Source organism: Neomonachus schauinslandi, chromosome 9 (genome assembly GCF_002201575.2).
Source record: "Neomonachus schauinslandi chromosome 9, ASM220157v2, whole genome shotgun sequence".
NCBI classification, from domain to species: domain Eukaryota; kingdom Metazoa; phylum Chordata; class Mammalia; order Carnivora; family Phocidae; genus Neomonachus; species Neomonachus schauinslandi.
In genome coordinates, this window is record NC_058411.1 from 12,354,537 (window position 1) to 12,425,366 (window position 70,830).

The window sequence follows — 70,830 nt, forward strand, 5'->3', positions numbered from 1 at the left end:
GGCATTTGAACTGGGCCTTAAAGCTCTGGTGCTCAGACTTCGGTGTGTGTCAGAAAAACCAAAAGGAATTGCTCAAAGGCCAGACTCTTGGACCTCATCCCGAAGTGATTCTGATTCTGATTCAGTGAATCCAGGGCAGGGCCTGGGAACACTGGTGCGGGCCTCCTGAAGCTCATCTGGGAGATGCTGCCTTGAAGATGGGAGGGGGGATTTGACCTTGAATAGTAGGGAGAAGAAGCCAGGAAGTGGGTGGGCCACGAGAGCAAGGGCTGATGGGGCCTCCTCCCTGCCTTCACACTTCAGCCACCTTCTGCCCATCTTGCCCGCCCTCCACTCCGGGGGCACAGCTCCAAGCCCATCCCTGCCCAGAGGCTCTGTCATAACTCCCCACACCTCCCAGGTAACTCTACTGATTGGGCCCCATGGCTTTGGTTAGACTTTGTTCTGGAGTCAGGGTGGGCGTGGGGGACAATGCCCAGATATTTATTTCCTTCCTTACCTCCTCCACCTCCCAGCCCCTCACCCCAGCTGCCCCCCGTCTTTGGTTATCAAGCATTTATTAGTGCCAGACCCTCGGGCAGTGTGGTACCAGGCACTGTGAGTCTGCAAAAGAGAGAAAGGCAGGCCCGGCTCAGGGGCCTGGGAGCTTGTTAGAAGGACATGCTCAGGCCTCACCCCAGACCTACTGAACCAGATTCTACGCGTAAACACGATTCCTGGGAGATTCACGTCAACATTTGTGAAGCACTGCTCGGTAGGGTTTTTTTTGTTTGTTTGTTTTTTAAAGATTTTATTTATTTATTTGAGAGAGAGAGAATGAGAGACAGCACGAGAGGCAGAGGGAGAGGGAGAAACAGACTCCCCGCTGAGCAGGGAGCCCGATGCGGGACTTGATTCCGGGACTCCAGGATCATGACCTGAGCCAAAGGCAGTCGCTTAACTAACTGAGCCACCCAGGCGCCCTCGGTAGGGTTTTTAATAAGGGCAATATGGTGGCACAGTTGGCAGAATAAGGACCCCCAAATGATGTCCAGGCCATAGTCCCTGGAGCCCATGGATATGTTACTTTACGTGACATTAAGGGAGATTAAGGTAGCAGGTAGAATCAAGCTTGCTAATCAGCTGACCTTTAAAGGAGACTGTCCTGGTTTATCCAGGTGGACCCAGTATGATCACAAAGGTCTTTAAAAGTGGAGGAGGGGAGCAGCAGGGTCAGAGTCAGAGAAGGAGATGTGAGGCTGGGAGCAGAGACCAGAGTGACACAGCGTGACATGGGCTCAACCTACCACTGCTGTCTTGGAAGCTGAAAGGGGGCTGAAAGCCAAGGAATGCTGGAAGCTTCTAGAAGCTCGAAAAGGCAAGGAAAGGGATTTTTCCCTAGAACTTCCAGAAGGAAGGCAGGCCTGCCAATACTTTGCTTTCAGCCCAGTGAAACTAATGTCAGACTTCTGACCACTAGACTCTAAGACAATAAATTTATGTTGTCTTATGCCGCTAAGCTGGTGGCAATTTGTTCCAGCAGCAACAAGAAACTCATACAGTGGTCAAGAGTCTTTGGAGTCAAACAGTTCTGCTCTTTCCTAGTGATGGGACCCTGGGCAAGTTGCTGGCACTCTTGAGTCTCCGTTGCCCTACCTAGAAGACAGGGATAACCCTGCCTCACAGGACTGGTGCAGAAGTTAAAACAGGAAGCATCTGAAAGGTGCTCAGACCAGGTACTAAGCACATGCTCCCCAAATGGCAATGACTGCCCTCCTTGATCCTAAGTTGCTCCCACCTCTTCCCTGACTCCACCAGGGCTGTGGTGCCAGGCACTCAGGGAGGTTCTCTGCTGGTTCTTTTCTTGGTCCTTGAAGCCATCTTAACTTCACACCTGGCCACCTTTGAACCTGCAACAATATTGCACCTTGCATCAGCTCCTGTGGTGTAAGCCTGTGCGAAAGTAGAAGGCCTGGGGAAGGTCAAGGCCGGCCTTCGGGATTCAAGTCAGCGAAGGTCCCTGCAGTCAAATAGCAGATGGCTCATGATAAGACACTTGTACTTGTCAGAGCCCTCAGGGAGCCTCCGAGGTCTTTACCCCAACTAGCCCCAAATCGGTAGAGTAGCCAGGGGAAACCAGGTAGTGCACCATAACAAACACCTCACCGAGCTGGCCTGCTCACCCTCCACTCTTCCTAGGGTAAATCAGACCATGGGGCAGGACCTTCTACCCTCTTTCTACCATCATCATCATCCCCATCATCACTGTATCCTGACTGACATCAAGGACCTACTAGGCGCCAGGCACTTGCTGGATCTCATCCCCTTTGGTTCTCATAGAAGTCCATTGGTCAGCAAGGTCTGCGGTTTCTCAAGGTCACACAGCCAGACAGTGGCAGCACGGGGATTGAGACCTGCACGGTCTGGCCCGGCGCCTCTGCTCTTAACCTTCATCCTGTGCCCTTGGGCTTGCTGCCACGTGCTGGAGGTCTTGCATGGTCTTGCATGGTGCCACCGGCTCAGGGCCGACTCCACGGTCCTCCCTAGGGTGCTTCTCAGATTGCCTGGACTTCTAGGGGCCAGTGGGTGCCCAATAGCCTTGTGGCCTATGGTGCTGTTGCCCTCAAAATAATAGGCTCAGAGGGGCTCAGAAAAGCCCACCAGCCCTTCAGAGTCAAGGTTCTTGGAGGAGATGTTTATGCTGGGGGCAGACAGGGAGGCCCAGGGCTCAGTCTGACCTTCTGGGGCTGCTGTTCTCATGGGGGTCTACCTTCCTGACTGCTGTCCGCAAGGGCTGAGAGTGGGAAACTATGATTTCAGGTGGCAGGCCTGGCGCAGTTTAGGCCCGAGGTCTTTCCAGGATGGAAGGAGCCGCAGAGGTAGACCCTGGCAGCCCCTGGGAGGTCACTGTGCCCCCCAGAGCTCAGGCATTCTTGCCCTTCACTGAACTCCCCCCTCTGCCCAGTGGCAGCTCCAAGATACTATCACTTTGGGCTGAAGGACAGAGTATGAATGGGGGGAGGCAGGCCAGGGGCTTCTCTTGAGACTATGTTTTTATTACAGACTCATTACTTTGCACTTAGTTGTAGGTTTATTTATTTATTTATATATTTTTAAAATTTTTTAAAGATCTTATTTATTTATTTGACAGAGACACAGCGAGAGAGGGAACACAAGCAGGGGGAGTGGGAGAGGGAGAAGCAGGCTTCCCGTGGAGCAGGGAGCCCGATGCGGGGCTCGATCCCAGGACCCTGGGATCATGACCTGAGCCGAAGGCAGATACTCAACGACTGAGCCACCCAGGCGCCCCTAGTTGTAGGTTTATTGAGTGAGGTTTGGGGGAGTCAAAGTGATGGGGTCCCCAGGACCCCTCAGGCCACTGCCCGATGCTTGGTGTCATCACAGTTTCTAGTCCTTCTTCCCCGTTTTAGGTTAAGGACAAAATCCTGGCACCTTTTTCTCTTCCTGAGTGGGTGTCTCAGAAGATGTGGGCTCAGCTGATTTGAGTTCAACTAAAGTAAGAATCACCCCTCCACCTGCAGTCCCAAAGGCCCACTGGGGAGGAAGAGGGGATCTCTGGCCCTGGAGAAAGGAAGATTCCCCACTGCAGGTGAGATATGGTGTCTATTTGCTGCAGAGGGGGCTGGGCAGCCTGGGGGCAGCTCCTGGGAGGGGAGGGTTCTGGGGCGGGGGAGGGGATGCGCTACCATCCGTGGTTTCCGCAGGTATAGACAGTCTGCGGGTCTATGTCCTGTTAGGCTGGGCCAGCCTGTAGAGAGAGCCTTTCCTCTGGCCTGTGTGTCCCCCAGGTAGCCAGGCATTCACTACTAAGTTGACTGTGCACTCCTCACCCACCCGCTCCTTCCTGTGACATGAGGGAAGACCAGCCACACTTCTGCGGCTCGGGAGAAACATCTGGGTCTAAACCTGCACTACCGCTCCATCATGAGATGCAGACTTTTGCAGCAGCTGACATAGAAGCTTTTGCTTGAAGGGCCCAGACCCCACAGGAGGGGATTTTCTTCTGACACCCCTACCAATATAGTTCCCCCAAAAGACTATAATAGTGATTCATCCTCAGGAGAGGATGAGTCCCACAGATCACCCAATGGGGCAGAGAGACTGCACTTTCTCAGTGACCCCCAAGCACAGTGGACGATGGCTTTCTGGCTCCAGCAACGCATCCTATGAGCCCCTTCCAAGGTGATCACGTCAAAGGGAGGAGGCTCTGCCAACAGAGCATGGCACCTGCAGTCAGCAGCACGTTCTGAGAATCTCCGCTCTCTCACTTAGCTGTGGGGCCCCGGTCTAGACCCTTGGCCTCTGTGTGCCTGAGTTTCCCCATTTGTAAACTGAGGGGGCTGAGCTGGGTAACCTCCAGGGCTTCTTTCAGTCCTGTGGCACTGAGGAAGTTTAGTAAATGCCCCTGAGAGACAGAAGACCCCATGAAGCCAGAGCCCAGTGCTGGCTGCCCGCTCGGGGCCAGGCTACTTTAAAACACTGCTGTTTGCCTTATTCATAGCCCAGAACCTTCCTCTGTTGCCCTGGCTTTGTTGGTCCGCAAAACAGGACCCAACATGCTTCCACCCCATCAGCACTGCTGCACCTGGCTGCCCGCTGGAGTTGTCCAGAGACCTTTAAAACCCTGGTGCTCGCACCTCCCCTCCAGAAAGGATGATTTCATCCATCTGAGGTAGGGCATGGCCATTGGCATTCTTTTTTATAAGCTCCCCAAGTGTTTTCTTAGGTGAGGTGTGACCCACTGACCCAGATGTCACTTGTGAGCCGCCGAAGGGTGACAGCCCGGGGATGGGCATGGAAATAGCCGTCCTCCCCACTCCTTGCCTGTTATCCCGTTGTCCTTGCCCGTCGGTGTACGCAGTATATTCTAGTTGCTGGAGCACTGGCCTGTCTGAATGGCTCAAGCAAGGACCCCTGGGGCAGGGGTTCAACCTCCTGCACCCCCTCTCCTGGTCTTCTGTAGGTGCTCAGGGTGGTTTGATGGGTAGAATTAGTGCACTCGGCTCCCCCCGCAGCCCCCCCTGACTCCCCAGGCCCCCTGCCCCTAACTCAGGCTTGAATAGTCCTGGTGAGGTTTCTCCCTGCCCCCCTGGGGTGTGGGGCAAGCATTCGGAGGATGTGTGGAGGGAGCCGTCCCCCCACCCCACTCTCATCCTTGGCTGGGGAGTGTTCCTCGGCAACCGCCCAGCCTGATACCAGATCGGAGTTCACATGATTCTGCCTCAGCTCAGGAATGGGCAGCCTCCTGCTGGGATTTTCTAGACCGAGCTGGGAGGTGTGGTCTGTGGAAAATCTCCGGAGGGGAAGCGCGGGTCCTGGCTGCAGGGTGGCCTGCCTGGGGCGTCCCCCAGGCCCGGCAAGGTGGGTCCAGTCTCCTCCCCCAGGCCTCTGCAGAGCGTCTGGAGGAAGCCCGGGCTGTTTGAGGTTTGAGGGCACAGCTCAGCCAGGTGGACAGTCAGAGAAGACCCAGATTCCCCCTTTGCTGCCACTCACTCCCTGCCTGCTCCTCACCTGGCGGCAGAGACCGTCATCACCTTCCTGGGGTCTGGAGGCTGAGCAAGGCGGGGGATCAGTCCTGCTGCTTCCAAACGGAGGATGGTGACTCATTAGTGGGTCAAGAAATCAATTTAGTAGCTAACAAGCTGCATTTTGAAAACCAAGTAGAAATGATCAGAGTGCAAGTCCTAGGGTAAGTATTGCTTTGGGGAAGTTTGTTTCTCACTGTGCATGCATGCATGTGTATAATGTCTGTGCGTGCTTGGTTACAGTGTCGTGTGTTCTTGCTGTGGCTTGTGGTCGAAAGAGCTTAAAAGGCAGCAAATTCGTGCCATGATGCCGGGTTCTGGTTTCAGATCCACCTGACTTACTGTATGAACTTGAGCCACTGGCTTAGGCTCTCTGGGCTTCAGGTTCTGTGAAAGGGGATAGCCGTGCCAGCCCAGCTGCCTCAGAGGGACAGCCTGAGCCCTGAGGCCCCCCCAGCTCCCCCATGGGACTGAACTTCGAAACAGTTGCAAGGGCTTTAGAAATGATATTGTCTCCTTGTTGTTGGTGCTGGAGTGAGGATAGTTGGGAGCCAGATGGGACCAAGGCAGACTGCAGCCTGATTTCTACTTGTGTCCCAGAGGGAAATGTCAGCCTCTGAGAGCATGCAGAGGTTTGACCGCTGAAGGGAAGGGAAGCGGGCCTGCAGGAAACTCCCCGCTCCGTGGGCTCGGGGCTCCATGAGTAACTGTCTGTGTGCGTGCCTGAGTGCAGCACACGGAAGAGACGCGAAGATTAGATCACTGTTTATGCACCAGCTCAATGCCAGCATCAGGCACCTCCGCCTTCTGGCTGGGAATGTGCAGGAGACTCTCAGCTTGCGTCAAAGAGGCGCTTCCTTCCTCCCAAAGAGGGCTAGTTTCTCATGGTCGTTAAAGTCCTCGGAGACCTCCGTGCTGTTGGACATTTGTGTAAAGATTTGCTTTTAGGTGTTGGGTTGTTTTGTGTAGTCTCTGGGTTTCTTAGCTGGATGATGAAGTGTTTGAGGTAGGTGCAGGGGCTCCCCATGTTTGTTCTTTGTCCCGATCCCCACCCCTTGGGCAACCACGGACTGGGCGCACCTTGGGTTTTCCTCAGTGGGGTTGAGGAAACAGTTGACCTGGTAGAGCACCTGCCAGGTGCAGGGGACCAGCCCAGGACTCAGCCTGGGGGCCCTCGTGGTGGCATCCGAGGACTGGGGCTCAGTGAAGCCTGGAGGTAGAGGGTGGTTGCTCAGTGATAATCATGACGGACAGAAAGAGAAGGTGATGCAGAAGAAAGTGTGGGCCGATCTGACTTCAAAACCTGGCCTGCCACATCGTGACTGTGGAATCTTGAGCAGGTTGGTTCATCTCTCCAAGCCTCAGTTTTTTCGTCTGTAAAGTGAGCCCAGATAAGAGTGGTGTTGAAAGAGAGTGAATGTACGGAAACATTCCTGGCAGGTGGAGGGCTCTCCGCTGATTTGGCTTGGTTCTGCCACTCTGTCTACGTTTTTCCATTTACAGATCACTTTTGCATCCACTGTGTCCCTTGATTTTTGAGGAGCAAGTTTCCTATGGAGACCAGGTACAGAAAGGACACTCCTGGGCAGGGTGTAGTTTCCATCTGGGGGTACGTGTCCTCAGGAACCAGTAGGGGAGGCTGGCTGGGATTAGACCTAGGAGAAAAAGCTGGAGCCTCTGACCAGCTCTGGAGGCTTGAGCAGATGCTCGGCTGCTGGAGTGGAGGCTAGAGTAAATCTTCCTTCTTACTTTTCTGTTTCTATTAATGACATCCCCACTGTCCCAGCACCCAGCCTCAAACCCATCTACCTATCCAGTCACCCATTCATCCATTTCTCTACCCATTCACTTACTCATCTATCCATCTACCTTCATGCATTCATTTATTCATCCACCCACCCACCCACCTGCCTCACCACCTCTCCACCCATCTACCAAGTAATTTTTGAGAGCTTACAAGGACCAAGCACTGAGGAACATCTCAGATTTGCCCCTGACTCAGATTTGTCCATCTCCCTTCTCATTAGTTGTCAGTTGCTACAGCTTCTTGTCTCCGCTCTGGCCATGCTTCCTCATACCTAGACCCTGTCATGCCAGGCTACTCTCAGTTCCCCAAAAGTGCCCATTATCTCTCATAGTTGGCCTGTTGCACACATTGTTTCCACAGACAGAAACTCCCCTCTGCTTGGGCAGCCCTTCCCCCTTCTTCTGTCTTAGCCTAACTTGCTGCTCAGGAAGGCTTTTTGGGCTGGGTCAGGTTACCTCCTATGAACTGCCTTAAAATCCTGTGCTCTCTTTAGGAGCTGGTTTCACCTGTCTTCTTCACTGTCCCATGAGAGTAAATGCACCTTGAGTTACACTAAGTGACAGTGTCTAGCGCAGTGGCTTCCATACAATAGATACTCAATAAGTATCTGTTGTGTGAATGGATAAATGAATGGATGGATGGATGGATGAAAGATTGGAGGGCCATTGAAGGATTTGAAGTAGGAATGATTATGTTAGATTTGCATTTTAGAGGATGGCCTTAAGGGTGGTAAGATGGAGCCAAGAAATCCAATAGGAAGCCATTGCACTGATTCTGGGGATGAAGCCTTGACCAAGCCAGTCTAGAGCACTGATGAGGAAACTGAAGAGGAACAGACTGATGTGCGAAATATTTAGGAGCTGGAAATGGTAGAACTGGGTAATTAACTGGATGCTTTGGATGAAGATGAGGAAAGAAGCTGAAGGCCCTTTAACTGGGCAGGTAGAGATGACCCTTCCAAGAGCAGATTCATGCAGAAATGAGGGAAGTGGGGTGGGCCTGACTGACCATGTCCGGTGAGGCAGCGGGACGCTGGTTTTGTCCACCGTCCACCTGGTGGGAGGTCTAGGAGTCATACAGTGCAGATGGGGTTGAAACCAGAGAGGGATGCTGTCCCCCAGAGGATGTGTGTGGTGTGAAAAGAACAAACCAACATTAAATGTGAGTGTGAGGGATGCTCACAGCACCACCATACACTGCCCCCCGTAAAAGTAATTTATGCCTATGAGATTGGAGGTTCCCTGAGGGTGGGAGAAATGCAGAGGAACTGGACTCTTGGGCAAGCCACTCCATCTCTCTGGGCCTCAGTTGCCTCATCCCTCAAATGGGGGAAATGGGCCTTTGTAAAGATGGGGGAGAGCAGATATGAAATGCTCTGCAAACTGTAAAAGATTTTGCAAATACGAGGTGTAAGTACCCCGACAGATCCAGTCACTGTTTGTCGAGAGATTGAATCAGGCTATTGACCTTGCATGGGCTGTATCCTGGTTCTGCCCACGAGGTCCTGCTGGGTCCTAAATTTCCCTTCCAGCCACCTCTGCTCCCCAGGTTGGGAACTCGTGTTATCTGGGTGCTTATCCTGCCACTTATCAGGAGCCAAATCCCAGACGTTCCAGACGTTTGAGCGCCTGGCTACACAGGAGTGTGCTTCGTGGGTCAGCTGCACCAACATCACCTTAGGAACACGCTGGACATTCCCAAGCCCCACCTCAGACCCACTGACTTAGAAACACTGAAGGTGAGGCTCAATAATCTGTTTTAAACAAATCTTCCAGAGCACTCTAATGCACCTAAATTGAAAACCACGGCTCTTAAAACACCCTTTTTCTACAAGGGAACGTAGGAAGTGCTTTAATCTAAACATAGTAAATGTCTCTTCTTTGCCCTGCAGGCTTGAGTATTTTTGACTCTGGTTGCCAAATTTCGATTATTGTTGGCCTAGGAAAGAGGAAGGGACACGCTGTTGCCCCAGCACTGCCCCGTCCCCCACACCCCTGCCCCCCACACAGATACACACTCACGGCCAGTAAACAATAGGCTTCAGCCTGGTGACTCTCAGTGAATTCCTAAGACCTGACAGCACGTGTTTTTCGCTATGGCTTCATTCGCCCTGGGTGAGTGCTCCTGGGGACGGCTCGGGGCCCTGGACTGCTGTCCGCTTCTCATATGGAAGCCAGCCGAACCGTCTGGCCCCGCTGGTGTGGGCTTGGGATTCGGGGATAGGGGGGCTGGCAAGAGGAAGGTGAACGGAGCCACAGTTTGACACACTGGGCAGAGTTTCAGGGTCACAGGCCTCAGCTGCCCCTTTCCCCTTCTTCTCACCATCAAAACATATAAGCAGAACCAAAACACACAAAAAGCAAAAAAACCCAAAAACCAAAAAACAAGAAAATGCCCTTGTGCACCACTGGTGGGCATGTAAAATGGTGCAGCTGCTGTGGAAAACAGAGTGGCAGTTCCTCAAAAAATTAAAAATAGAACTACCATCTGATCCAGTAATTCCACTTCTGGGTATCTACCCAGAAGAGCTGAAAGCAGGGACGCGAATAGATAACCGTACATCCGTGTTCATAGCAGCATTATTCCCAAAAGCCAACGGGTAGGGCAGAAACAAGTGTTCACTGACAAATGAATGGAAAAACCAAATATAGTAAATACATACAATAGAATATTATTCAGCCTTAAAAAGGAAGGCAATTCTGCAATATGCTACAGCATGAATGAATCTCGGGGACATTTTGCTAAGTGAAATAAGCCAGTCACCAAAAGACAAACCCTGAACGATTTCTCTTAGACGAGGGCCCTAGAATAGTCACATTCACAGGAACAGAGAGTAGAATGGTGGGTGCCAGGGCCTGGGGTGGGGGACAGAGGGGGATGGGGGGCTCAGTTAGTGTTTCATGGGGACAGAGTTTCAGTTTGGGACGATGAAAAAGTTCTGGAGACAGATGGTGGTGCTGGTTGCATGACAGTGTGACTAACCAACTGTACATTTTAAAATGCTTTCTATGGTAAATTGTATGTTATATATATATGTAACCACCATTAAAAACACCAAGAAGCACTCCCCTCCACCACCATCACTGAGATTCCAGGCTTGTGTAGGATGGAGAGCTGAGCCCGACCGGGCATCCTCATCTTCTGGAGACTGAGAGTTTGGGAGCGAGCCTCAGCTGGGGATGGCTGTCAGGAGGCAGGGAGGTGGGACATGCAGCAGGGAGACCCAGGCTTCCTTCCTCAGTCCGGCTTCGGGGGACCTTGGTTTCCCCCCCTGTGAAATGGGGCGGTGGCATTCACTTATTCCTTCCAGAAGTGTTTATGAGAGCCTCTGAAGTGCCAGGCACAGTTCAAGGTGCACCTGGCCTCTGGCCTCTTGGAATTCACATCCCCGTGGAGGAGACAGATCAGCAGCCACAGTCAAGTTAACCGACAAGAGCAATCTCGGATGCTGCTGGGGGCTCTGAGGAGTAGTCAAGCAGGAGGTGTGAGGGTGGCTGGGGAGGGGGCTACTTATGTGGGGTGGTCAGCTGAGATCTTGCAGAAAAGGAGCCAGCCCTGCTGTGGAGGTGGAGGTTGCGGGGGGTGTGTGTGTGTGTGTGCGCGTGTGTGTGTGCAGGGGACAGCTCTCCCGAGAGACAACGGCTTATGCAGCCGAGGCCTGAGCCGCAGACAGCTGGGTTTTATGGCTAACGCATGGTGGTGGTGGGCGAGGCCGAGGGAGCTGGGCGGGGCCAGATCACGCTGGGCCTTGTAGGTCCTATCAGGAGTTTGGGTTTTACTGTAGGTGTGATAAGAAGCCATCTCAGTGGCTTTTAAGCAAGGAAGAAGAGGACCTGGTTATACTCTAGAAAGAGGGCTGTGGCTTCCATGTGGGTCATTGGCGGGGGACGAATGGGGGAGCTGGGGTGGGGGAGGGAACCATGTGAGGAGGGTAGCTTTGGTAGAACCATCTCTTGCCCGTCTAGAGACCCTTATGAAAGCTACAGGGTACTTTCCCAGGAAGAATGCCCATACTTACTTTTTTACAAGATTGAGCAGGGGGTTGCAGGGGCATCTCTCAAGTTTACCCTCCCTGCACCCCAGGACTGGAACTGCTGGGCTGGGTGTCTCTGAGCCCCTTCCCTGCACGCTGCACCCGCTTCCAGGCTGAGCCCTGGCTCCAGGGGCCACGGGGCCAGGCAAGAGCCACAACAGAGCTGCAGGGGTGAGGCGGCGGAGGGAGGGGCCGTGGTCAGCAGGTGGTGAGGTGGCTGCCCGGCATACTCTGAGGGGTCTCCCTTCTGGGTCCCTGAGTCACAGCATGACTATGGTGGAGAGACAATGCAAGGGGCAGGGTGGATCTGCTGATACTTCAAAACAGCTTAATTCAAACCTCCTCACTCATTCAGAATTTGCAACCCTATGGACTGTACCTGCTCGAGGCGGGGGGTGAAATTGGTTCTTGGGTGGGGTGAAAAAAAAACCTTAGCTATTACAATGATTTGTCACCCTTCCAAGGGCCACAGTACACAAACAGATGTGCAATATATTTGGGGTATTAAAATTTCACAGAAAGGGGGTGGTCAGGGGAAAAAAGTGGCTAACGAGGCTCTCTGGGAGGATGATTCTTACACAAACAAAAAATTACAAGTCCTGATTTAGAAACAGTGAGATTTTTCAGTGGGGCCAGAAGCGTTCAATCAGTAGAGTAGCTCAGGCTTTTCATTTTGATATATTAATTTATAAAGTGGGCTCACAAGAGAAATCTTTGTTCTCTCTTGTTCAAATGTATTTGTACACATAGAAGTAGCATTTTGTTGTTGTTGTTAAATTCTCAACAATATGAGCTTTCCACCAATGTTAAGACTTGCCATATTTTGCTCTGCCTCTTTGCCTCTGGTGAAACAATGCCGTGGATTTTGGCATCCGTCATTTTACGTGGCCCTGATGCTGACCCGAGGACAGGTGTTTCTGTGCCCACATTACGGATGAGGACACTGACACTCAGAGACGGGAAATCACTCGCACAGCCTGTAAGCGGCTGACCCTGGCCTGGCACTCATTTCTGTTGGTTCCTTGTGTTGTTCCCTGCGCTGGGTCCTCGATTCCACGGAGAGGGGGTGAGGTAGCACCTCCTGATGAGCACCCAGGAATCCAGGCAGTGCCCCGTGGGAAGCATGCTCTTTGTTCCTCACCAGAGCACAATAGGACGAGGCAAGGTTGGGCCCCTTCCGGGCTGTCTGGAAAGGCCCCCAGAAGGGGCTGTGGCCTCAGGGCTAACTGACCTGGTACATTCTTGGGAGCAAGTAGGAAAACTGTGAATGATGCACAGTGCTGTCGTAGGGAGAGGGGCCGGAGCCCTTGCTGTTGTGTGCGGGTTGGAATTGGTCTTTACCTTGAGCGGCCCTTGGAGAGTGGGGCTTGGGATGAGTCTGTGCTCACGAGAGCTCCTAGCCTTCCTTGCTGCCCTGAGAGACCAGGAAAATAAATAAGGCATAGGAAGCCAGGGAGCGGGGATAGGGAGGCACAAACCACCATTGAGTGTCTTGGTGCGTGACCAAGGTAGCCAACTAGATAGTCGAGTTGAGTTGAAGTTGGTCCAGTCTTCTCCATTGAGTGAGGCGCTTAGAACGGTACCTGACACCCAGCAGGGCTACATAAACGTTAGCTGCTATCATCCTAAGCCCTTCCTGCCTTTACCTTTCAGGGGCTTACCCACCACCGAGGAGGCCCAGCTTTTGATACAGCTTGAGCCACAGCCGGCGAACAAGATGGCTGTAGAGAGACCGGCCCGGTCCCTGAGCCGGTGAGGGGCGAGGCGCCCAGCGCCCTGAGGCCCAAAGATGGGGAACGTCACTGCGGAGAACAGCTCGCTGTGCGCCATTGACCACACCATCCACCAGACTCTGGCCCCGGTGGTCTACGTCGTGGTGCTGGTGGTGGGCTTCCCGGCCAACTGCCTGTCCCTCTACTTCGGCTACCTGCAGATCAAGGCCCGGAACGAGCTGGGCGTGTACCTGTGCAACCTGACCTTGGCCGACCTCTTCTACATCTGCTCGCTGCCCTTCTGGCTGCAGTACGTGCTGCAGCACGACCACTGGTCGCACGGGGACCTGTCCTGCCAGGTGTGCGGCATCCTCCTCTACGAGAACATCTACATCAGCGTGGGCTTCCTCTGCTGCATCTCCATCGACCGCTACCTGGCCGTGGCCCACCCCTTCCGCTTCCACCAGTTCCGCACGCTCAAGGCGGCCGTGGGCGTCAGCGCGCTCATCTGGGCCAAGGAGCTGCTGAGCAGCGTCTACTTCCTCATGCACAAGGAGGTGGTGGAGGACGAGGACCGGCACCGCGTCTGCTTCGAGCACTACCCCCTGGAGCCATGGCAGCGGGGCATCAACTACTACCGCTTCCTCGTGGGCTTCCTCTTCCCCCTCTGCCTGCTGCTGGCCTCCTACCGGGGCATCCTGCGGGCTGTGTGCCGCAGCCACGGCACCCAAAAGAGCCGCAAGGACCAGATCCAGCGGCTGGTGCTCAGCACCGTGGTCATCTTCCTGGCCTGCTTCCTGCCCTACCACGCTCTGCTGCTCGTGCGCAGCCTCTGGGAGGCCAGCTGCCAGTTCGCCAAGGCCGTCTTCAACGCCTACCACTTCTCCCTGCTCCTCACCAGCTTCAACTGCGTGGCCGACCCCGTGCTGTACTGCTTCGTCAGCGAGTCCACGCACCGGGACCTGGGCCGCCTCCGGGGGGCCTGCCTGGCCTTCCTCAGCTGCGCGGGCCCCGGCCGCGCCCGGGAGGCCTACCCGCTGGGCGCCGCCCAGGCCTCGGGGAAGGGCGATGAGCCCGAGCTGTTGACCAGGCTCCACTCGACCTTCCAGACCCCGAACTCGCCCGGAGCCGGGGGGTCGCCCGCGGGCGGCGTGGCCTAGCCGGGGGTCTCGCCGTGGGGGGCCGGGGGAGGCCCGAGCTCGCCGCTCCGCCACGGGCAGGTGCCTCCTTCTGCCCCAGGGAACCATGGGCTGCGGCCCGCGCGGCAGGACCTCTCTGGTCCCGGGGAGCCCGCGCCAGCTTGCCGGGCCGGCGGGGATGAGCCCCGTCGGTTCCTGGGTGTTGTCTGGTGCGGGCGGGGCTTCTGGCAAGGGGAAGACGGCCAGTTGTCACCTCCACGGGGTTCTCGAAGAGAAGCTGCCGGGGCGGGGCGGGGGGGTGTGGTGCAGAGTGTGAGGACATGGAGGATAGGGACTGGGGGGAGGCGAGGGTGGGGCACCTGGGGGCACACGTGCCAGGACCTTCCAGTGCCATTGTCACGGAGGACACCTCTCCTTATGGGGAAGTGCCTCCTGGGGACACGACACATGAAGCTGTATGGTCATCATTAACGCTCGGGACCCACCCGTTCGTGGGAAGAGGACCTGCCAGGAGGAGGTCGGACGGGGAGAAGAGGTGCATGGTCGGGGACAGTGAAGGGAGTGACAGGGGAGGAGAGACCCCAGCTCCAGGCATGTCTCACATTCAGAGGGAGAGTTGAGCGGATTCCCCAAGCCCCGGGACTGATAGAGGACAAATCCCAGGGCTCCCCGGGGCTCCCTGGGGCCATGTCTGTGTCCTTTCGAACAGGCAGTACTGAAAGCTCTGTGTCAGGATGGAGTTCCCAACACACAGAGTCCCCCTAATTAGTTTTCTGTTTCCATCTGCCCAGAAGCACTGGGCACGGAAGCCAGGGCTTGTGTGCGTGCGTGTGTGTGTGCGTTAAAATGCCAGGGTCTCCATGAGAGCTCTGTGCCAAGACACTGAGGCTGGGGTTATGTGAGTGCTGGCGGTGTTGCCCCACCCCCACCCCAGTTCCCGCCTTTGTCCCCTGCCACACACCCTGTGGAGCGTCTAGCAGTCTCAGGAGCATGACATGCTCTCCGTGTTCTCAGATACAACAAAGCAAAACAGAGACACGTTCTCTAGCATCTCTCAGCCCAAAGGCCTGGGGTTAAGCTCCACAACGGTTTAGATAGCCCCTAGGACAAGGAGAGGAGGGGGCCCCCGGGCTCGTCCTGCCCCCTTTCTTCTCCGGCACTGCTCCTTTGCCAGATGTCCCACGTCTCCACGTGGAGAGTGATAGTGGGCCCCAGGGGCCACAGGTAGCCCAGCGTACTGACGGCCACCTCTCTGCCATCATCTTCTGTCCCAGAAGCCTCGGTATGGGTCTCATCTCTCCTACAACTTTGTGCCCAACCATGTTGAGCCTCCACCCTGGTGAACACAACCAAGGACCAGAAGAACTTCTTGCTGCTCCAAGGATCTGGCCACCTTTGCAGAAATGCTAGCCCTTCAGATTTCCTGGTCGGCGGGCTGGGGCCAGCTCTGACTTCCCTCAGAGTTCTGGATTCAAGCTCCCCACACCCAAGGGGCTAGGTGGACTCAAGCCTTGAGAGGGACCAGGGATGGGGAGATACAAGCTGGCATCCACAGAACATTTCTGGAACCTACTAAAAGGAGGGCCAAGGAAAATATTTCAATCTCTCTTCCCCTCTCCTCCCGTCCTTCTCTAAGAGGCAGATTTATCCTGAGTCTCTGATACCTCAGGTTGGAAGTGGCTTTGGCTTTGACTGGGTAGCCCTAGGCTAGCTCCTTATGGAGGGCCTCCCATAACCTGGGGTGCCTCTCTTCCCCTTCCTGAAGGAGGAAGTGACCGGATCTGAAGGTGGCAGAAATGGCCACACTGCCAAGAAAAGTCTGCCCAGTCCCAGCCCAGAATCTTACTGGGGCGATGGCACTGGTTGAGGCCTCCATGCCTCCTCATCCCAAATTTCCCCCTATTTTGACCTTAAACATGGGCATTCCCACTGGGATGGACTGGGATGAGCGGAGGGCGGTTCCTTTTACTATCAAGAGTTGTATTTTTGTATTGTCTTCTCTTTTATGCCAAGTATGTGTGTGTTGGACTGTGCAATGGATTTATGTAGCAAACTTGAGTCTGCAAATAAAGCAAAGTAGCCAGCCACAGCTGGAGTGTGCTGCAGTCCTTATGGGGAAGGAGGATCTTTCAACACCACGGGGATCTAGAGGGCTCTTGAAATACCCAGCAGAGTCAGGAAGTTCCAGGATTAGCTTTCTTAGAGAAAACTCAGAGAAATTAGGGTATTTGCCCTTGGTCACCTAGCAGTGACCAAAAAGGATGGAGCCTTCAAGTGAAGTTGGGTCTTCTCTCCCTCCTCTTGAGGTTCACAAAGTATCTTCAACTCTTTAGCACATTGTTGCAAATCCACTCTGGGACTTAATTTGGCCCCCTCCCTTTTGAGGACAGAGTTCAGCCCTGTGATTTGGAGAATATCACTGTCCTTGGACAACATGATCCCTTCTACCCTCCAGGGTTTCTTCCCCACAGTGAGGAAAGGCTTGATCAGGCCGACCACCCTCCTCATTAGCGAAGATTGCCAAAGTAGAAAGACCTGTTGGAGTCATCTCTTGGGGCTCTCCTCACTGCTTGGGCTTTGTTTGGGGAGGCTCACATTTGTTGGCCAGCCCTTTTAGGTTTTAGCATCTTCTCAGCAGTGACAGGCTACATATTTATTGCTCAAGATCAACTGCATCATATTAAAATGTAAATTTGGTTTTGGTTACTTAATCCTTCTCTGGGTCAGATTCCTGGAGTCCTGAAGGATTCTGCAAGAATTGATCCTTCTTCCAAACAGACTAAGTGAGGACATCATTGGGGATTAAGACTCCTTTCTCTCCTGAGAGAATGGATGGAGGAAAAGGCCCATCTGGTTTGGACAGAAGGTGACAGAGTCATTAGATTCCTTTCTTATTCACCAGTGTTGCTTAGCAAGATGAGGGCTCATCTTCCTGTTTATATACACTGGCCTGTGGGTTGGCCAGACAAGAGTGGGAGAAATTTTCAGCACAGAATACATCCCCATCTGCTGCTTTCCTCTGAATGGTATAACCAAAAGAGCCAGAAGGTGGTCTGCTTGGTTCAGTGCTTTTCTGAAAAACCTGCTTCTTGAAGCTGGTGATCCCATAGCCTCCATGCCTGGAACTCATCTAGCAAGACAATGGCCTTTGACGGCAATCACCCTGAAGTCACAATGGTACCCAATGACCAGGAGAAATGGTAGGATTTCAGTTCCATCTGCTTTAATTCAACAACTATCAGGACACTGCTAGATTAGACATTAGATAGCAGTGCTGGAATGTACCATAGAGGTCATGATATCCAATTTTCTCTCCATTGAATTATCCCAGCTATATCCTCTCCCCCCCCCCCCCCCAAACGATGGTCCAGTTTCTGAACAAATACTGCTAATGACACCAATTTGCTACTAACCAGCATGAGTCATTCCAGGGTTGGGGCTGGCCGTCAACAGGGCCTGCTCAAAGAGGGGCAGGAAATGAATTCAGAGGAATGTCTTGCCCAGATGAGCAATGGGACGGCCTTTGACCAGAGGACAGCAGGGGGCTAAGGAACCCTATTAGCTGGCTGGCTTGCCTTTGAGTCCCACTTCCTGCAGGGTCTACAGGGCTTGTGCTCCTTGGTGTGCCCAACGTCTCCAGCCTGCCCTTGAACACCCAAAGAGCACCTCAGACCCAGCTTGCCAGGAGCCCTCCTAACATTCCTGGAAATGCCCAGAGATGTTCACCTGCCCCACAAATCCATCCTGCTGGTGGCCCAGCCCATCTCTTCCCTGGGCCGCCCCGCCATTCCCTATAGGACACTCTTGTCCCACTGTAACTGGCTTCTCCAGGCCAGAGCCATGCTCACCGTGCTACCCCAGACGTGGACACAGGCTTTTTATCAAAACACAGATAAGACGAGGACGAACTTGAGCAAAACTTTACTAAAGGCTTGACCAGGAATCTTACTGCAGAATAGAAACACAAGAAAACCGGATCCTGGAGCTCAGAGCTCCAGTGGTCCCTGGGCTGGACCCTGCTGAGGGATCTACTCCTGGCTCTCTCTTGCACCTTCGACCATTTCTCCCTGCAGAGGGGCCTTTGGGTGCCTCACTCCAGAGTGAGGACCCTCACTCTCAGCCTTCTCTGGGCTCCACCCGGGTCTCGGCCTCTTTCCCAAACAACTTCATCATCTCCCCATAAACTTCTGGCCACAGTGCAGATAACCTATTACACAGTCCTGCCTTAAACTGCTCCATGCCGGAACAGAACTCTGTTATTACTATTGCAAAACCCAAAGCCCATTAGTGTCTTCCCCCAAAATATGAATCAGAAGAGTGATGGCAGCTTTACCGACATGATGTTTTCTCTTCCCTAGGCATCGAGACTTCAAAAATGCCAGGGGATGCTCTCGAGACCCTGCAGGACATGGAGCTCTGCAGTCGCATGTCAGGGACCAAAACTGTCACTGGAGGATCCCGGGCCCTCCGTGGGGCGGGGGGGGGGGGGTGTGAAGCTTGGGGCCTGGAGGGACTCGGTGAGCTGTGAGAAGCTGCAGATGGAGGGAGCGTGAGCTCATCACAATGAGCACATCAGCCCTGAGCCCACGCCAGCCGAAGCACAGACCTGTAGGTGGGGACTCCCGGACACAATGACAAGGGGAGGTCAGGACGGTCCCCACCCCGGCTGCTTCCGGCCAGGGGCTTGGCCATGCTGCGGCGTGGGGAGCACTGGAAGTGAATCCCTGATTGCTTACTCTATATACTTCGGCTCTAACTTCTACTGTTGAGCAATTTAGAGTAGCAGGTGTTCCACGCTTTACAACTAACGTCCCTTAAAGAACTGAAGTAGACATGTTTAAGGAAATAAAATGAAGCAGGCCCAATAAGCATCTGGGGCTGCAGCTGGGAAGCCGGACTCTTCCATCTGGATGAGTCAGGCATCAGCCGTGAACTAGCACAAGATACCATCCTCGTTCGATACAGGAGTGTAATGGGATGTGGTCAATGACTCTGCTTCTAATTTTGTTGGGAAATGTGCAGTGGAAGATTGTGAAGGAGATGTGGGCGAGCTGACTACTGTTGTCCAGAAGGATCCTGTGAGCCACCTGAGCCCAACACCATCCCGACCCCTTCCCCCAAGCTCCAGGAGCGTGCCTGCCCTCCTGCGTGGGGAAGCCAAAGCCTCCGGCTCTGGGCTGGGGCTGAGCATAGGGGGAGCGAGTGGGCGAAGTGTCAGGCTCCTAGGGGTGGGGGGTGTCAGGACCTGTGGGAGTGAAGAGAGGTGGGGGCCTCACAGAAGGTGATGGTGATAAACGTAAGGTTTGAAGGCCCACGCAAACAAAACGTTGTTTGAAAAAGAAAGCATTTCAGAGGTATAAATATTTTGGTGCTGGTGGTAAAGTCCCAGAGCTTCGTAAATAGACACTACGGATTTGTACATTTTACTAGTTCTTAGTTAGCCTGGGGGATTATTCACGGCCCTGGTCGTGCGTGCTCTTCTGTCTGCCTGGCAAGGAATATTTTTGCGGGTGTCCCCACGCACAGTTGGTCAGACGACTCTCACCACGTGGGTGCCCTGAAGGAACCAGGAGGAGGAGGGTTGAAATCAAAGCCTCTAAGCACTTAGGAAGAAAAGAAAAAACCCCAAAGAACCATTCTCCTCGGTCCGTATCATCCGCACGGTGCCGTCCCAGGCAGTGGTCCTGCAGGGTCCCAGGCGGGGCTCACCCAGGGCCAGTGTTTATGTGCATAGCCTTCATGGAAAGAAGCCGGGGGCCCTCGGGGAGCTCCTCCCGAGGTCCAGGCACGGCCATCTGGTATGCGGTCCACAGGCACAGTCACACGCACACTATGGCAACATCCACCAGCTTCTGGACCATCTGGGCGTGGGTGCCACGGAAGGGCAGCCCGTCCACCTCCATGCCCACGACGCCCGAGACTCCACTCCGAACTTTGTGCCGCACCAGGATGCCCAACATCTTTTCTTCCTGGAAAAAAAAAATGAGAACAGAAACAGAAGGGGTGGAGGGGGAGGAAAAAGAAAGAGATGCATACATTTATAAGCGGAGGAAGAGTGTTTGACTCGGCATGGTCTCTTTCTTAAAAATAAAATTTCGCGTATCCATACAAATGCCATGGGAGACTCATCATGAAGAATAGGTGGCCTAGGGGCGCCTGGGTGGCTCAGTTGGGTGAGCAACTGCCTTCGGCTTAGGTCATGATCGTGGAGTCCCGGGATCGAGTCCCGCGTCGGGCTCCCTGCTCGGCGGGGAGTCTGCTTCTTCCTCTGCCTGCCGCTGTCCCCTGCTTGTGCTCTCTGACAAATAAATAAAATCTTTAATTAAAAAAAGAAAAAAAAAGGGCGCCTGGGTGGCTCAGTTGGTTAAGCGACTGCCTTCGGCTCAGGTCATGATCCTGGAGCCCTGGGATCGAGTCCCGCATCGGGCTCCCTGCTCGGCGGGGAGTCTGCTTCTCCCTCTGACCCTCCTCCCTCTCATGCTCTCTGTCTCTCATTCTCTCTCTCTCAAATAAATAAATAAAATCTTTAAAAAAAAAAAGAATAGGTGGCCTACATCACGCCCCATCTGCCCCAGACCCACTCCTCAGAAGCAGCAACTTCAAGCAGTTTGGGGTGTTTCTTCTGGGAATTATGGTCATGTAACTAAATGTGGTTTTGATGGAAAACTGAATTTAATGCTTGTTCAAAAAACCCGGAAGATTCACTTCTGCGGGTACAGTGTGGGCTACTTCCTGCAACCTAGCCCCTGCTCAGCTCCGGTCATCTGCCAGTGTGGGCCATGTCCCATCTCCTGCTGCAGGTGTCCTCTCCTCCAGTGTGGGTGTGGGAGGCTCGGAGGGAGCAGAGCCCTGCACAAAATGCTGCCTGATCCTGGGCCCAGCAGGCAGGTTTTGGGATCAGACAGATCTGATGTAGGTCTTTCCTGGCAGGTGTTTTAACCTCTCTGTGCCTCAGTGTCCTCATCTGCATAATGGGGATGTTGATGATACTAATAGTAATAATGTCTCCTGAGTGGGTTGTTGTAAGGATTAAATGAGATAATGCAAATAAAGCACCTAGTGTGGCCCTTGACACACAGTAGGCGCTCATGAAATCAGGTAAGTTATTATTGGCAGCATTGGGTCCCCTGGCCTCTCGCCCAGGGCTTTTTTCCTTTGACATACTTGCTGATTTTTTTTTTTTAAGTGATTTGATTCGCTCCCTCTCTTCCCTTCAAAAGTAAGGTCCCAAAGAACTACTTGTCTACTTGCCCATCATGCGCCTCTCTCTGGTTGAAAAGTTCTGATTCCCCCTGAGGAAGGTGAAAACACAAGGAGAGAGGATGGTGCCCGAGGGGCAGAAGTCCTGCACATCCTCTCCCTCCTACTCCACCAGCAGAGGAGGGGGAATGGGTGGAGGAGGCCAAGGGCTCTACAACAGGAAGGTTAGGATGGGTCTGAGAAGGGCTCTCACCTTCCTCCCCAGGCACCTGCTCATTCATCCCATCCCCCATCAAAGTTTTCTTGAGCACCTGCTACGTGCCAGGCCCTGAACCAGGGATACAGTGGTGAATGGGACGCGGTCCCTGCCCTGGGGGCTTCACGGTCTAGATGAGTGATCAGGCAGGCATGTGGGGATCACAGCACAGAGCAGGGGCATCCCACCCCATTTATTAGAGTGGCTCAGGAAAGACTTTCTGGAGGAGGGGCAGCTAGGACCACAGGTGACCAAAGAGCTGGAATGAGCCAAGCCAGGGGCTAGGAGGAGCCCTCACTGAAAACTTGTCCAAACAATGGAGAACGTGCTGGCAAAGGTCACATGGGAACTGCCTCTACTCAAGGCTGGCCTGAGAGTCTGCACCCAAAGTGCATTTCCTGGCATCTCTTTGTCCACCAGCCCCTTCCCAGAGGCTGCCCAGCCCAGAATGACATTTCCTGCCCTTTGTTTGGGTTTTATTCTTCCATTTCTCTCTCCATTGGGTCATATCCTCTCTTTATGGGGGGGTGCTGCTTCTGGGACCCGGGAGTGGAGGGAGGGAGCGTTTCCTCCCAGCACACTGCCTGCTGGCACCATTCCCATCCTTCTGGGCCCTAGGGAGGACCTTGGGGAGCCAGGGTGCATGTGATCCATCAGCAGCTTAGGGACGGGCTGGCACTCAGCCTCTAGAAGAGCCATGAGGAACAGCTGCGCCAACAGGGACTGCCTGCAAATTTCCAGGAATCACTGAACCACCACAGCATCTTCCAAGAGACCCCACCAAGTAGAGGAGGTGACAGAAGGAGAGGAGAACTGAGCTGGAGGCAGAGCACCTGGAGGCCGTGACCCCAGGCCAGGCGGAGACAGTGTGGCATGACAGGAGGGACAGAAGCCTGAAGTGAGACAGAGAGGACAGGGCTTGGGGCCCAGTGCATTGTGAGCAGGGAAAGAGGCCCAGATGACTTCTGGGCTTGGAGGCTGAGCGTGAGGGTAGTCGCTGGGGCTCACACGGGGAGCCTGGCAGGCTGATGTTCATGGGTGGGTGATGGTGCTCTTCGAAGTGGGGCGGGAGAAAGCGGCCTTCTGGGAAGTCAGAACTGTTCTGTGTCATGACCTCGGCACTGGCTGCATGGATGTGTACATGTGTAAAGATTCATCTACTGTTTGTGCGTGTCTTTATTCTATGTAACTCAGTGTTTAAAAGCTAGAAAGAGAAGTGGAGTGGGATGGGAGTGCTGGAAGAGAACAGGAGCCCAGGATGAAGCCATGTTCCTGCCTCTCTGCGTTATCCATCTGTCCGTCCGTCCATCCGTCCATCCGTCCATCCACCCATCCTTAGTCCCTCCCATAAGGTGTCATCAATCAGCTCGTAGCCCCTGACAAGGTCTGAGGAATGCCCTCAGATAGACCTCCCGGGCACGGCAAAAGCCCAGAGCGGGCAGGGTGTGCCCTAGATGGTGGCGGCCGCCTCCCCTGGGATCCTCCGCATGGTGCTCACACACTGCTACAGCCACGATCAGATCAGACCCCTGAATACGGGAGGCCCCATTACAAGCAACTCACAGAGCAGAGATGAGGAGCATTCCTTACCCCCCAGCCAATCAAGCTGCACCGTCCGCTCAGGCCACAGCTCTGCTCAGCACTTCTCGATGACTTGGGGATGCCTAGGGAGTGACCTACAGAGCCCTAGTATGATGATTCCAGTTCTTTCTCCTGCACACTGCATTTCTTCACATGCCTGCACCTTTGCTTTGTGGGTCTTGCTGCATGGAGGCCCTTCCCACCCTTTCTTACCTGGTTACTTATAGCCTACTCACCTTCCAAGGCCCAGCACAGTACCCTCTCCTCTAGGCAGCCTTTCTTGAGCCCTCGGAGTGAGCTAAGGGCCTGTTCTCTGTCCCCACAGCAGCTTGCCCTGCACACTTCCATCCTTCCATCTTCCATGCACCCTCAGGGGATCCCGAGTTCCCTACCCAGGGGCTGGGTCTGACCCCTCATTGTCTCCCAGAGCAGGGCCGGTCTGGCCCGGAGGAGTGGCTCAACACAAATGGGCTTATACTTTTGCTTTGATAAAGTTCCCTTTTATTTTCCTTACAAGGGTGATACATCATTAATGTATTTATGAAGGACTGTGTGGAAACCCGAAAGGAGAATTTTCCATCCCTGGAGGGTAAGTGTTTGGGTTCTATGAATTTCTCTGGCTGGGTTCATTCTTTGGTGTCTGCGTGAATCAGGAATCACGTGTGAGGCAGCCCCCTGAGGCTTTTTTTCCAGTTCAGATCCAGGAAATGCAAAGAAAGCACCCAAGGCCCTCTGGGCCCCACTGGGGCAGACCATTTCCCCTGAAAATGTCACTTCAGCTGCTCTAGTCCTCCGCTCCCCCCCAAACGTGGCACCCTGGCATTACCAGGAACCGGGAAACTTCTGAGTCATGGGAAGAGCCCAGAGAATGGAGTCAGAGACCCAGGCTCAGGTCCCAATGCCACCCCTTAGCTAAGGGTGTGTTGGGCAAGCCACCTCCCCTGTTGGACTCCCAGCTCCCTCATCTGTAAAGTGGGCACAACATCAATCCAGAGAGGTGTTGGAGAGAAACAGGGTGGCAGGAGGCAGAAAGAGACAGAGAAACAGAGGGAGAGACAGGGCTCTGGATGCACCCGCTTCTCAGAAGATGCACCTGCTTCTCAGAAGTGAGGGGCTCTGGGCCTCAGCCACTGGCTGCCTGGGGACTCATCAAACCACTCCCCCCATCCAAGCTGCTATGTCCACGCTCAACGCTCAGGAACCTTCCTGCCCTCAGACTGCATTCCTATCTCCCCAGACCAACCCTCTAATCCAGGGTCTCCGAGTGTGGTCGGCCAGAACGTGTCAGAGATGCTGCTTGTCCAGCCCACCTCAGGCCAAGTGAGTCAGGAAGCCTGGGGTCGGCTTTGCAACTCTGTGGTTTAAGATGCCCCTGAGGTGATTCTGAAGTTGGAGAACTGCTGCCCTAACAAGGCACTGCATCCATCCATCTATCCGTGTGTTCATTTATTCATTCATTCGACAAGAACTTACCAAGCACCCTGTTTCCCTCTGCTGGTTGCTGGAAAAGCAGACACAAAAGAGCCGGTTCCTGGCCTTGCGTTGAGCAGTCTAGACCTCTGGGGGACCAGACTGGGAAAATGAGGCTGGAAGTTGCAGGAGACTGTTCTGGACTGGTTAGGAGTGGCCGTGGGGTCGGTGGCCCAGCCTGACCTAGCACGGGAACCCCTCCCCCAACCCTGACTGCGCCCCTGTCAGAGGCTTCCTCCTCGCAGGGTTGGGCAGCTCTGCAGAAGGCAAGCTCTTCCTTTCGGTGAATCGGTGAACCGTAGTCTGCTCTTGTGACCTCTGCCCTTCGGCCAGCTTTTGTCTCTCAGGCGGCCAAGGCCGTGGTCTGTCTCCTCCCCCAGGACGCCATTCAGGTGTGAGGCCTCAGGCCCCCCAGTTTCCCCCACTCCAGGCTGCACACCCCAGCTCCCTCCACTGATTCTCAGGCTTTGCAGCCCTGTCAGCCTCCCGCCTGCTCTAAGGTGAAGGGGAAGCTCAGGTGAAGCTGCAGCTCACCGGGGAAGTCACTTCAGGCCTGGGATTTCAACATAAAATCAGGGCTTTGGCGCCAATTTCCCACCATCCAAATTACTCTGGACAATTCCGCCAGAAGGTGCTCCAGGCTCTGGGAGGAGCAGGGGATGAGGAGGTGGGTTTGAGTCTGGAATCAGTGTCAGTGGGTGGGGCCATGGGAACTGAGGCCCAAAGAGGCGATGGCAGAGTCATTGAGTCCTTCTGTTTTTTAAAAATAATCAGCCTAAAATAATCCACATGCCAAAGAGCCACATTGTGTGGTGGCAAAGTCTGCTCCCCTACAGAGGCAGGCTCTGCTTCTGGCTGCTGACAGGCAGCGTGTGGTGCTGGCCCTTGGTTTACAGCCTGGAACCCTCAGCTTATAGCCTGGAACCCTCGGCTTATAGCCAGGAACCCTCGGCTTATAGCCAGGAACCCTCAGCTTATAGCCTAGAACCCTCAGCTTATAGCCTGGAACCCTCGGTTTATAGCCTGGAACCCTTGGTTTATAGCCAGGAACCCTCAGTTTATAGCCTGGAACCCTCGGCTTATAGCCAGGAACCCTCAGTTTATAGCCTGGAACCCTCAGCTTATAGCCTGGAACCCTCGGTTTATAGCCAGGAACCCTCAGCTTATAGCCTGGAACCCTCAGCTTATAGCCTGGAACCCTCGGTTTATAGCCAGGAACCCTCGGTTTATAACCTGGAACCCTCGGTTTATAGCCAGGAACCCTCGGTTTATAACCTGGAACCCTCGGTTTATAGCCAGGAACCCTCAGCTTATAGCCTGGAACAGGCCTCACGTAGGGTATGGCCGGCTAGGTGTGTTACCTTGGCAACAGATGGAAGGGCCTGAGTCCAGTTCTGTTCCCCAGGTGCTCTGGAGGGCCCAACTGCCTTCCTTAGGTAACGTCGGTGGACCTCACATGAGTTTAGGATGTACAGTGCACAGGCCAAGGCATAGCCTCCCCAGTTAGAAACACCTAGAACAAAAAAAGATTCTATCATAGAAGTGGAAAGGTGATGGGGTCCATCACCCTGCCTCTAAGCAGCAGAACTCATCTCAAAGAATGGCCCCAAGGTCAGTGGCACCCATGGCACCAGAGAACTTGTGAGAAACAGATTCTTGGGCCCCAGCGCAGACCTACTTCATCAGAAACTCAGCAGGGAAGACAGGGAGCACATAAGCTCTCCAGGTGATGCTGATTCAAGTTAAAGGTTGAGTCACTGCTCTAAACCAACTGGGTTACGTACTGTTACTAACCGTCAGAGATTTAGGGGCGCCTGGATTGCTCAGTCGTTGAGTGTCTGCTTTCGTCTCAGGTCATGATCCCAAGGTCCCTGCTCAGCAGGAAGCCTGCTTCTCCCTCTCCCACTCCCCCTGCTTGTGTTCCCTCTCTCGCTGTGTCTCTCTCTGTCAAATAAATAAATAAAATCTAAAAAAAAAAGAGAGAGAGAGAGAAGAAGATTAGGCTCTACCCCTAGGAAGCCTTTGCAGAGCTTCCGAATTAAGAAACTCTCGGCGTGGCGGACCTGGATCCATCTTGCTGCGTGGAAGCCGGTCCTCCGAGGAGCTAGCTGACTGTGCGGCATCGCCTCTTCCTTGCTTGCAGAACGCTCCTAAGTCAGCCAGCCCCAAGGTGCCTATTCCCCAGTCTGGGGATGACCTCACTGGCTTTTCTCTGAAACCTGCCTGAGTTCTCCATTCAACTGAAGAAGGATTGATTAAGGACCTGCTAGACTCTAAGTGTCAGAGCTAAAAAAGGAAGAGGAACTCCGACGCAGGGGAGAGAGGGCCTGTGTGCACAGCCAACGCTCAGGGCGGGAGGGAGGTGCTCACAGAGGATGATGGGAGCACTCAGGAGGGGCCACTCATTCTGCCTGTTTTGGGAAAAATTCACAGAAAAGATATCATTTCATACGGGCCTTGTAGGCTGGGCAGGATTTGCCAGAGGAAGGGTGGAGAGGGGGGCATTTCAGGCAGGAAAAAAATGCAAACATACATTGAGTACAAAGGTGTGTGGCACATAAATACAAGGCGTATATCAGAATGAGGCAGGTGAGGACCAGGCGAGCCAGGGGAGGGGGTTGTGGGGGACAGGCAGAGGGAGAGGGAGAGAGAATCTTAAGCAGACTTCACACCCAGCATGGAGCCCGACACGGGGCTCGATCTCATGACCCTGACATCATCACCTGAGCCGAAATCAAGAGTCAGATGCTTAACCCACTGAGCCACCCAGGTGCCCCTCAATTATTTCCAGTTAGTTGGTGGTGTTGCTGATTTCAACTAAGTCCTTACTAATTTTCTGCCTACTGGATCTGTCCCTTTCCGATAGAGCGCTATTAAAGTCTCCATAGATATTAGAGTGGATATACCCATCTCTCCTGTACTTCTACCAGTTTTTGCCTCACATATTTGACACTCCTTTTTAGGAGCATACACATGAAGAATTTTATGTCTTGGGGAGCCTGGGTGGCTCAGTTGGTTGGGTGTCCAACTCTTGGTTTTCACTCGGGTGGTGGTCTTGGGGTCATGGGATTGAGCCCCGCAGAGTCTGCTTGGGATTCTCTCCTTCCCCTTCTGCCCCTCCCCTTGCTCATGCTCACACACTCTCTCCCTCTAAAAATAAATGAATAAATAAAAACTTTAAAAAAATTGTTATGTCTTTGGGGCACCTGGCTGGCTCAGTCAGAAAAGCATGTGACTCTTGACCTTGCGGTTGTGAGTTCAAGTCCCACACTGGGTGTAGAGATTACTTAAATAAAACTTGAAAAAAAGAATTGTTATGTCTTCAAAAACAAACAAACAAAAAGAATTGTTATATCTTCTTGGAGTATTGACCTCTTTACGTTATGGAATGCCCCCTTTGACCCTGATAACTTTCCCTTCTCTGAAGTCTGCTCTGTCTGAGATTAATATAGCAATGTATGCTTTCTTTTGGTTACTGTTAGCCTGGTATATTTTTCTCCATCCATCCACTTTTAATCTATGTGTTTCTTTATATTTAAAGTGGGTTTCTTACGGACAACTATAGCTGGGCCTTGTTTTTTTTATCCATTCTGAACCATCTCTGCCTCTTAATTGGGGTATTTAGACAACTGACATTTAAGGTGATTAGTGATATGGCTGTATTAATATCTGCCACATTTTTACTGTTTTCTGTTTGTTGCCCTAGCTCTTTCCGCCCCCCCCCATTTTTGTCTTCCACCATTTTTCTGCCTGTTGTGGTTTTAATTGAGCCCTTTATAGGATTTTATTTTCTCTCATTTCTTAGCATATCAATAATACCTCTTTAAAAAAAAATTCTTTTTAGTGGTTGCCCTAGAGTTTGCAACATACATTTACAACAAATCCAAGTTCACGTTCAAACAACCATTTCACAGTTAGGGCAAACACCTTAGACAAAATATTCCTCATTCTTCCCTCCTATCCCTTGTATGATTGCTGTCATCCACTTCACTTATATACATGAGCATAACTGAAGAGTCATTGCTATTATTATTTTGAACAAAGTGTTATCTGTTAGATCAACTCAGAACAAGAAAAATAAAAATTATTTTACCTTCATTTATTTATTCTCCAATGCCCTTCTTGGTGTAGATCTGAGTTTCTAACTTACGCAATTTTCCTTCTCCCTAAATAATTTCTTTTAATGTTTCCTGCAAGGCAGGTCTATTAGCAACAAATACCCTGTTTGAGAAATTCTTTCTTTCTCTTTCACTTTTGAAGGATAATTTCACAGTGCACGGAATTCTAGGTTGGTGGTTTTTTTCTGTCAACACTTTAAATATTGCGGGGCGCCTGGGTGGCTCAGATGGTTGAGCGTCTGCCTTCGGCTCAGGTCATGATCTCAGGGTCCTGGGATTGAGTCCCCCATCGGGCTCCCTGCTCCTTGGGAGCCTGCTTCTCCCTCTGCCTTTCTCTCTTGCTCTGTCTCTCATGAATAAAAAAAAAAGAAGAAGAAAAGAAAGAAAAAAAAATATTGCATGCCACTCTACTGGCTTGTGTGATTTCTGAGGAGAAGTTGGATGTAATTCCTACCTTTGCTCTTCATTTATCCTGCTTGGTGCTCTTTGAGCTTCCTGGATCTATGGTGTGGTTTCTGACATTAATCTAGGGGGAGAATCTCAGTCATTATTGCTTTAAATATTGCTTCTCTTCCTTTCTGTCTTTCTTCTCCTTCTGATATTCCCATTACACGTAACAATTCTTGGATATTCTATTCTGTTTCATCCAGCCTTTTTCTCTTAGCTTTCTAGTTTTGGAAGTTCCTATTGTCATACCTTCAAGGTCAGAGGTGATTTTTCTCAGCTGTGTCCAGGCTGCTAATGGGCCCATTAAAGGCATTCTTCATTTCTGTTGCAGTGTTTTTGCTTTCTGACATCTCTTCATTTTTTCCTTAGATTTTCCATGTCTCTGCTTATATTATCATCTGTTGGTGCATGTTGACTATTTTTGGGTATTTCCCTTCCCCAGGTAGGTTAGGCTCTGGTAAAACGGTTTCTCCTGAGGGCAGGCCTTGTTAAGAATGGAGTGCTCTTCTGGGTGTTATGCACAAACAATGAATCATGGAACACTACATCAAAAACTAATGATGTAATGTATGGTGATTAACATAACAATAAAAATTAAAAAAAAAAAGAATGGAGTGCTCTTGGGGGCACCTGAGTGGTTCAGTGGGTTGAGCTGCTGCTTTCGGCTCAGGTCATGATCTCAGGGTCCTGGGATCAAGCCCTGCACGGGGTGGGGGGGGGGGTCCCTGCTCAGTGGGGAGTCTGCTTCTCCCTCTGCCCCTCCCCCCACTTGTGCTCTCTCTCTCTCTCTCTCTCTCTCTCTCAAATAAATAAATTAAATCTTAAAAAAAAAAAGGATGGGTGCTCTGATATATTTCAAAATAGTTTCTTCCCTCTACCCCCTAAAGCACAAGGGGACTTTTCTCTGATATCTGTAGTGTGGACTGAGTAGAGCTAATGGGGTAGAAGTCATAAAAGTGTGGGGTCCCCCTGTGACTGGGGCCCCCTGGAGTTTTGAACTCTCAAACTTGTCCACACTGAGCCTCCAGCCATTCATCAGGTGCAGGTTTTCCTACCCTAGCCCTAATCCCCTCAGGGATTTCTGCTCATCTACAGGCTCTGTTTTGAGGAGGAAATGGGAGAGCCTTCCTTGGTTATCTGTCAAAATCCCTGAAACTTGTGGTGCAGTCAAGGATGGAGAGCTGGGGCCTCAAAGGACCTGGGAAAGGTTGGTCCTGACGGGGAAAAGAGGGACAGGGCAGCCTGCGGCAGAGGTAAGTTTGAAGGGAGGTGGGAAGCCTTCTGCCCCCTCCAAACGTTTACCAGATGGTTCTCTTCCTTTCCACCCTGCAGGAGGCACAGAGGAAAGCACGGATGACCCCGCTTCAGAGAGGCCTTCCCTGACCACTGATCTAAAGGGGCCTGCCTGTCCCTGTCTTCCATCTTCCTCTTGGCACTGTGTAGCATGAGCTGGTGTGTTTCTTTCGTAGGGCTCCTTGTCTGTCTGCTACCCCTAGAGCAGGAGCCCTGGGGAGCCCGACCCTTGCTACGTAACTCCAGGACCGATGTTTGTTGGATGACTGAATGAGAGGCCAAAGGCTGAGAACCAGGTCCCCTTCTTGCCCTGGTGCCCTGGAGACTCCCCTCACAGAGGAGGGGAGCTTCTGGCCGGATAGGCTCCAGGCCTCCGGGTCCCTCCCCCTGGGTAGCCGGGCCTGACTGGCCCGCCATCTGAGCACTCACCAGTGATGACAGCAAAGTCAGCCTCCGCGTCATAGGCGATCACATCCCCATTTCGAATGTGTCTCTTCACAGCCTCCTCGACTTTGCCCATCCCAAGCTCATTGCCCCCGTCACCGACTCCTGAAGGGAGGGGGAGCTGAGTCAGTCAGTGTACAGGATCGGGCAGAATGGGGGTGGTGGTTTGGGGGCAGGGCAGCCCCTCCACATGTGTTGTGTTGCCTCAGGGAGGGGAAAAGTGTTGGCTCGGGGTCTATTTTCAGACAACCAGGAGATGTACTTCTCCTTCAGGTCTTCTAGAAACTTCTCTAGTTAAAAGTGAGTTGAACGGGGCGCCTGGGTGGCTCAGTCGTTAAGCGTCTGCCTTCGGCTCAGGTCATGATCCCAGGGTCCTGGGATCGAGCCCCGCATCGGGCTCCCTGCTCGGCCAGGAGCCTGCTTCTCCCTCTCCCACTCCCCCTGCTTGTGTTCCCTCTCTAGCTGTCTCTCTCTCTCTCTGTCAAATAAATAAAAAAATAAAATCTTTAAAAAAAAAAAGTGGGGCGCCTGGGTGGCTCAGTCGTTAAGCGGCTGCCTTCGGCTCAGGTCATGATCCCAGAGTCCTGGGATCGAGTCCCACATCGGGCTCCCTGCTCAGCGGGAAGCCTGCTTCTCCCTCTCCCACTCCCCCTGCTTGTGTTCCTGCTCTCGCTGTCTCTGTCAAATAAATAAATAAAATCTTTAAAAAAAAAAAAAAAAGTGAGTGGAAGTTTGGAACTCACCGGTGTGTGGCCATGTCCCTTACTGAGTCACGCTCTCTAGTCACAGACGGGGCACCCCCTATGCTGGTGCTATCAGGCCCGTGGGAGAAGGGGTGTGGCTCCTGCTCAGGATGGGCTGCAAGGCCGTGAGCCCCATCTGTGTGACGGGGAACTGGTAGAGATGGTCAAGGCCAAATCTGTACTTCACTTTAAAGGCTTCTGGTGAAAGAGTACGAAATATATGTGTGTCAGTTCATCTTCGTCTACACCAGAAGGGTGCCCAGCGCCCTGTGAGGTAGCCGAATCAGGAATACAAACCACAGGGGTAGTTGGTTAGCATGTGAAAGAGACCAGGTCTAAAGGCCAGTCTGAGCGTCAGCACCTGAGGGTTTGTTGATCCACATAATAAATGCTAGAACAAACATGTTAGAATAAATCGGTGTTACAAATTATTTAACTCACCGGTGAAATGAATGATGTTGAAGATAGGTGAGTTGGCTAAAAATAATTCCCAGGCAGCTCCAGCCTCACAGGCGCAAGATGAAAAAAGTCGAACCAACCCTACAGCCTGTCGCCCTCATGGGTGGTGCTGGAGGAGCACCATTTGGTCCTGTGTCCCGATGTTTCTGGAGGATTCTGTAGGTCAGAGGTCAGCTGCCTCAAGATAACGGCTCACCCAAGGCCCTGGTCCAAGGCACGGTTGCACGGCTGTTTCTGTGTGGGTTTCTACGGGTGGAAGAGATCCACCTGAGGCCAGCATTCACTGTGAGGTGGTGGACGGGACTAGAGCTACCCCACCTCGAGCACCGGAGACCTGGGCGCAGCCGAAAGAAGCAGACGGTTGCTATGGCCTGGTGCCTCAGGTCCACCCCCTGAGGATTTCTCAGGGGAGCCTCCTGTTCATCAGATTCAGATGAACGGACACACATCATTTTCTAGGCCCACGACAGCCGGCTGAATGAAGGGGAATAATAACAAAGCTAACATTGGTGTTTGTCTACTTCTGTCTCTGCTTTTTTTTTTTTTTTTTTAAGATTTTATTTTACTTATTTGACAGAGAGAGAGAACGCGAGAGAGGGAACACAGCAGGGGGACTGAGGGAGAGGGAGAAGCAGGCTACCCGCGGAGCAGGGAGCCCGATGCGGGGCTCGATCCCAGGACCCTGGGATCATGACCTGAGCTGAAGGCAGACGCTTAATGACTGAGCCACCCAGGTGCCCGTCTCTGCTCTTTTGTACTTTATGAATTTAATCTTGTTTGCCTCTCAGGTCAGTCCTGCCTGTGGCCTTATTTTCCTCACTCAAGGGCACTTCCAGGGTCTCCGAGAGGGTTGGGACCTGGGTGCTAAGTGGAAGGTCAGTGCCATGTCCATGACAAGCCAGCTGCCTGTGGAAACTGAGGAACGGGGTATCGATGGAGCAGAGGAGAGAAAAGACAGGGGTGGCCCTGCTGGGCAGGGGGTCGTAGGGACCACAAGAGAAGCCTGTGCTCCTGAGGGTAAGAGAAAGCTCTAGAGGTCCACAGAGGGAGCAGTTTGAAGGCACAAACAGAGAGCTCTACCTGCTTCCTCTGGGGTCTTGGGGGCATCCTTGGGGGGATCAGCAAAGATTGGGGTCCATGTGGCGGGGGAAGAACAGCTCCTTTGGATCCTGATCGCCCCTTTGACTTGGAGACCCCTTCCTTCTACACTCTGGGCATTCCTTCCTCCAGCCCTCAAGTCCTCGGCCTGTCCAGCCCAGAGAGACAGGAAGCTGAAGCCAAGTGTGCTGTGGGTACCACACCCAAGGCCTCTTCTGGGAAAGACCAGGAGCTTTGCAGAAACTTTCTACTCAGCCAGGAAGACTTTCATTTTCTCATCAAAACCTCAAAAGCCAAAGGTGACTAATGAGTCTGGGAAACACTCTGAAGTGTTTGAACGAAGAGAACAATTAAACACAGAACGAGAAACTTGCCTTCATTACCCGAGGATCTATACCTACCCCCAGGGGAGGGGAATGCTGTTCTGGGAGTTGTGTCAAGCCTTTCAGAAATTCATTAAGGCAACATGATTCCATGAAAAGCATGTCGGAAGTGGTCCTGGGAGTCTGGACTCCTAATTCTACCAGCAACACTAATGGGCTAGGTGACCTCAAGGAACTTCCTGGGCCTCATTTTTGGACACTCTGCCTGCCTTATCTACTTGCCAGGGTTTTAAAGAGGCTTCAAAAATATGTTGGTGTGAAACCTCTTTGAAAAAGATAAAGTTCTGTACAAACACAAAGGGTCACATTATTATATTATTAGCAATCAAAATATCGCATTAATCACGTATTGAAGTTATACTTAAAAATTAATGCATTTGTAAGATGAAACACAGTATACATGGTACATTTGTCCTGTATGACCAATAGAATATACCATGCCTCAATTTTATTATTGTTATTATTTTATTATTAGTTTTAGTATTTTAGAGCTGGGCGAGTAGAACACGCTCGATTAAGCGGCATTTCCCTTTCTTGCTTGTGGGAATGCTGGATTTCTAAGTGACAGTGTCTTTATCGTCTATACCAACCATAATAAACAAACAACATCTCTGGACCAGAAAACTATGGTCCCCATAGAACTCTTTCTTATCGTGTGTTGCATAGTCAATAAAAAGGCAGTTCGTGCTGACACATTCTTGTTGAATTCTCAGTGCCCCCTGCTTACCAGTTGATGAGATTCCAGGAATCTTCTGTGTTGCAAGGAAAAGGTCGTCAGTGGGGTCAACCAAGTGCTTGATGTTCATCTTCCTGGCGTTACAGTAACTGCCATCGGAAGCCCTTCCTGCCCATTCTATTGCCACCAGATGGTCGAATCTGCCAGGGAGCAAGGGCATGGGGCCTTATGGAGAGGGTGACTGCCTTGTTGCGTCATGTGTTTGTGTGAAGGACCCTTGTATTCTTTCTTGGATTCCTTCATTCCTACAGAATTTGGCTAAGCATTTAAGTGTAAGTGCCAGGGCCTGTGCTGGGGGCTAGTCTATCAAATCATTAAAAAAAATATCATCAGAATCTTGGGGCACCTCGATGGCTCAGTGGGTTGAGCATCTGACTCTTGATTTTGGCTCAGGTCTGATCTCAGGGTCGTGAGATTGAACCCCGTGACGGGCTCCACGCTCAGCAGAGTCTGCTTGAGATTCTCTCTCTCCCTCTGCCCCTCCCCGCTGTGCGAATGCACTCTCTCTCTTAAATAAATAAAATCTATTAAAAGATAAAAATGTCACCAGACTCTTCAGCAGTTCATTAGAGTCAGAGGCTGTGAGATTAGGAAGGTTGACGGTCAGGGTCACGTGCTAGATGCTGCCGGTGTCCTAGCCCGGTCTCCACTAGCCAGGGGGACCAGCACCCAGAGGTTTGAGTGAGGGCTGCTGTTCGCACATCGCTGGTTTCTTCCAGGGTGTTGTTCCATTTACGTACACAAGCAGACTTAAAAAGAGTTGAAATGGAAGATGAATCTAATGCAAGACAGAGATTAGGTAAGAGGCACAGATGGTGGCAGTAAGCCTGTGGGCTGTGGGATCAGATAGCGTAGACTCCAGTCCAGACCCTCGCACTCCTGGCCGTGGCCAAGTGCTTAGCCTCTCTGACTCACATTTGCTACATCTGATGACCTGACAGAGACCCTCCCTGGGCCTCATTTTTGGACGCTGCATTATCTACTTCAGAGAGTTTTTTTTTTTTTTTAAGATTTTATCTATTTATTTGACAGAGAGAGACACAGCGAGAGAGGGAACACAAGCAGGGGGAGTGGCAGAGGGAGAAGCAGGCTTCCGCTGAGCAGGGGGCCCGATGCGGGGCTCGATTCCAGGAACCTGAGATCATGACCTGAGCCAAAGGCAGACGCTTAACCGACTGAGCCACCCAGACGCCCCTACTTCAGAGAGTTTTAAAGAGGCTTCAACAATATAGTGGAGAAAATGCACAAGAGGTACTTCACAGACAGCCCTGTACCTACTCAGGGCACAGGAAGTGGTGGTATTTGTGGTTGCTTTTGTTATTAGGAGGAATCTTGTCTTGATAATCCAACTTAAAAATATGAAAATTGCACTTTTATATCTCTCTAAATCCCCCCATGATGGAGTTCTTTATTTTTTTGTAAGATTTAGTTATTTATTCTAGAGAGAGAGAGAGAAAGAGAGAACTGGCGGGGGTGGGGGAGGGGCAGAGGGAGAGGGAGAATCTCAAGCAGGGATCCCCGCTGAGCGGGGAGTCCGAAGCTGGGCTCAATCTTACGACCCTGAGATCATGACCCGAGCCGAAATTAAGAGTCAAGTGCCTTCAACAGATGAATGGATAAAGAAGATGTGGTCCATATATACAATGGAATATTACTCAGCCATCAGAAAGGATGAATAACCAACTTTTACATCAACATGGATGGGACTGGAGGAGATTATGCTAAGTGAAATAAGTCAAGCAGAGAAAGTCAATTATCATATGGTTTCACGTATTTGTGGAACATAAGGAAAAGCATGGAGGACATTAGGAGAAGGAAGGGGAAAATGAAGGGGGGGAAATCGGAGGGAGAGACGAACCATGAGAGACTATGGACTCTGAGAAACAAACAGGGTTTTAGAGGTGAGGGAGTAGGTTGGGTTGGTTAGCCCGGTGATGGATATCAAGGAGGGCACGTACTGCATGGAGCATTGGGTGTTATACGAAAACAATGGATCGTGGATCACCACATCAAAAACTAATGATGTATTGTATGGTGACTAACATAACATAATAAAATAAAAAAAATAAGAGTCAAGTGCTTAACTGACTGAGCCATCCAGGCGCCCCATGATAGAGTACATTAAAATCTTTGCTATGGAAAACTGTGTGGCGGTTCCTCAAAAAGTGTGAAATAGAATTACCACACGATCCAGCAATTCCACCCCTGGGTCCGCAGCCCAAAGAATTGAAAGCAGGGTCTCGAGGAGATACTTAGACACCCTTGTTCACTGCAGCATTATTCACACTAGGCAAAAGGGATGAACACCAACAGACGAACAAAGAGGCAGAGTGTGGTATGTACATACAAGGGAGTATTATCTAGCCTTAAAAAGGAAGGAAATTCTGACATACGCTACAACGTGGAGGAATCTTGAGGATAATTTGCTAACTGGAATAAGCCAGTCCCGGAAGGACAAATACTATATGGTCCCTATGGTTATTTGAGGTACTATAGCAGTGGATTCGTAGAGGCAGAAAGTAGAGGCTGGGGTCGAGGGGGAATGGAAAGTCATTGTTTATGGGTAGAGTATTCCTGTTTGGGAAGATGAAAACGTTCTGGAGATGGATGGTGGGGATGATTGCCCAGCAATGCAGATAGACCTTAATACCACTGAACCGCATGCTTAAAATGGTTAAAATGGGGGCGCCTGGGTGGCTCAGTTGGTTAAGCGACTGCCTTCGGCTCAGGTCATGATCCTGGAGTCCCGGGATCGAGTCCCGCATCGGGCTCCCTGCTCGGCAGGGAGTCTGCTTCGTCCTCTGACCCTATTCCCTCTCATGTGTTCTCTCTCTCTCAAATAAATAAACAAAATCTTTAAAAAATAAAAATAAAAATAAATAAAAAAATAAAAAAAATAAAATGGTTAAAATGGTGAAATTTATGTTATGTATATTTTACCATAATAATAAAAAAATCTGAACTCTGAATGCCTGGCTATGCCCCTTGGTTGTGTAGAATGTGGTGGCATCATAGATGCTTGGAATCAGGACACTTAGTAGGTTTTGGAAAGCAATCCTGAGGCTCCATGCCCAGGGCAGAAAAAAAGCAGCCACTGAGAAGCAGAGTCAACAGGAGGAAGGAACTTTGACCTTGAATTTCCCCTAGACCTATATCCATGTTGATGAAAAGCCTCTTTAGAACAGGACCTCCGACTGGGATCAATATGTTCTCTGTTCTGCAGGGAGAACACCACTTCTGGACCTTCCCCCTAGGAGAATTTCAGTTATATACCTAATGAAGGTATATAACCAATTTATCCATTTGGTCCATTTATGCTCAAGACAGGGACGAAATGACTAAGCCTTTTTTTTAGGCCAGCAGGATCCATTTAGTTACAGTGGGAAGTAATCCACTCCTGGGAAGCCGGCTCCCTGGAAAGAGTTAACGCATCTTCTCCAAAGAGAGCACAAGCCTCTCTCCCCACAATCAGATCTGCCCGGCCTCCCTCCACTCAGCAAACAGAGCAGCACCTGCGTTAACTGGCATCAGGGATCCCACACAAGAGAATTTTCTAGCTTCTCCCTGAAGATCCAGAGCTTTGTTTATATGTCAACCATTTGGAGAATATAAACATCTCTAATATGAACCACACATGTTTCTGCTGCCTTAAATAGCATATGGGATCCACGACTGAACTTTTTCTTGGTGACTCAGGGTCCTCATTATGATCATCAAGTTCTGCTGTGAGCAGCTATGCCCGCCAGGCCTATTAAAGCAGTGTTTTTAAGTTCTAACTGGCCACTCATTAGTGGGTTGTGAAATAAATTTATTAGGCCAGGTCAGCATTTCCAGAAAAGTAAAACAGAACACTGTAGAATAGAATAGAATAGACTGGAATAGAAAACGTCAGAATATATTGCACATAGCAAGAGTAAATACTGTTTTCTGAATCTTCGTTTTAGTTGTGGGTGTGGGTATGCGCACGTGTGTGCGTACTGTTTGCAATGCAGAAGGTATTACTGCTGTCAAAAAAGTTTTAGAAACGCTGTATTAAAAATGGTAAGATCTGAAATGCATCCCTACATACAATAAAGATGTATTTTTCAAAATGTCTGATCACAACACACAGTAAAAAAACACGCATTTGCACAAAATTTCACGAGAGAGTACTTAGCATTACGACACAGGACGTACGATGGTATTTCTGTTTCTCATTTCCCTTGCAAACGTGCCGGTTACCCCACTGAAATGACTCACTTCTCTCTAGTGGGTCATGACCCAGTTTGAGAAACTGCTAGTTTTTGGTTTTTATAATTTTCCTATCTTGTTTCTCTATCAGGAGGGCATGCCATGCCCAGAAATGCTCTGTGAAGCCCCCAGGACTCCTTGAAACCCAGCAGCCTGGCCCGTCAGAACCCCTGGGCACATGGCTCTGTTCTCCCTGGAGTCAGCAAAGTGAATAGAGCATGGGCTTTTCCACCATCACCCGCTTACGCTGGGATGGGATGCACATACCTCGGTGACTTGGGGTCGCCATCTTTGTAGAGAAATGCCTGAGTGGCTCCCGCTGATTCACCTTGGAAAGTTAATAAGGGGATCGGTGTCTTCAGAACACCTTGAAAATAAAGGCAAAGGGTTGACACATCAGCCCTCGTGTTGCATTTTGGAAATTCATGTTGGCTTTTCAGAAGCTTCTTTGGAAAGTATCACTATCACTACCTACCTGTCGAATACTTTGTTAGGAAAGCTGAGACCTCAACATGAGAATGAGAATACTTGTTTATTTATAGTCCTTAGTAAACCCTCGGTTGGCGGAGTGTGTGACCCTGAGTGGCGTGGAATTGGGCTACTGTCACCACTATTGGGGGCTAGCAAATACGCTGCCTGTAGATGTCCATGAGACCCCATGAATGGAGGCCTATTCTGGCTCACTGCCATCGTGAGTTCTGGGGACACGTGGCGCCCATGGTGACGGGGAGCTAGCCCTCCACTAAGCACCTGACATGCATGCTCTCACTTAATTGTCACAACAATTCTATGTGATAAGAACCATTATTAACCCCATTTTACAGAAGAGGAAAACTGAGGCTCAGAGGTGCTATGTAAGTCAGGTGAAGCCAAGGATGGAGGTCAGTGTCACGATCCCAGTTTCCACCCCAAGTTCTCATCTGCTCCCCCCCTCCTCCCCTCCCTGCATACCTTCAGGGAAGTTCTAGAACAACAGTGGAGAGGTCCCAGAGTCTGGGCGTGGAATTAGCTACTGGTATTGGAGTGATTGCCAAAGTGATTTTGACTCTCAAAAATAGCACCTTCTCTAATTACAATAATAATACACATTAATGTAGAATATGTGGGAAGCACACACAAATCCCAAATTAAAATAAAAGTGACTTGGTTGTCATTAACGAATCCACCTCCTAGCAGGTGGAGGTAGAATGCTTGTGCATTCACTGGCCCAGGATGAGATCTCCACGCAGAGCTTGAGATGGCGAACAGGGGGCCTGCGACAGGGATGGACCCAGCACTTACGGTCCCACTGGTTCTGCGGAACCCCCTGGCCCACTCTGGGGACCAGAGGGGCTGCCATAATCTCCATCATCAGCCCCTCACACACCTCACATAAACCCAGCCCAAGCAAGAACCCTGTCCATGTTAAAACCACATGGTATTATAAATGTGGCTGCTTCCCACCTCAGCTTCACCATATGGCTGTCCCAAGCCCTTTGGGAGCTGCCACCGCCCCCCTCCCTCAGTGGGTAGAGAAGCCAGAATCATTGGCAGAGACCCTAAGGGGCCCCCAGCGTGGCTCCCTCCAACATCCCTCCCCAGTCCCACCCCATGTCTAAGGGGGAAAGACAAGGAGAGGACAGTCAGTCCATCAAGGGATACTTGCCGAGCACATTCTACATGGGACAAGCCAGGAAATGGGGGTGGGGTGGGGTGGGGGGTGTGGTCACAACAAGCTGAAAGACCCAGACCCTTTCTGTGCTGTGAGGATCAGCCTGGTGACCCAGCAAGGGGACTGACTACAACCAAACAACAGTCCTAGCTGTGTAACCTTGGACAAACCACAGAAACTCCCTTAGCTGTGGTTTCCTCCTCTGCAAAATGGGGTTAGTCATGTCTCCCTTGACCCAGGATTGCTGTGGATGCAATGATGTGATATGGGCCAAACACTGAGCTGGGGGTCTTGCATGTAGTAGGTGCTAAGTTAAGGCTGGTGATTTCTTACTTCCTGACATTGGATCAAGGATACAGGATACTAGTAAGAAGGGGCACCGGGGAGCCAAACAGGGCAGGGAACCTAACATACCCCCCCAGAGGGGCACACAGAGAGAAAGAGTCTCTGCAAAGGAACATCAGCGCAAGATATGAACCCGCACCTGAGCTGCAAAGAACAAATTTATCCATTTGGTCCATTTACGCTCAAGACAAGGAAGAAATGACTAAGCTTTTTCTTCTTTAAACATGTGCAGCCTTTGGTTATAAAAAGAACTGAACTAATTTTCATTAAAAGGCCAAATCTTTTTCCCTTTCTTCGTCCACATGTCACAAAAGTCCTGCAAAATTGAATAGAGCAGACACTACCTTCTAAACCGCCCCATGGGCGAGCCCCAGTTCTGAGCTCCCGAGCAGCTGGAGCCTCTGAGCCAGGCCAGCAGGTGAGCTGCGAGGGCAGAGCTGCCTCTGGGAAAGTGGGCAGCTAAAAATATCCAAGCCGCTTGTCAGATAGGGGAGGCTGCCAGCCTGTTGGCAGCGGCTGGGACTGTGGCCCACCCGTCCTCCTTGTTCACAACATGGTACTTCCGTGTCCCTCGGTCCTCTGTGCAGTTCCTTCCCAGCCTCCCTGGTGGCTCCCCCTCTCCTCCTTGACCTTTCAATGTGGAGCATCCCAGGGTGTAATCCTGGGACCTTCTCTCTGTCTCTTATTCCCTGGGTGATCTCACCCCGTGTCTGGACTTAAAAGGCCATCAATATGCCAACCAGTCTCCGATTTCTCTTTCCAGCCCAGACGGCTCTCCTGAACTCGACTCATAGATCTGTCTACTTGACGTCTCCACTTGTGTGTCTACAGATTGCTCACACTGAGGCTCAGACCTGCACTCTTTTAAGATTTTTTTTAAAAACTGTAATTGTGGTAACCTACATAATGTGACTTTTACTTCCTTAGCCATTTCTAAGCATACAGGTCTCTGGCGTTGAGTATGTTCACGCTGTAGTTGTCTCCAGCACCACCACGTCTCCAGAACTTTCTCATCTTCCCCAACTGGAATTCTGTCCCTAATAAACACTCCCCAGCAGCCCCCCCAGCCCCTCGAACCACCATTCTTCTTTCTGTCCCTAAGATAGCAGTTGCTCTCAGTCCCTCGTGTAAGTGGAGTCCTACAGGATTTTGTCCTTTGTGACCGGCTTATTTCACTCAGCATGATTCCTTCCAGGTTCACCCATCGGTCAGAATTTCCTTCCTTTTTAAGGCTGAAGGACATATTCCATTGTCTGTCTAGACTGCATTCTGTTTATCGGTTCATCCGCGGACAGACCCTTGGCTTGTCTCTGGTGAATAACGCTGCTGCGAACGCAGATGGGCAAGTATCTGTTTGCGTCCCTGCTTTCGGTTCTTTTGGGGTGATACCCAGAAGTGGGATTGCTGGATCATGGGCGATTTTCTACATTTTTTGAGGAACCGCCATACTGGTTTCCACAGCGGCCACACTGTCGGATGTTCCCAGGAGCAGCGTCTCCGCGGTGTGGGTCCCCAGCAGCTGCGCCCTCCCCGTCACCCTGCCCAAACTGTGCAGCCATCCTCATCCCCTGTCTCACACCTGCGTCCAATCCACCCGGAATCATGACTCTCCCTTCAAAATACAGACAGAGCTGTCTACTTCTTGAAACCTCCACCTGCACCGTTCATCGGTTTGGGGTTCTCTGAAACCAGAGTCTGACACAAAGACTCCAGTGCAGGCGGTTTATTTGGGAGACGACCCCAGGGGGCAGGTGGGAAGGGCAGAAAGTGAGGGCAGGGAGGAGGAAAAACCAACAGGGGGGAATGGGCACTTTCGAGGTCACTGCTCCAGGCAGTGGGGTCCCAGTTCCACGGGGACCTGCCTGTCTCTGAAAGACAAGAGGCAAGGCTCCTGTGCCCTGTGCCCCCCTGGCTGAGGGGCTCCCGGAGACACCAGTCCCCTTACTTGTGGACTGAGTGGTTTTGCACAGCTTTGAAGAAACCCCGAAACGCATTTTCAGGGACACAGAGACACAGGCAGCGGGAAGTAGGTCAGAGCACCAGGCTCCGCGCCGATGCCCGCACAACCCTAGTGGGAAGAGGAGAGGCGAAGAGCTGCTGCTCACAGTGCACCCCAGCCGATCCTGACGCGGACAGCGGCACGGCCTCACGCCAGCGTCGCCTGCAGCTCTCAGGCACCTGTGTGCTCCAGGAGCCTGTGCGGCGCGGGGCATTCGCCCCGCTGGCCCGGGAGGGACCCTGCCACCTCTGGTTTCGACTATCGCACCTCCACCCCCCTCCGGGGGGTCGGGGGCTGGGGTCCAGGCTGGCCTGGGTTGCTGAGTCCCCTGCAGGTCACACAGGGAGGGGAGCAGGTGCCCAGCAGGACCCTGGGCTCTGGAGCCTGGAGGACCCGGGTTCAAACTCGAGCTCACCATTCCCACCCAGGCAACTCACCCGGACCCCTCAGAGACTCAGCCTCTTCATCCATAAAATGGTGCTAATGCTGCTGATACCAGAGAGGTTTCGAACAGGAAGGAAAACGCCCCCTGTCCTGTGCATAGCCCTGAGCTGGGTGCTTGGCAGGAGCTCCACACACCCGGGCCCCCCCCGACCCCCACAGCCTCTGCCCGCAAAGGCCCGTTTGGGGGAAACGGACTATCCTCATCTCACTCCTCACCTTGCTCAACAGCTTCTTCCACAAGCCTCTGGAACAAACTCAAGGCTCTCTGGTCAACGATCATGGAGACGCCCTTCCCCAAGGCCTGCAGGAAGGCGGCCAGGGCCATGGCTCCCGGAGGGCGTCCGTCTCTTCTGGGGGCTGGTGGTTGAAGTGTGTGGGGAAGCCGGTGGTGACGAGCACCGAGCGGACGTGCGACAGCAACAGGGAGGCTCGCAGCAGCTCATCTCTGCAGAGCAGGTGTCCGATCCCCTGCTGGCCTAAAATTATTTTCAAATTTATTTATTCGCTTGAGAGAAAGAGAGAAGGTGGGGGCGGGGGTGGCAGAGGGAGAGAGAGAGAGAGAGAGAAACAGACTCCGCACTGAGCAGGGAGCCTGACGCAGGGCTCGATCTCATGACCCTGAGATCACGACCTGAGCTGAAACCAAGAGTCGGTGACCCAACCGACTGAGCCACCCAGGCACCCCATTTTTTTTAAGTCATAAGATTAAAAAAAAAAGTCATAAGATAACGTCATGTGTTTCAAGTAGAAACTTATGTAAACAGCAGTTTGGTTTTTTATTTACTCTTGTTTCTGAAGTGGATTTGAGGGGATGTGGCAGAGACTGCTGGTTGTTCCCCAGAATTCCTTCTCTGCCCCCGCCCCCAGGCACGAAGGGGAGCTGGTCTGTGGCTGACCAGCAGCTCTTCCGGTTAGGGCTTCCAGTCTTCCATGAGCCTAGGTCCTCTCTGCCACATCCGGAGAGCAGCCAAAGGGACCAGGAGTGGAAGTCATTTGCACCCCCTCTGGGCCTGCCACCCCCCACCCCTGCCTTCCTTCCTCCCTTCCCAGCTGTTGACAACCAGCACCTCCTGGGGGTCACAGGGGGTCATGGCAGAGCTTCTGGCTGGAGCAGGTCCCCCTTCCCGCTGAACACCTACACTCACCAGCGAAGGCCTGCTCTGGACGGTTGCGTGAGAGGCACACACTCGTACTGTATTTGAGGAAAGCATCTTGGGGTTAATTTGTTCTAGCGGTCTAGCAGACTCTAACTGATGCAGGAATGTTGAAGAAGAGGCAACAGGACTGCCCTAGTGGGGGAGTCACCAGAAGAAGGCCCTCAGACAAGGACTTGGGTGCAGGTATTTCTATGGAAAGTGAGCCCAGGAACACTAAGTCAGAAGATGGAAGAAGTGTGAAAAAAGGGAGAAAAGCTCCTGAAGAATGAATGTGTGAGTGAGCAAATTAACTACAAAGGCAACTGGGCCTCAGTCCTGCCTGAGCTGCTCTAGGAAACTGTGGGGTCCACACCTCAGGGCTCTCCTGCCAGAGGACAGGGGGACCGGGCATTGATGCACCTGCTCCTGCCCCTTGTTGGGTGCAGGGGAGACAGGCAGGGCACCAGCATCATCGGCTCTAATGCCCCCCTAGGGCCTGTCATTGTGCCCCTGTCCATACTCAGGTCACCCCCAGGCATATCTGGGCCCGGTGAAGGCAGGATGTGACTCAGAACCCCTCCCCCAGCTGTGGCTAAAATGAGAGGTAGACCGACGGATGGGGCCTGAGGGTGTCAGCTTGCCCTTGAGGTGCATGGAGAACATGGAGGGACACAGGGTTGGGGTTCCTGTTGTGGAGGGACAGTTCCAGACTTGGAATTCGGAAACTTACGTTCAAGCCCAAAGTAGCTGTGGGACCTTGGCCTCGTCCCTGGATTGCTCTGGGCCTCCGTTTTCCTACATGGAGCATGGGGAGGGGGTCCAGATGGAGGGAGGCTGCAGGAAAGGGCCCTGCACATGCCTGCAGTGGGGGTGGAGACTGGAACATTTGTCTGGAGGGTGATTTGTACTCAGATTTGTACGTGCCCCTTGTACCAGCTATTCACGTCCAGGAATTTATCCTGATAAAGGGATCGTGGGGATGTACACACAAGTAGTCAGAGGGTGTTGACTACAGCCTTGTTTATGGTGTCAAATGATGGATGTTAATAAAAATGGTGGAATGTCTATAAAATGGAATTCTATGCAAACATTAAAAAGGATGTAGAAGACTAATGACATGGAAAGATGTTCACAATATATTAAAAAGGGGAATATATGTATACATAAAGAATATATATTCTTTTTTCAGTCTTACAGGCTTAAGACTGAAGAAAAGGACTTTAAGGGCAAATATTGAACTGTTTGTGAATAACGGTTAATTGTGATGGGATTCTGGTTATTTTCACTGCCTCTTTACATTCATATATTTTCTGATGTTTCTACAACGAACGCGGATTGCTGTTGGTGAAAGGGGAGAAGAACAATATTTTTAAAGAAAAAAACCGGAAAGTAACCTATTTCATAGGATGTGATAAACATCAAAAGCGAGAGGAGGGCAGAGAGAGCTTTCTTAAATTTAGAGCAGCCGATGAGCTCATCATTTATGATGGTTTTTGCATGAGAGCAAACATCGTCACTCTAAACTTTGCCTTCCTTCTTATTCTCCATGCACCTCAAATGCAAGCCAACGTCCTCTCAAAAATGACTGAGTGGCTCTATTATTAAGCCCAGTGAGCAATGCTCAGTATACTGCCATTAATCTTATATCTGCTTATTTCATATAGCAGGAATCAAAAGCATCTGTTGTTCTTGAGGATGAACGATGTTCCTTCATAGGCAGTATTGGCCCATCTGGACACTCATAAATCTGCCTTTTCCCTATTCCTCATGCTTCAAACCTAGACACAGTCTGCACAAGCACCAAAGGGGGGGTTTGTGGATGCCCTCCCGGCTCATTTTTATTAAGCTGGGGTGCGCCGAGTCTGCAGTAAATTTACTTACCACTTACTTTTTTATCTGAGCTAATGGCAGAGTTAATAATTCATCTTCCCTCATGCCCCCTGTGCTGAATGGAAGGGCTGTTAGCCTGGGTAAGAGTGTTTGTGAGGGAGAAAGTATTGCAGAAATTAAAAAGAAATATCCACCCAGGAGATCAGCCTATGTAAGAGGCTCTAGGTACACACAGCCATGAGCTTCCATCTCTATATGTGTATGTGTCTGTCCTAAAAGGGGCATCAGGGGTAGGCATTGATCCCAGATTTACTGTGAGTTTATGTGCAAAAGAAACCAGACTCTCCGCTGAAAGAATGAATGAATGAACAACACAACAGACAGATAAAACATCAAAAAGCTAGGCCTTGTAGTTTTGAAGGAAGTTTTGCTATGCCCACCTTTGGTCCCAAGCCCAGGGGAGAGAGCAGACATTTTTAAGGCCGTTCTGCACTGTTTGATTCTTGGCCACGGTATTAGTTCACGCAAAATGGCACCCAGCTTGGTGGCTCTATGACTGTGCCCAGGTGCTGTTCTCTGTCTGGGTGCTGGGACTTCGGCCAGGAGGCTCGACCTCTCCAGGCTGACCTCACCCCTCTGCTTTCCACAGGGACCCCAGCACCATCTATTCAGATATCTGGCAAACAGGCGTCTGATGGGCCAACAGGGAGACCAGGTACACCTCCTCCAGACCTTCAAAGTACAAAGAGCACCCAGGTCAAGAATCACAGCCCATGAGAAGGTATGAGCCAGCAGAGGCCAGAGCACTCTTTTAACTGGCCCGGTGGGACTGTGATATACCATGTAAACTCAGATTCCAATTTATCCAACCCTTATCGATTGTGGGCCTTGGAGTCAGTGGGTGCGGATTCAACGTCTGCCCCCACCATGTACCAGCTATGTGGACTTGGGCAAGTTTCTTAACCCTATATGCCTCAGTCTCCTCATCTGTTAAAGGCAGTTAGTAATACCTGCCCCATAGGGTCAGTGGAAGAATCTAAGATGAAATGTGCTAAAGCTTTGAGCGCATGCCTGGTCCAAGGTAAAACTCAGTAGATGATAGCTGTCATTCTTATTACCCATCACACCCCGCAAAAAGGAGGTCTAGTTGTTATTTCTCCTGTTATACTGATGAGAAACTGAGGCAGAGAGCCCCAGGGAAGGCTGAACCTTCATTCTCTCTGGAACCTTTGCCAGCAAATGGATTGAATTTCTGTGCACACCTGCGCCCTCTGCTGGCCACCTTGGATTAGACATGGGGCTCTTCAGTGACCATGCCCGGGGATGAGAAAAACCCCTCAACTAGCTGGCAGCCAACCTCCTCCTAATTGGAACCAGAAGACCCCTAGTGGATCCCATGTCTAGAAGCCAGTGGGTCACAAGCCACAGAAGGACTGTCCTTTCTCTGAGACGCAATATACAATATACGTGTTGGTTGCAAACTCTTATGAGGCTATCACCTGCAGGGTCCTGCCCCACCAGCATCCTCAGAGGAGTGGGGATCCAGCCCCTGCCCCTACCTCTGCTGCCCAGCACAAAAACATCTATTCTACACCCAAGCCCAGGGCGATGGCGCAAAAAGAGGAGATTAGGGACACAGGGATGACTTTGTTTAAATGGTGGCGGTTGGTGACCTAGGAACCATACTACTCCCTTTTTTCTTACCATCCCAGTCCCAATTTAGTCGTGATGGCAATGTGTCCAGCTAATAAGCTCACCTTCCAAACTCCCTCTTATGTTTAGTGTTGAAAATTCGGGGAAAAAAAACAAATAAAAAACCAAAAATTATTCACATTCGAACTACCCAGAGATCATCAACATCAGGATTTTGGTGTATTTACTTCTTTTAGGGATTCATACGTACTATAGGCATTAAAAAAAAAAATCACACTGTGGGAATGCACAGTAGAGGCAAAGAGAGAATTTAGGCAGCTGACCCTTGTAAATGGAGATGGAGGCTGAGGGGAAAGAGGACTCAAGCAAATATCTTAATGATTCCCAGGTAACTTTTTAAAGAGTTTGGATTCTAAATAACTTGAAGCCTCGTTATAACATTGTTTTTGAGGTTTATGCTTCAGAATGACCCCTATAGGTGAAAACTTGCCCCTCATTGGATGAAGTCTCAATTTCCATAAGTTAATGAAAAATGTTATAGTCTAGTAGCCTGACATTAAGGCTATGCCTACTTTCTGGATAAAATAGCAATCTCTGCTCTTTGATAGTGTTAGCTAAATAAAGAGGAATACATTCTTCTTTCTCTCTCTCTCTTTTTTAAATCCATCCTGTAGATGCATGTAGTTTGCATGCTGCCTTTTTCACTGACCATTACGCCAGTGATGAATTGCTCCAGGTCATTAAGGTGAGCACGCTTTGTTTCTTACCTGGGTCTACGGCAATTATAGTCTCTAGCTCTCTAATCTTCTGAACAGCTGAAGCCGATGCCATGCTGTAGTGCAAAGGATCTTGGGAAATGCGATGGACCTCTGGTGGAAGGTTCACGCCTGCAATTCCCTCAGGGGTAAGACAACGGGCTGGAGCCTTTGTATCCTTCAGGTTGGTCATGACTGTGCAACCCGGCGCACTGGTGAAAGCCAGTGGGGTCTCTAAAACACACAACGGGAGGGACTGAGTGCACTCACTTCATCAAATTCAGTCCATTCTCATCTAGCCCACGGTTGGTGGGCAAGATGGTGCCGGGCCTTGGCTCTGCCAACAGCGCTCCTTACATGGCTTGTTGCACCAAATCAGAAAAAATTAGCTGATGGCTAAATCAAGCCCCACTTAAACAGGTGCCTCCAGTGTTTAGGAAAGTGAAGATGAGATGCGTGTGGGAACAGAAGGGAGGGGCAGCCCAGCTACAGACAGGAATTGCCATCAACTGAACCCCATGGGTATCAGAAAGTACTTACTGAACTCTTACAGATACACAAAGCCACCTTCCTGGACTTGGCTAATAAATAAATAGATAAATAAAATCTTAAAAAAATAAATGAATGGAATTCCATGAATCTTGGCATTTATGCCTCATCGCTATATTAGAAATAATCTTCCCCTATCGTGAGGCCGTTCTGATAGCTAAATTTATATGAATGCTTTCAAAAAAATTAAGGTAACATTAAATTCTGTGATTTGTAGTTCCAGTGTGCCTGACCTGGCTAGAATTTTTTGGTGTCTGCGAAATGGGCTGCCATAGTTATTCTTAAGGTTTCTAGCACATCCCTACCTTACTGTGAGCTGGTTAGGGCGCCCTCGTGTGTCTCTTCATTGTAATATCACCCTATGTCTTTGAAAAAAATAAACTGACCGTATTGCTTTAAATGCAGAGGTCCCCCCTTATCAAGATATGTTCCAAGACCCCCCAGTGCACATGAAACCCTGCATAGCACTGAACCCTATATAGACTATGTTTTTTCAACCTTGCATAGCACTGAACCCTATATAGACTATGTTTTTTCCTATCCGTACATCCCTATGATGTTTAATTTATACATTAGGCACAGTAAGAGATTAACAGCAATAACTAATAATAAAATAGAGCAATTAGAAAATATACTGATAAAAGGGTTGTGAATGTGGTCCTCCCTTTCTAAAAATACCTCACTGTGTTGTCCTCACCCTTCTTCTTGTGACAATGTGAGATGAAAAATGCCCACGTGATGAGAGGAAGTGAGGGGAGAGGGCATGTGACGTAGCATGAGGCCACGATTCGTCAGAAGGAGGATCATCTGCTTCTGGACTGCTGTTGACTGCGGGCAATAGACCTCAGAAAGCAGAACTGCGGGGAAAGGGGGACCACTGTACCCTGCAAATACCATGTGAAATGGAGTGTTTAGTGGTGCTGTTTGCCTTCACTCTTGTTTTCAAAGCCCTACCAACCTTCAAAATGTCTCAGAAAGTCAAGCTAAATATTGGTCTTTTTATTAGAATGGCCTGGGAGCCTTCTGCAGATGGAAATATATTTAATCAAAACGTACAAGCTGCTGGTGAGACCCAGCCTTGGGAGATCTGTATGTTTTATATTTTGTTTTGTAAGTCGGTTTCTTAAGTCACTGCCCTGCAAGCCTATGCTTCCAAGAACTAGAGACCCACCCTTTTCCATCCTGGGTCATAGTCATAGCCCCCTTTAAGCCCGGACGTACTGCAGCTGCTGACAGCTTTGAGACTGGTCATCTGAGAAGTCCAGAACACTGGGACGTCCCCTGGTTGACACACCACAGGATCTCCATAGTCAGGTTTGGAAAGATCTTTGATTCCCAACCATTCTGCAAATGGAAAAAGAAAATGAATTCCTGCAGGTCCTGTCTTGGTAGGTCCCATCCAGGTTGAACACGTCGAATAGTTTATGTTTCTTTCTCCCAGAAAAAAACTAGTCATAGAATTGCTCTCAATGGTACTGGAGAAAAGGATTTGGGACTTTAAAAACCCAGGACACTGGCTAGCTTCTAGTCCATTCTGAGTAGTACAGTTGCAGAACATGGAATCTCAGACACCTGCTGTGATTGCTGGAGGAGCCCCAGGTGCACTCAGCCTAACACCTGGTGCAGATTGCTAACCCAAACCAGCATTTGTGAGCCAGCATTTATCTTGGTGCAGGCTGAGTCACATAACACAGACCTAAACTCTGTTGCTTGACTACCAACAGCGTCCCTACCCCTGGCCCGGCATCAGAAGGCTCACGAGGACAGCAAAGATGGATGTGTTGGGCCCAACCCAGCTCCACTAATGAGAAGACAATTCAACGACTCAGCAAAGCACGTTGCTTTGGGTGGTCCTGAGATCTTTCTATGAGGGAGGTGGTCAGTGCTGATTGCATTGTTAGAGAACGCAGGCTTTGTCTGATTCTGCTTGTTACACAGCTGAGCGAGTTCAGGTACACTGAGCTTCAACTCTCACCCGAGACCCAATCCCAAGCTTTCGTCGGGCTCTCTGAGAACCACAAAGAGGCCTAGACAGCTGCCAAGCTTGGATCTGCTCACTCACTCTCAGACCGAGTTAATACACCGGGGATCAGTTCAAGTTAACATTTGGAACAAAGCCTTCCCCTGTCCGAATAGGCTATTGCACAACAGCCTAGATTAGAGACTGCTCTGAGCTCAAGTTCCAGGACAAATAGCTCTGCTGCTGCCCTCTACCACCTGCTCCTTCCACCCCAGGTTCACCTGAAGGTCACAGGAGATAATGGGTCAGGCTGGCTATTTGGCCAAGGGCAGCACTTTTAAACCTGAGGGGCCTCTGTAAACCAAGCCCGAATGTTGCTGCGGGAGTCCGAGCCTTGTCCAGGACCCCTGGGGAACCCTGGGGAAGATGAGGACAAGCCAGGGGAGTTCAGGAACACTGAAGTTCAAGGGTGGCTGTCAGAATCATGAATGAGGGGCGCCTGGGTGGCTCAGTCATTAAGCGTCTGCCTTTGGCTCAGGTCATGATCCCAGGGTCCTGGGATCGAGCCCCGCATCGGGCTCCCTGCTCCGCGGGAAGCCTGCTTCTCCCTCTCCCACTCCCCCTGCTTGTGTTCCCTCTCTCGCCGTGTCTCTCTCTGTCAAATAAATTTTTTAAAAATCTTAAAAAAAAAATCATGAATGAGAGTGGATGCTCACCTGGGTCACCGATATGAATGGGTTGTCCCTTATTTCCCATGGAGCAACTGGCCTGCACCAGCCTTTCCAGCTTGTCCTTGGGGGATGGGCCTCATTGTGACCACCAGGGGGCAGCAAAAGCCAGCCATGGCGACACAAGACACTGTTGTCTGAAAAGATGTTGAAAAACACAATTGACCCAGATGGAAACCCTGAGCACCAACAGTTCAGGGCAGCTGAATGAAGGAGGGGGTCCAAGTAGCTATTATAAAAATACAGCTTCTACTTTTATGTGACATAGAAATGAGAAAGTCTGCTGGTAATGACTGGTTTAAAACAGAGAACCTTCACTTTGTATGTGCTGTGGACCCTTCTGGTAGTCTGGTGCAGCTACAGACCCCCACTCCAGGTTTCTAATTGCAAAAGAGGAAATGCATAGGTTTACAAAGGACACCAATTATATTGCAAATGCAGTTATCAGATTATGAAAAAATGTGGTACAGTGATATGTATGCTTCATTAACAGCTTAAGGAACAAGAGGACAGATGGATCATTATAAATATGAAGTAGTGACCAACATATAGGATATTTCTGATATCAGGAAGAACTGCCATGGGACAGGAAAATATCTGGGAGTCCTTTGGGCAACCGCAAAGTCACAGGGTCTGCTGATACAACAGCAGTTTGTTGTCTGCGTTTGGAATGGAAGGAAATGCTCAGTTTCAGTTTGAGGCTATGACAATCAAAATGTTAATTTTTTTTCATCCAATTCCGCGGGCCTCTGAATTTTCTCCACGGACTTCAAGGGGCCTGTGTACCACAGGTGAAGACCTTGGGGAGAGGCGGAGCCACCCAAGGGCAAAGGATCTCGCAGGAGGCACTGAGGTCTGCTTGGCCCCCTGAGTCCACACAGGGGGTGTGGGTCTGTGTCCAGACCCCACCGAGCCCTGCCTCGCTCCTCCTGCCTTGGGATGACCTGCGTGACTTTCTCTGGTGGTGGTGTTTTCTCCCCTGAATGGTGTCTGGTCGCTGCAGTGGGACTTACATGGCCAGGATGGTGATCGGCGGGGACAGTCTTGGCTACTGCCGAAGGGCTTGCTGTTGGCACTGAGGGGGAAAATACGCCACCCCCAAATACACCACTTTGGCATACTGATTATTTTGAATTAAAGTTCCTTGGGAGACCGCCAGTGCAAGAAAAACATTCTGACATCCCTTCCCCCGCCCCTCCACCGTGAAAAGCAGGAAATAGATCTCCTGCATGGAGGTACCCTCCCTGTATCAGGAGGGCAGAAGGCGTCCTTATCACCCGCGATGGGAAATCCAAGGCCAAGAGGGCTGTCTCAACAAACCTTGCGACTTCCTCACTAATCTACTACCCCAAGCCCGAACTTCTCTGTCTTATCAGTCCTTCACAAATTCATTGTTTGTCTGAGAGGCACAAAAGCCTCCTGCTTTGGTCACTTCTTGGAGCCTCACACCTTTGGGGCTCCTGTAGGTACAATGCTAAATTTGTTTTTCTCCCGTTAATCCTTCTTACGTCTATTTAAGTAGGAGGCCCGCCGAAGGACGTCGAAGGGAAGAAGGGACAGGTTTCCCTCCCCTGCAGCATGCTGGTGGCGTCGGTTGGCGTGTGAATCACAGCACTTGGGAAGGGACACAGGCCAGGGACTTTCACAGGGGACAGGCAGGGCTCCCCTCAGGGCCAACACTGAATACAGGAGGGCTGGCTGGTCTTTTTGGATAGAGCCCCGGGCCAGACGGGACCATGCTGAACCAAAGCTGGTGGCTAGGGGCGGTGTCATGGGAAAAGGACGGCTCTGCCGAGCACCGACTAGGGGCAGTGACGAGCACTCTGTGCCAAGCATCCCTTCCTCGCCACACCCCCACCGGTGACACTTTACAGATGGGAGCCGGGGGTCCCGGGTTCCAGGCTGGCTTTGGGATGTGGCCAAGTCCTCTTCCCTCTCCAGGCTTTAAGTTCCTCATCTAAATGAAGGGTCGCACGTGATGTACCTGCTGCAAATGGCCATGTGTTTGGAGGGCCAGACCCTGCCCGGGACCCCCATCCCACCCCAGTAGCTATACTTCTGTCCCCTCCCTCCCCTGCCCTGCGAAAACCGCTCAGGCACATACTTCACACATAAAAATTGCTTCTCGGGGCGACTGGGTGGCTCAGTTGGTCAAGCATCCAACTCTTGGTTTCAGCTTAGGTCATGATCCTGTGGTCATGGGATCAAGCCCCGCATCGGGCTCTGCACTCAGCATGGAATCTGCTTCAGATTCTCTTTCCCTCTCCTTCGCACTCACTCACTCTCTCGCTCAAATAAATAAATAAATAAATAAATAAATAAATAAATAAAATCTTAAAAAAAAATTGCTTCTCATCAGAAGCAGCTCAGGCTGCACACCTAGAAGTGGCTGAGCTGGGGCCACGTCGGTCTCCTTTCTCCCATGTCAGTGTTCTCCCCACCACGAGAAAACACAGGGTGACCCACCTGTTCAAGTCAATGTCGATTGTATCCTTACCTTGTAGGCCCCCATGAGACCGTGGCGGGCCGAGTCTCCTCTGGGGAGCCCCACCTTCTCCAGAGCTGCTTCCGGGGAGAAGCTGCAGTCCACGAAGAAGGCCACCATGACCTCCAGGGGCTCCATGTAGTCCTCCAGCGAGGTCAGGCTGCCCGTGCAGGCACCGAACTCGTACTTCTGGAACTGGGGACAGCCCGTCCTGGGGACACAAGGGAAAGCTCACAGGCCCCAGGCCCAAGACGGCCCCTGACCATGCATTGTTTGAAAGGGTAGGGGAGAGAGAAGAGGATGTCTGGAGCTGAAGTTTCAGGCACCTTGCTGGCATCCTTCAAATCATGCCAGATTGGAAACCAATAAATCAGCGTGCATATAATGTACTCCCTGCTCCCACCCCATTACATTTTCTATAACCCCAGCCCAAGACCAGCCAAACCAGCAAGAAAAACAAAACAAAAACAAAAACTCTGCCATTGAGGCAGGGCTGGCAGACCAAAGGGACAGAAGACACATGTCTCAAGAAGTTTCTAGCGCTATAGCAGTGGGTGAGGCCTCTCTCTTTCCTGAAAGAAACTTCCGTAGAGTTGAAAGATTCTGGTTATAAGCCTATTCTTCACTCACTCCAAAATCATTTTGCTCAGCCATTCCTTCATGCCAGGCACAAGCCAGCTGATGGGACCATAGTGATAGAGGGGAGAGGGGACACCGGCCCGGCCCCGAAGCAGCATGCAATCCTACACTGGCAACACAAAATACTTGCAACACGGAGCAGTTAGTGTTAACAGTCCAGGTAGAGGAGTGACCCAGAGAAGGGAGAGATCCATTCTCTCCCACAAAGGGGGTGGTGCTGGAGCTGGGTCCTGAAGGATGAATAGGAGCTCACCAGCCGCACAAGGAGGAAAGCACATCCTAGGCAGAGGGAACGGTATGTGAACAGCATGGAGGCATCAAACATGTGACCCACTGGGCGATGATCTCCTCTAGGAGTCCCCAAGATGGCAGCATGGGGTGTTAGGGAAAACATAAGGACCTGACCTCAGGTCTAGATGGGGTTTCTGAGGGACCCTCCCACCCCGGAGTCCACAAAAAGATAAAAGCAGAATGTTATTGAGAAGCTTTCTCTTTGGGGAGAGGACTGGGGATGGCTGGAGGGTCAGGAGTGGGGGAGGACACTCAGCCGGGGCCAGGTCACTACAGGTTTGTCTGGTTTTTTTTAAGACTTTATTTTATTTGTTTGAGAGAGATTGAGAGCACACACATGTGTATGAGCAGGGAGAGGGGGAGAGGGAGAAAAACAGACTCCCTGCCAAATGCAGAGCCCAACACGGGGCTCGATCTCACGACCCTGAGATCATCACCTGAGCTGAAATCAAGAGTCAGATGGGCAGCCAATGGAGCCGCCCAGGTGCCCCGCACAGGTCTTGCTATCAGGCTAAGGTGCAAGGCACGGGAAGGCACTGAAGATTGAAATAGGGAAAGTCGCTCTGGGGGGCGAGTGGGAGACAGAGAAGATGGAAGCCTGAGCTGGGGCGGTGGGAGCAATGTGGGCTCCCTGCAGTGCTTCTGTGGAAGCAGTCAGTGGGGCCATGATGCAATATGTTCTATTCCTAAGTTTGGGAGGACACACTGCACAGTGTCAATAGTGCTATCTCTGGACATGGTTCATACGAGTGTTTTTATTTTCTTTCTTGTGCTGTGCGGATGGGGTTCTGGCCTGGGTGATGAAGTGGGTGGGTGACAGCGCCAGCAACATTTCTGTAGCCAGGAAGGAATTTTCTGGGTGATCCCCAAGATTTTTCCCAGGGCAGGGGCACGGGACAGGAGCAGGGGTAGGGATGGGAATGGAGGGGAGGACAGCTCGTTCCTGAGCGAGTCATGAGTGAGGCTCTGTGCTGGGCACGGAGGGTCCCTGTGGCTGGACACAGAGGTCCCTGTTGACGCTCCCAAGCATTTTACCTGGGGTCCAGGACAGCGTTCGGGACAGGCGAGGGCCACGTGCCTGGCTTGCGGAGGCCCAGCAGGGGCAGAGGGCCACTGCTGGCTTGGCAGAACTTTTCAAAGGCTGGAGCCAGGGACTGGTGCAGGACCACCACGCTGGCCGGTCGGAGCCCTGGGTTTGGCGACAGAAGAGACACATGCTTGGTCAGTTGCTTCTTGGTAGAACCTTTTCATTGAACTCTTTCTTGCAGCTCAGCACCGAAAAATGCCCGTAAGTGTACAGCTTGGTGAATTTTCAGGAATCGAACACACCCAGGTCACCAGCACTTAGGTCAAGAAACAGAACATTATGAACGTCCCAGAATCCCTCTGGGCCCCTTATGGTCTTCACCCCAGCCCCCACGGCAGACACTACCCGGACTTCTACAGATTACTTTTGCCTGTGCTTCACCTGATGGAATCATACACCGTGAGCCTTTAGCGTCTGGTTTCTGTCACTCAGCTGTACGTTTAGGAGATCCATTCATACTGCCGTGATTGACAGCAGCTGGTTCATCCTCGTTGCTGGGTGATATACTCATTACCACAACATACTTACCCAGCCCTGTTGCAGACAGACATTTGAGTGGCTTCCGGTTTGGGGTTATTACCAATGGTGCTACCATGAGCATATTAATACATGGAATTCGGGGTCCGCATGTGTGCATTTCTGTTTGGCATAGACCTAGGGTCTTGCGGACAGGCTTGCTGCAGCGATGAAGGAGGACCCCCCACTTGCATGCCACGACCTCCCCTGGGGTAAACAAACCTGTGTTTGAATCCTGTGCGACCCTCAGCCTTGGTACTCCCATGGATGAGATGGCAGTCACGACACCCACCTCAAAGAGAACCCTGTGAGTTCATTCCTGTGTGTGAATTACCCAACACACAGGTGTACAGGAAGCGGGGGTTGGAGTTACATTCATTCAACGGAATCTTGTGTAGACATTTAAAATTATGGTACAGAAGGAATCTTTCATGATACGAAAAGATGTTTGTAACATAGGGTTGAAGAAACGATACCAGATAACGAAACAGTGTGTTTGGCATATTCTCCTTTTCATAAAATTGATGAGAGAAAGAGTTAGAAGGAAATACATCTACACGTTAATCCTGGTTATCTCCGGCGACAAGACTGGGTGATTTTTTATGTTCTCTTTTGTGCTTTTCTCAATATTCTCAAATTTATGTAATAAATAGGTAGCATTCTGTAACTGGAGAAAAAACAAACAAGAAAAGTTATGGTTTTTTCTTTTTAAAAAAGGATTATTTCCTTTAAAGAGGCCATCCCAAAGAAAAACATAATCATGCTGTTTTGGAGAAATAAGCTAGCTGACAATTCTAAATGCTCAATTTGCTATATCAACATGTGGACATCTCTTTTCCACCATGATACTGTCCTCTAATATTTCCAGGGTACTTATTACGTGCCAGGCTGTCTGTGGGAAGTAATTTATAGATGGAATCACTTGTATTTTATACACGAGGAGAACAAGGCTCGAAGGGATGAGGTGACATCGTGCAGCTGGTATGAGGCACGACCAGGATTTAAGCCTGAGATGGGGGGACCCCCAAGTCTCTCTCAGGTCACCACGGGGCTGCAGGCACTGGGCCTCCCTAGGGTGGGTCCACCACCCCCTCTGGCACCTTCCTCCTTGGGGATGGTAGAATGAAGCAGCTGTGACCATCCGCAGGGAAAGTTCTAGAACCGGCTTCTGCTCTAATGACCTGGAACTGACCTCAAACCCTCAGTGCCTGCTAACGCTACAGATTTTCAAAACGAGGGCAGACTGGACACTTCCAGCCCCTGAAAGCCCAAGGAAGCTGACTGCACATCTCGAGCAAGCCCAGCGTGTCTCCAGAAATAATCTGGAGTGAGGTGGAAGGGAATTCAGCCAGCCTAGAAGCCTAGCTTTCCTTAGCCGCTCCTTCCTCACCTCCAAAGCCTGTTGGGAAAGCAAAGTGGATTTTTAACATCACAAATCAGACAAGCTATTATGTGCACAAAGCTTCTTTGCTTCCCTTTTAATTAAATGCACTTCAGAGGGCACCGTGTTTTGGGTTTGTTCATCTCCACTGCTGATCGGAGAGAGTCCCCTGGTTGTCCCCATTAGCAACAGGACACCAAGAGAGGGCTCTGTGGCTGGTGGCTTTTTGGAAGGGGTGGTGGACACATGAGGGGAGGGTCTGAAGTGATTGCTGCATCCCCTGGGTCTCTCGAGCTCTATCTAAGGTCATGATGGCTTTTTTCTTTGTGAAGAGAAATGAAGTGAGTCTTCTGAGGCCTTTTACCTCAACACAATGTTTCCCTTTTTTTTTTTTTTAAATATATTTAATGATGAGAGAGAGAGAGAGAAAGAGAGAGAGAAGCCCCTTTAACATTCCTAATCTGATGTAAACCCCTGGGGAAGGACTATGGAAGACATAGTCCCAAACTGGGGTGTCCAGCCATCCTGAAGAATGAGCGTCTTTCCTTGTGGTGCTTTCCATGACAGCAGCCAACTTGGATTGACCATCTTGCCCACACGAGCTCAAGTACTCCTCCTGACAGCTCCTTAGGGAGGATTGTATTGTTACGTCCAGTTTCCAGGTGAGCTTAGAGAGGTCACACAGCTCACCCAACAGCTATGGCCAGTAAGGGGCCAAGCAGGGACTCGCACCCAGGCTCTCCGATGCACTCAGCTCTCTTGGCTCCTCAAGTTCTAGCGAGCAGTAGGGTTCAGCTGGTGTTTGCTTGTATGTTGTGTGTACGAAGGGTTGTGGGAGACCACTACCTTGGTGGCTTTCAATAAAGCACATTCCCCCGTGTTCACAGCCCTGAGTGGCCCCTTCCCTGTTGACTCTGTCCTTGGCTGCATGCCTTGCTTTGACAATGGGACATTAAGATGTATGACACAGCAGGGGTTTGATATGTGCTAACTAATTACAGCTTGTCCTCCTGGATCCTGAGCTACCTTGTAAAGAAGTTTGGCTACCACTGCTGGGGAGGCTTCATGGCAAGAAAGAAGCATTAGGCCAGCCCCGGGCTGCTCCAGATCCTCCCAGTGGACACTCCAGACACAGGAGGAAGGAGCCATCATAGATGGTCCAGCCCCAGCAGACAGGACACCACATGAAGCAGAAGAACCACCCCGCTAAGCACAGCCTCATTGCAGAATATGGTTTAAGCTGCTAAGCTTGGGGGTGCTTTGTTATGCAACAATAGATAATTCTACTGGCCCAGAAATAGCAACAGAGCCAGACGTGTCGATCAACAATGAGAACTGTCCTGATGTAGCACTTTAAACCACTCTGCTGGCTCTCCATCTGGCAATTCCCGTTACCAGAAAAGTCTTCCTTGTCATGAAATTTTGCTGGGACTCAGGTCAGTGACAACCTGGATGTCTATTTTCCCTCACAGGACCTTTCAGAGCCTTGCGTGTCACTCGTCACTCCGGGAAGAGACTGGGGAGATGGTGCAGAGGAGGCCAAAACAGGGATACTTGGTCTAAATCAAAGCCAGCTTAAAATGCAGTGTAATCTGGGGGCACCTTTCCCCAGAGGGAAAACCCACAGCATCATCTGAGGCCATTGGCCGTTCTCCCTGTGGAGGTGGGGTGACCGAGCAGAACTGTTGGTGCTGAGCTGTCCGATAAGGTTTTCACACCTGAGTCTTCTGGCCCAAGGGCCAGACCTCCTTCTGTGAAATTAAGTAGCGACCAGAAGTAATATCCTCCTGCCCTTACTTCCTGTTTCCCAAGCCGAAGCTAGAAATCTCAGGAATTCCTGGGCCCAGCACAGCTGGTATTTCTAGGGATTTTTTCTTTCTTTTTTTTAAGCATCTGGCACCACTTACCCCCAGCCATGCCAGACACATTCCTGATGTTTGGTTTCTTTTGTAGAATCAGGGTCCTAATGGCAGGGGGAAGGTAGGACTTCAGGTGGAGTGTGAAGGTTATCATGCCGTCCTTGAAGGGGCCAGAGTCTGGGTGAAGGAAAGAATGGGGACAAAATGAGAAGCACAGCTTTCCCGAAGGTGGCAGATTTGGCGTCAAGTACTACCACCCCCTCTGGCCCTTCCTGGTCGTGCCCCGAGTGGGCATTGTTTGGAGCAAATTCTCCCCCCACCCCTGCCCACATTCCCAGTCCCTTCATATCTCAGTTGCTTTCTTTCTTCTTCTTTTTTAAAAAGATTTTATTTATTCATTTTGAGAGAGAGAGAGAGGAGGGGCAGAGGGAGAGGGAGAGACTCTCAAGCAGGACCCTTCCCACTCCCCGCTGCCTCACCGGGCAAGCGCACAGTCAATGCAGGGCTCCATCTCACGACCCCGAGATCATGACCTGAGCCAAAACCTAGAGCCAGATGAACCACCCAGGCACCCCCTCATGTCTCAGTTTCTAATGAGAAATTCCCAAAACTTCAAGGCCTTTGCTCAAGCCCCTCCCCTGGCCTGGAACGTCCTCCATCCCTCCTTCCTGAAGACCGTCCCATTCCTCAAAACTGGTTGGAAGCTTCCCCGTCTAGGCAGCAACCCCTAGGCCCACCCTGGCTGCTGCTGGGCCTCGGCGTCCCCAGGGTGTTCTTTGAGCCACTGACTTCGGCCTGATGTTTTCTTTGACTCTGAACCCCCCCCTTTCTCTTTCCCGGGGACACTCCAAGTACCTGGAGAGCAGGGCCACCTCCTGGGCCTCTCCCAGGGCTTACACAGCGGAAGCACACAGCACACCAACAACACTTATGCTCCAAAGAACAGACAACAGCATGCCACGTGTACTCACAAATGAAACAAGAGGCCAGACTTTCTGTCTACGTGTGACTCCTGTTATTTAGATTCGGGTGCCCAGAAGAAATGGATTTTATGTTTTCTGCTTTATAATCCCTGCCGCACCCCCCTACGACTCTAGGTACAGGGCCTTACAGAGATTTTTGGTGAATGAATAAAATCCTGTAGATTTTTAAATATAGAGATTTTTAAATATAGAGATGATGTCAAAGCACTCAGAAAGGAATCCTGTGTGTTGACTTCCTGTGAAAATTAATAAAAGGAAACCTTTAGTTTATTTCAGTTTATAGTTTAAAATGGAGTTGGGAGGCCAGCAGGGGGCGCTCTCGCACCCTGCCCCTGGGCCTACCCTGCAGAAGACCTACACCTTGCAAGTCCCACACTACTTCAGCTACTATCTTACTGCCCTAACAGGAGGAAGAAAGGTTTCCTCTCCCACAACACCCCAGTCAATGACAGTCACCGCTCAGCCAGCGAGGAACCACTACACGTCGAACCCCCAGTTTACTCCAATGGACTTTTTTGTTTCTCTAACAGCCCTCCCAACCTCCCCCTTTTCTCTGGAAAGGAGCTCCCTCTCTTTTGTTCCCCAGACTTGCCTCTGGACTTGCCTGTGGTTTGGTCCCAGCTTGCTTGTCCTGAATTGCAATTCTCTGCTATCTCCAAATAAACCCATTTTTGCTGGTAAAATAGCTGGCAGTTTTATTTTTAAGGTTAACACACTCTAGAAAGAGGTTTTGATGTGTCAGCAGAATCTAGGGCGAGGTAGATGAAGAAAGGAAAAAAATGACAGAGAAGAAAAGTGTAGCATAGCGAATATGGTCAATAATATCGCAATCCTTTTGTGTGGTCAACAGGTGGTGACTATCATTATCGTGGTGAACACTGAGTAATGCATATTGAATCAGTATTTGTACACCTGAAACTAATATAACATTTTATGTCACCTATATTTCAATTACAAAAAAAAATCTAGGGCCAAACAGTCACATTGTGTCAGCCTCCAATATACCACATGCCTAGCACCGTGCCTGGCACAAAAGTGGGAGTCCAGTGTTTGTTGAATGACTAGCTGACTGCAGAATGGATGAAAGCAGGAATCTAGGACAGTGTCCACAGTGAAGGTTCTGGACAAGCAAGGTTTTCCACAACCCTTTCTGTTTTTTTCTTAAAGATTTATTTATTTATTTGAGAGAGAGAGAGAGTGAGTGAGAGAGAGAGAGAGAAAACACAAGCCAGGGGTAGGGGCAGAGGGAGAGGGAGAAGCAGACTCCCCGCTGAGCAGGGGGCCCGATGCGTGGCTCGATCCCGATCCCGGGACTCCAGCATCATGACCTGAGCTAAAGGCAGATGCTTAACAGACTGAGCCACCCAGGCGCCCCTCCACAACCCTTTCTATCTAGAGAAGAACCCAATGAGATTCCAAACCACCAATGTATGTTTTCAACTCCAAGTTTATAGATAGAAAACCGGACAAACCCTATAGCCATTTTAATGGAGAATTTGAGATTGTATGAAAACTCTAACAAACAAAAGGTAAGAAATAATTGCCCTGGAAGGGGTAGAGATGTATTTTAAACCAACGATGAGTGCTTTAATAGCCACAGAACAAAGTGCTTCAGGGACACGGAGGAGAGAACAGTTGGTCCCACAGGGCTGAGGGGGTTGTGTGCCTGGAGGATCAGGGGAGGTAGGATTCCATTCCCCAGTTGAAGATACTGAGGATTAAAGCAGCTGCTTTGGCAGGTCAAGCCTGAGCTTGCCTGCTGGCCTGAGAGGGCCCTCCTGGACGTGGCGGGCCTGACTTCTTGGCCAAGCATCCAAGGCACCAGCTGAAGTCCTGATGTCTGTGGTTCCCCAGGGCCACAAAAAAAGGCTTAGCCCCTCAGCCAGACACTCAGCAAAGGTCAAAGAGAGAGCCATTCCACAACCGTGTGGGGATGGTGGCCAGACCCCTCTGATAATGGCCTTCACTTCATATCTGTAGGAGAGAATGGATTTTACCCCAAACCTACCAAATGAGAGACCCCAGGGGTGCCTGTTAACCCTTGCCCCTCATTATTATTACTCAGTAAGACAGCAGGTGGGAGTGGGGTGCTGTTTTGCCAATAAATTGTAGCCCAAGCACAAAAAACCTGAGGGTGATTGCCTTTCCTTTCTTTTATTTATTTATTGCTTTAATATAAATTTAAGTGGATCTAGGTCATTCCTGTAATAATGTTGCTTTCCTGGCCTGGAGATAAACGAGTGTAGTTTGAAATTCTGCCCTGTGAAATGCGCACTGGGAGTGTGCCAGGCACGTGAACATCACCCACTGTGCATGTCAGGAGGGAAAGAAGGCTGAGAACCCCTACCTTACAGTCATCCCCTTGAAGCAGGGGTCAAACAGAGCATGAAGGGCAGGCTCACTGGCTCCTGCCAAAGAAGTGCCTTCAGTACACCACCTGGAGAATGCCCTATCATGTAACAAATGATAGCAGTTACCACCCCACCGTATATGAGACCCACTGTGTGCTAGGCACTGTGCCAGACCCTTTTCCCTCATTGGTTTACGACCATTGGTTCCTCACCACTGCTCCATGAAGAAGACATTGTTAACCCCATCATGGGCAAGGAATGGGTCTTGGGGAGATCAAAGAAGCTCCCTAAAATCCCATAACTAGTAAATGGTAGAGCTCAACCCCAAGAACAAAGTCTAAGTTCATGCTTATTTGACTGATATCTAACCTTTCTATGTCTATGTATATATGTATCCATCCATCCATCCATCCATCCCACCATCCATCTTCTGGTGTTAATAGGAATCACATCCTGGGGCACTTGGATGGCACAGTCAGTTAAGTGTCTGACTCTTTGTTTTGGCTCAGGTCGTGATCTCAGGATCGTGAGATCAAGCCCCATGTCAGGCTCCATGCTCAGCGCAGTCTGCTTCAGATTCTCTCTCCCTCTCCCTCTGCCCCTCCTGCTCATGCTCTCTCTCTCTCTAAAATAATAAATAAGTAAATCTAAAAAAAAAAAAAAAAAAAAGAATCACATCCTCAGTAGGAATAGCAGGGACCTTCCCCTTTTCCTGCACGAGGTGATTCCAGAGCCAGAGTCTCTTGAGTCCATATGTTTCTCTGGGAACTGAACCCAAAGGTAGAGCATGGGTTCAAACCATGTAGACCAAACAAACTGAAGTTTCTCAGGCTTTCCACCAGGGCCTCCAGTGAACTCACTGCTGAGTGGCCCTGAGGGGTCCAGGTGCCTCAATGCCCAGTGAGGTCTTACTCTAAGTAAGGGATCTAATCAATAAGCACTGGATGGATCCTAAGAAGCTACCTTTCCACTGCGAATTCTCTTTTCTCTTTAGAGAGTAACAAACTTCAAGCCCACAAATATCATTCCCTAGCCTCGAATATACCAGAAAGGGGCCCACAGCCCACCAATTCCTTAGAGGCATCTGACACAGCCCAAAGCTCAGTGTAAAAATATCTCAGCTATGCCTGTCACAGATGACTGAAATTCCACCATTAGAAAGTCATTTCTCTGCTTTACCCAAGTAATCCAGTTGTAGGAAGGCATGCTCCAGATGTGCTCAAATAGTGGGGCCGAATGATGGGAGCACATAGCAGTCCTATTTGTAATAGGAACAATTCAGAAACAACCTAATAGAGGTTGATCAACTACAAGGAGGACTGGTTAAATAGAAGAGTATCTAAACTATGGCACATCCATACCATACAATGAGATACTATGTAAACATTAAAAAGAATGAGGCTACTCTAAACACCTCATATGAAACAATTTCCCAAAGACATAAAATGAACAATGGAAAATGAGTAAAATGAATAATGTAAGGTAAAGGTATTCTCTGTTGAATAACACAACCATGATGCATTCAAATCCATGTAGACTGTCTCTGGAAGGTTGGAGAAGAGCTGTGCCTGCAGAGAGGGAAAGTAGGTGGATGGGGCCCTCAGCAGGAGTGTGGCTACCACACTGTATTTTATGCAAATGGCACCCTCTGGGGTTGTGCCATGGGGTGGCCCTGAGGGAAGAGGGATTTTCTGTATTTATCCTTTCTGCACCTTTGAGTGGGACAACGGGGAAGTATTACATAATTTAAAAATGGGATTTAATGTAAACATATATAAGGAAGTTAGAATCAGATCCTTTTTAAGTAATCTCTATACCCAACGTGGGGCTTGAGCTCACAACCTTGAGACCCAGGGTCGCGGGCTCTACCAACTGACCTGCCTGGGCACCCCAGGATTAGGTCCTTTTTAAAGAAATAAAACGTTATGATAAAATAAGTCATTCCTGGGGGGCTGGGGGGGCTCAGTTGGTTAAGCATCTCTCTTTTTAAAAAAAATGTATTTGTTTGTGTATTTATGTATTTATTTATTTGAGAGAAAGAGAGAGAGAGAACGAGTTGGGGGAAGGACAGAGGGAGAAGCAGACTCCCCGCTGAGCAGGGAGTCCAATGCGGGGCTTGATCGCAGGACCCTGAGATCATGACCTGAGCCGAAGGCAGATTCTTAACCGACTGAGACACCCACGCGCCCACACATCTGACTCTTGATTTCAGCTCAGGTTATGATCTCAAGGACCGTGAGATTGAGCCCTCTGTCTGGCTCCATGCTGGGCATGAAGCTTGCTTAAGATTCTCTCTCTCTCCTTCTGCCCCTCTCCCCCACCCCTCTCTCCCTCTCTAATAATAATAATAATAATAATAATAAATAATAAGTCACTCCTTATACTTTCATCACAAGTTTTTCATTCATTTGGGAAATATTTATTTAGTCCCTACCGCATGGGGTGCACTGAGCACACAGAGGTGAGTAAAGCAGAACCCATCCCCATTTAAAAGTCCTGCACGCCGTCAAGTGGGGACACCACGGTGCTAACAATGACGGCTCTCACTTCCTGGGTGCCTGCTAGGTGCTGAGAGTCCAGACACAATCCATCCTCCATCCATCATTCAACAGGCACATGGCAGGAGACAGCCCAGATGAGGGGTGGGGGGGCTCTCAGGATTCCAAACCTGCCTCTACACTCGGCAGGGGATCATTGACCTCCCGTGCCTACTTTCTCCTCTGTAAACAGGGGCTGATAGCAATACGTACCCCACTGAGTGGTGGGAAGGATCCAAGGAGCTGACACGTGTGAGGTTCTTAGAACAGTTCTTGGCTGGGTCCACACTTAGCACCCCGGAAGCTCTGCCTGTTTGCCACTGGGCAGCCAGCATGCAGCACGGACTGCAGGGAGTGAGACAGCCACAGCCCACGCTCACGGGGGGGGGGGTTTACCATCCCCGGAGACAGACATGAAGCACATAATTACCGCTGTCTCTGGCTTCAGTAGCTGTAACACCGTGTGCTGAGCGCTCCCGGGCCACGTGGATGGGGAGTGGAGGAGGAAAAGAGGCTGGGTCTACCAGGAGGAGTAGGGGTCAGACTAGCGGACAGGCGGGGAGGGGCTCTCCAGGCCAGGGGGCAGCATGAGCAAAAGCAGGGAGGCATGTGAAGGGAACTGGCTTCCAGTGTTGCTGGAATATTTGAGTGGGGGAGCAGGGGCTGGGAGGGCAAGCAGAAGCCAGGTCCCGAGCGATCCAAGAGCGAGGGGGAGTCACGGTGTTATGCAGTAGAAGGACTCGGTAAGACTTACCTTTTATGAAGAAGGCTCTGGGGGCAGGTGGGGGACTGGACTGCGGGGCAGGCAAAGTAGGAGGCTGGCAGAGGAGAGGGGAGACCTGCTGAAGGTTGAGCATACAGAAAGTCTCCCTCCTAGACAAGAACCTTGAAGGAGAGCGGGTGCCTTAACCCTTCATTTGCTGGGCTGGACCCGCCAGTGCTCAACACGCTTCCAGGGAGCTGCAGTGGTTACTCCTCTGAAACCGGGATAAGAAATCACACACACACACACACACACGCGCGCGCGCGCACATGGGAGTTCTTTCTGTTTCCCTTCAGTTCTGCCAGGGAAGGACTTCTGATCTGCTTTATTCCTTGTATCTCCAATACCTACAACAGTGTCTGGCACCTGGGAAACACCCGATAAATGTCCACCATTGGGGGAGACAGGCAGAGCAAGTGATATGCACAAAGACAACCGTCATGAGAGAGCCAGGGAAGCAGGAGAGAAACCACATGGCTCAGAAGCCCAGGGAATCAAGTACTGCAAGGAGGAATTTGTAATCATGGAGGTCCAGGAGGCTAAAGCCCAACAAGCGTCCATCGGCGCCTTACTGCCGTAATGAAGTCATTATGATTCTGTCGGTTAACAAGCACGGGGAGCACCTGCGCCAGAAGCAGGATTGTGCTTAGCACATGACCTTGAAGCGTACAAAAAAAATAGTAGGAGACTCAGTCCATTTCCTTGATGTTCACAGTCCGGCCAGGAAGACCTCATTTATTCACAAGCATAAGCAAATTCACAGTAATACAAAACTCCATTTCTGGTTTCTGTCGAGGTCGCCTGGATCCCTTGTGCAGAATCCTACAACTTGATAATGGAAGAACAGAATAAGTAGGTGTACAGACCTTGTGTCACTCATTGATTTTTGGGGTGGGAGTTGCTCAACGTTTGCCAAGAGAGTGGCTGGTGACAGCCTAAATACAACGGCACATTTGCAAAATAGATGTTGCCGTAAGGAAGAAGCCCATCCTAACTGTATAAATATTTCATAAAATTTTTTTCATTACAGTAACAGAGACAAAAGATTAGGGAAAATGCCGGCAGTCATGTTTAGCATTGTTTACCTAATAGGTCAGATACACGTGCTCCCAATAAGCAAAAAGATTGTTAACGAAACACGTATCTTCAACCAAAGCCAATAGTGGTCCCTTTTACTTCCCCTTCCTAAATAATTCAGTCCTAAAGTCATTAGGTAGAGCTGAGTGAGGTAGGAGTCCATGGTGGGGGAGGGAGGGCAGGAGCCACGGTGGCCCAAAGCAGGGGATTGGAGATTCAAGTGATGAGGAGGACATGCCCAGGGAGGGTGGTCTGGCCTGTGGTATCACCGCCTGATCAGGGCAAGGAGGGATGCTGTCTAGGGTCAGAGAATGGCAGCCTGGCATGTAGTATCAGAGGGTAAGGAGTGTACCCACGCGTGCGTGTACCCGTGTGCGTGTGCATTGCACATGCACGTGTGCACACACACACACACGCACACAGGGAAACATATATTCCTTAGCTCTGCCTGGGAGCAGCAACATTTCAATAGGCATGTGTACATCTGGTGCCCAAGTCTTGGATTCTAAATACCATCTTCCACTGAAGTGAATCAAGAGTCCTTGGAAAACTGGTTGATTCTACAACTGCGGCCAGGAAGTCAGAAGGCGAGCCTAGAACATCTTGCTGTGCTAGAAAGTAAGGGCACACTCAAAGAATGATGGGGCCATCCAGAAAGGACACAGGATGAAAGAACTCTTCAGCAGTCAAACTGGGGACAATGTGAGCTTTAAGTTAAATAATGATGGAAATGGTTATAACCCACTAACTTATATAGGAATCCATACACTCATGTGGAGATAAAAAAAATAATTAAAGTTGATGAAGAAGGAGATATTTACACAGTTTCAAACTACCTCCCCATAAAATACCTATCCATTACGAAGAGGAAAAGACTAGTTTTATAGTGAAGAAACCTGGGAGACACTACCTTAATCATGTGATCAAAGTATAGGAGCAAACCAAAATGGCGGATCCCTTGGTAGGGTACAAGGAGAAGGCAGTATCTGCTATGATGTTCCCGCCACAATGCACAACTTGAATCTGATCTTAACTGAGGGACGTTCTACAATGTCTGTGATCTTTCGAAGTGTCAAGGTCATGAAAGTCAAGGAGACCCTGAGGAGCTGTACTTCTAGACTGAATCCTCTTGTGATAAAAGACACGACTGCAGGGGCGCCTGGGTGGCTCAGTTGGTTAAGTGACTGCCTTCGGCTCAGGTCGTGATCCTGGAGTCCCCGGATCGAGTCCCGCATCGGGCTCCCTGCTCGGCAGGGAGTCTGCTTCTCCCTCTGACTCTCCCCCCTCTCATGCTCTCTGTCTCCCATTCTCTCTCTCAGATAAATAAATAAAACCTTTAAAAAAAAAAAAAAAGACACAACTGCAATAACTGGCGAACCTTGTTTCCTGGTTTTGAGGGCTGTGCTGTGGTTAGGTGGCGAAGTGTCTTTGTAGGAAAAACACAGGAAAGTATTGGAAGATGATGAAGTACCAGGACAACATATTCCCAAGAAGTTCAAGGAAAAAAAGGGTGGTCTTGTTGTGTTTTTTTTGGTACCATCCTTGCAATTTTTCTGTCACTTTGTGATTGTTTCAAAATTTAAAAATGATGAGGAACAGATAGGGAAAAATAGAATTGTAAATTAACAAAATGTGGCATATACCTACAATGGAATATGACTTAGCCTTTAAAAGGAGGGGCATTCTAACAGATGCTGTGACATGGATGATGCTAAAAGACATTATGGTAAGTGGGGCAACTGGGTAGTGTCGTTGACTGAGCGTCCGACTTGGTTTCGGCTCAGGCTGTGATCTCAGGGTTGTGGGATCGAGCCCCATGTCGGGATCCTCACTCAGTGCAGAGTCTGCTTGGGATTCTCTCTCCCTCTCCCTCTGCCCCTCCTGCTCATACTCTCTCTCTTTCTCTCAAATAAATAAGTAAATCTTCAGGGAAAAAAGGCATCATGATAAGCAAAATAAGCCCATCACAAGGGACAAATATACCTGGAATAGTCAAATTCATAGAGACAGAAAGGAGAAGGGTGGTTGCCAGGGGCTGGGATGGGGGCAACCGGGAGTTAGTGTCTAGTGGGAACAGATTATAAGTTTGGGATGATGTAAAGTTCTGGAGAGGGAGGGTGGTGATGGTTGTACACCTGTAGGGATGTATTCAGTGCCACCGAACTGTACATCTAAAACTGGTTACAATAGCAAATGTTATGTTCTATCAGTTTTACCACAACATAAAATTTGAATTAAACAAAGGAAACTGTGATTGTTAAGGTGCATTCACACCAAATATTTAGTTTCAGATTGTCGTCATGAGAAGTGACACTGGCGTCAGTGTGTGTCTTGAATTCGATTATCAAATATTCTCCAGCTCGGGGTTCCTGTTCCAGCTCCATGAAAAGGAGCTTATCTTGGAAAAGGAAAAATTTCGTGTACATGCTTCACACGGCCAAACATTAACTTTAAGACTCTGTGGAAATTTAGGAAAAACTCTCTGCCAAACGTGGCTGTGAATGTCCATTCTTCGAGAGTTATAGAATATTTGAGAGTTCATTCTTCAAAGCAGATCTGCTTTTGGTTACTTAGCTAAATAAAGCAATCCAACCTTGCCCTTGCCATGGGCAAACAAGGCAAAGCCTCCTGTTTCATAGTTTGCTTGGCCTATAAAACTAGAGCACGTGTGTTTGCGTGTTTAACACAGAGGTACTGGAATGCTCTGTCGGAGCGCTGAAACATGACGCAGGCATCCAGATGGAGGTTAAGCATATGACGTTACCAACAGTAAATGCCGTCCTGAGGTTCCATGGGTGAGCCCTAGGGATGAACCCAACAGCAGCTTCAATGTCCAGCTACCCTTCCACTGCACAGCTCAACCAATGGCTTGACCTACAAGCCTACTTCAGGGTCACGGTGAGCACCACTCTCCGGTTGCAGGAACTGGAGGCTCCATGCCCTTCCACTGCTGGGAAATGTCTTGCGTGGTGGTAATAGTCTGCACGACGTAGAAGGTACGGTGAGCCAAACAGAAAAGCACTTTGACTCTTCGGGCCACGGTCCTTTGTGTCGAATGCTAGATATGCCAGGATAGACATTTTTTTTTAAGATTGTATTTATTATTTATTTATTTGAGAGAGAGAGAGCCAACATGC

At 50.5% G+C, this 70,830-nt stretch overlaps 2 protein-coding genes across 3 annotated transcripts; one reads left to right on the top strand and one right to left on the bottom strand.

Moving 5' to 3' along the window:
* Positions 1 to 3,568: 3,568 nt before the first annotated feature.
* On the top strand, positions 3,569 to 14,342 carry GPR68 (G protein-coupled receptor 68). Of its 2 annotated transcripts, none has more exons than XM_021679635.1 (2): positions 3,569 to 3,589; positions 13,019 to 14,342. In XM_021679635.1, exon 2 carries the CDS (start codon positions 13,155 to 13,157, stop codon positions 14,235 to 14,237), a length of 1,083 nt encoding a protein of 360 aa, XP_021535310.1. In that variant the 5' UTR covers positions 3,569 to 3,589; positions 13,019 to 13,154; the 3' UTR covers positions 14,238 to 14,342. The 2 variants fall into 2 exon arrangements, with proteins under 2 accessions (XP_021535310.1, XP_021535311.1); XM_021679636.1 differs by lacking the exon at positions 3,569 to 3,589 and adding an exon at positions 5,647 to 5,689.
* Positions 14,343 to 20,012: 5,670 nt separating this feature from the next.
* Positions 20,013 to 60,136, bottom strand: DGLUCY (D-glutamate cyclase). Its single transcript, XM_021679917.1, is given in 14 exon segments — positions 20,013 to 20,185; positions 26,085 to 26,236; positions 31,011 to 31,130; positions 34,436 to 34,584; positions 38,942 to 39,041; positions 43,330 to 43,452; positions 43,455 to 43,589; positions 48,500 to 48,721; positions 50,258 to 50,380; positions 51,713 to 51,794; positions 51,796 to 51,861; positions 54,222 to 54,420; positions 56,175 to 56,328; positions 60,031 to 60,136. Coding segments are annotated over 14 exon segments (1,881 nt in total). The 3' UTR covers positions 20,013 to 20,035.
* Between the last annotated feature and the right edge of the window lie 10,694 nt (positions 60,137 to 70,830).

Coding starts and splice junctions, on each gene's coding strand:
- GPR68 (XM_021679635.1), top strand. CDS start 13,155: ATGGGGAACGTCACTGCGGAGAACAGCTCGCTGTGCGCCATTGACCAC.